At 31.1% G+C, this 72089-nt stretch overlaps 1 protein-coding gene and 3 long non-coding RNA genes across 10 annotated transcripts; 3 read left to right on the top strand and 1 right to left on the bottom strand.

The window, feature by feature from the left end:
* Positions 1 to 46378: 46378 nt before the first annotated feature.
* On the top strand, positions 46379 to 47415 carry LOC128282529 (uncharacterized). The gene is made up of 2 exons (XR_008272826.1): positions 46379 to 46876; positions 47067 to 47415. It is a non-coding gene; the product is annotated as an uncharacterized LOC128282529 (long non-coding RNA).
* A 1040-nt stretch (positions 47416 to 48455) lies between these two features.
* LOC108488412 (uncharacterized) lies at positions 48456 to 49401 on the top strand. The gene is made up of 2 exons (XR_001871752.2): positions 48456 to 48898; positions 49113 to 49401. It is a non-coding gene; the product is annotated as an uncharacterized LOC108488412 (long non-coding RNA).
* A 756-nt stretch (positions 49402 to 50157) lies between these two features.
* Positions 50158 to 53510, top strand: LOC128282364 (uncharacterized). The gene is made up of 2 exons (XR_008272623.1): positions 50158 to 51360; positions 53148 to 53510. It is a non-coding gene; the product is annotated as an uncharacterized LOC128282364 (long non-coding RNA).
* Positions 53511 to 57365: 3855 nt separating this feature from the next.
* LOC108486915 (GTP-binding protein OBGC, chloroplastic) lies at positions 57366 to 62417 on the bottom strand. Of its 7 annotated transcripts, none has more exons than XM_053020761.1 (8): positions 61289 to 62414; positions 59983 to 60256; positions 59560 to 59851; positions 59271 to 59430; positions 58474 to 58506; positions 58131 to 58239; positions 57769 to 57906; positions 57366 to 57696 (listed from the first exon to the last, which is right to left on the bottom strand). In XM_053020761.1, exons 1-7 carry the CDS (start codon positions 62329 to 62331, stop codon positions 57811 to 57813), a joined length of 2007 nt encoding a protein of 668 aa, XP_052876721.1. In that variant the 5' UTR covers positions 62332 to 62414; the 3' UTR covers positions 57366 to 57696; positions 57769 to 57810. The 7 variants fall into 7 exon arrangements, 6 of the variants coding, with proteins under 6 accessions (XP_052876721.1, XP_052876722.1, XP_052876719.1 ...); XM_053020762.1 differs by having other exon boundaries at positions 57366 to 57682; XM_053020759.1 differs by having other exon boundaries at positions 57366 to 57679; positions 61289 to 62411.
* Between the last annotated feature and the right edge of the window lie 9672 nt (positions 62418 to 72089).

Here is a 72089-nt window from a genome sequence, read left to right as displayed (position 1 = left end):
TTTGACAAGAATTTCTTTTTGTTTTCTATTTGTTCCAAATCCGTGCCAAAAATGAGCATGTCATCTACATATAAGCAAATTATGACACCTTTTCCATTTTCAAATTTACTATATATACACTTATCGGATTCATTTATTTTATAGACATTAGCTAAAACAACATTGTCAAACTTTTGGTGCCATTGTTTTGGTGCTTGTTTAAGTCCATATAAAGATTTAACAAGCTTACAAAACTTATGCTCTTGTCCTGGAACAACAAATCCTTTTGGTTGTTCCATGTACACTTCCTCTTCCAATTCACCAGTTAAAAATGCAGTTTTAACATCCATTTGGTGAACAACCAAATTATATATAGAGGTAAGTGATATTAAGAGTCTAATTGTAGCAATTCTTGCTACTAGAGCATAAGTATCAAAGTAATCAATACATTGTTTTTGTGTAAAACCTTTGGCTACCAACTTTGCTTTAAACTTATCAGTGGTTCCATCGACCTTTATTTTCTTTTTGAAGATCCATTTACAACCTATTGGTTTGGAACCCAGTGGAAGATCAACTAAGATCCAAGTTTGATTTCCCATTATTGAATCCATCTCATCATTTATTGCTTCTTTCCAAAAAGCAGATTTTTGAGATTTCATTTTCTCTTCAAATGTAAAAGGATTAGATTCTGTATTATAACAATAAGATATCTTATTGCATATACTTTCACATTTTCCTTCTACAAGAAACATAATGAAATCTAGTCCAAAATCTTTAACCTTTTTAATCCTCTTACTTCTTCTTAATTCTTGACAAGATTCATCATTATTATCAATTTGATCTAATGGAATATCATTCTCATTTGAAGAATGAATCAATTGTTGTGGCTGTAATTGTCTTAATATAGAATTAAATCTATTTTCATCAAAAATAGCATCTCTTGATTCAATAACAGTATTAATTGAAATTGAATCATTTGGTTCAATTACCATGAACCTATACGCCTTGCTATTATGTGCATATCCTATAAATATGCATTCAATTCCTCTTTTACCTAACTTTTTATGTTTAGGTGTTGGAACTTTGACAATAGCTCTACAACCCCAAACCTTCAAATAATTAAGGTTTGGTTTCCTTTTCTTCCATTTTTCATAGAGGGGTTATTTTAGTTTCCTTATTAGGAAATCTATTCAATATATAACAAGCTGTTAGAACAGCTTCTCCCCAAAAACCTTACCCAAGACTTGAATATGATAACATTGAATTTACCATTTCAGTCAAAACTCTGTTTTTCCTTTTAGCTACACCATTTTGTTATGGTGTGTAAGGGGTTAAAACTTGATGGACAGTCCCAGCGGATTCAAAATAACTTAGATTATAGTATTCTCCACATCTATCCGATCTTAAGCACTTGATAAATGATCCATACTGAAGTTCAACTTTAGATTTATAAACTTTAAATTTATCAAGTGCTCCATCTTTTGAATGCAATAAATATACATAATAATATCTAGAACAATCATCAATAAAAGTAACAAAATATTTCTTTCCACCTAATGTAGGAGTATTATGCATGTCACATAAATCACTATGTATCAAATCAAACAATTTTGTTTTTCTTTTAACCTTAGGGAAAAGGTTTCTTGTAATTTTAGTCAACATACATGTTTTGCATTTTTCAATATTATTATTAAAAACAGGAATTAAATCTAACTTATACATGTCATTCAATTTCCTATAATTCAAATGACCTAATCTATAATGCCATAAATAAAAAGATTCAACCATATAAGCAAAAATTGTATTTTTATTCTTATTAATAATATTCAGTTTGAACATACTCTAATACATATACCTTTTCCCTACAAAAATTCCTCCCTTAGACAAAATAAACTTATCTGCCTCAAAAACAAGTTTGAAACCAAACTTATTTAACAGACTTCTAGACACTAAATTCTTTCTAACTTCTGGTACATAACATACATCATTTAAGGTTAAAACCTTTCCAAAAGTGAATTGTAGTTCAACAGACTCTTTGCCTTTGATTATTGTGGTGGAAGAATTTTCCATGTACAAGACATTGTCATTTTCACATTGTATGAACTTTGCAAACATGCTTTTGTCTTTGCACACATGTTTGGCTACTCCGGTATCAATCCACCATGTATTATCATCTTGTGCCATATTAATTTCAAATATCGTTGCAACGAACTTTTCGTTATTATCAGCCTTAGAAGATGATTTCTTCTTTAAAAATCGACATTCATTCCTGAAATGTTCCGGCTTACCACAATGATAGCATGAACCCTTTTGTTTCTTTTTTAACTTAGGTGCTCTATCAGTCTGTTTGAACTTTCTCTTGAATGGTTCAGTAGTCTGTACTTCCTCCGTAACATGCACTTTGGCATTTTCAGAATTTAGATTCTGATCTTGCTTTTGATATTCTTCTTCAATACGAAGATTATTTGCCAAAGTCTCAAGAGATATTTCCTCTTTCTTATGTTTTAGGCTTCTTTTAAAGTCTTTCCAAGATGGAGGAAGTTTGTCTATTATGGAGGATACAACAATCATTTCATCTATTTTCATATCATATTGCTTGAATGGATTCAACATCTTTTCAATATCAAGGAATTGTTCTATAACAGAACGACCATCAACCATTTGATAATTATTGAAACGACTGACAATAAATTTCTTACTTGTAACATCTTCGGTCATGTATCATGTCTCCAATTTGTCCCATAATTCTTTAGCGGTGACTTCGTTTTGGTAGGTGTCGAACAAACCATTAGATAAACTATTCAATATGTGGCCCATGCACATGTAATCAGCATTGTCCCATTTTTGTCTTTCTCGGTTGCATCAACAGATTCGTTTTCAGTTTCGTCAAGTCTTAGAGTATCCAAAACATAAGCAATCTTCAAAGTTGATAATAAGAAGTGCATCTTTTTCTGCCATCGTCAAAAATTGTCTCCATCAAACCGATCAAGTTTGACAAAATTAGAAGCTAACTCCCTTAGTGTTCCACTTTTATGAGTTGTGGTATTCATCATGAAATATAACCTTAAAATTGTTAGTACAAATCTCCGGTGAGGAAAATCTCGAACACACAAATGGAACTCAAACAGAAGAAAAAATAGGACAAGGCTCCAAGGCATGTATCAAACCACTATCTTTAAGGTTATATTCGTCCCCACCTATCTTTAGTGTGCAAACGAGTTTCAAGCAAATTAACCTCGAGGATACAATGAAGCCAATGACTATTTGTGTTTTGCACTGACGAGAATAACCCACTACACATTGAGCAATATATGACAAGGAACTCAATTTCTATAAAGGATTTCCGCAGTAATGCTTTATAGAATAATCTAATAACATTAGAAAATGAAGGAAGGAAAGAAAGAATATTAGAATTTGTTCGTATGATTTCCAAATGAAATCTCATTTCTATTTATAGGAATTTTCATGTCTCTTCATAGAGACATCTTTCATCAATAGGTGTCTTTCTGAATAATAATGTCTTTAAAATAAACACATAACTATTCATTTAATTATAACTATTCAAATAATATTATTTAAATAGTTATAATTCTTTTTCAAAAAATCAAATAATATAATTTTTTGATTAATTACACCCATTCATTTATAGTTATTGGAACACTATAAATATTTGAAAATATTCCAACATCCTTATCGTACTAATTGCTTACAATCACTCCAGATATGTCGTGCTTGAGTTGTGACAAAGCCAATTGTCAACATACCATAATATTCTATTGATGTTAAGGCTGAAGCTTTTATTGCGTTGATGAAGATTATCCTTCACTGCTTACAATGGGTGCTTATTTTTCTTTTTTCCAAATTATATGATCCTATTCATGGAATAAAGTAAGGAATTTCCCTCTTAAAAAAATACAATAAAAATATAAAACTTAATTATTTAAGAAAAATTACAAATTTCAAGGTTTTTTCTTTAAATATTTAAAAACAAAAACAAAATCCTCTTGGATTTAGCCTACTGGAATTTTACTAATGTTGTTTAGTGGATGGCAAAAGATGCACATGTGAATCCGGATTTTGAGCAAAATTAATGAATCAATTTACTTAATAACTTGTTTGTTTGCTTCACTATTTTCAAAGGAAGCAGTTAAGCAAATGCTCCAAATTTATGAACATTATGTTGTTTTAATAGCTCCAATGATATCCATAAACATAGTCAAAATCCTTTCATTTCTTTCTGTTTGTTTATATTAGCTCCTGCTATCTCTTCATTCATATGGGTCCAGCGTTGGATACATTTCTTTTTCAAATTCACTCAAAATACTATTCAATACAACAAAATTAATGTTACATTTCTTCTACATTGGGTTCATTTTTTCAACTATATACAATTTTGCATGCAATATTTTATTCAAACATGGGATGCACAACAAATAGTATTATTAAGTTATGAAATCATTTATAGTTATACTTTTCAAACTTTTAATACTGTTTTTTCTACTTTTATTCTATTAAAAATGAAAACTTTATGATAATAAAAGATTTGCAGGTGTCAACATTGTGAATCTATATTGTTAATTAGACATCATTTTTGGAAGAAAAAAAAAACAAGAATTAATTGGATTAAATTTAAAATTAGAGAAAAGGAAGTGATAAAGATGGTGGGTCCTTTTCACATTCTAAACACCTCTTTTTAGTTACATAATCATTTCTAACTCAAAATTTTACTACTCTTATCTTTTTCTCTAATAGTCAAAAAGTGTAATCAAATTAAGGCTTTAAGGAAGCAAGTTTAGATAACTAAACTGTCCATGCAAAAGCAATATATACATAGAAAATGTTAATAAGTATTGCCATTTTAGATATTGATTAATGTGTTATTTCTATAAATCTAAACTATTATCTAAATTCTTGACTGAGTTAGTGTTAAGTGTCAACTGAGCATCAACTCAATTAGTGAAATTAAGAAAATATTCTTTCGTAATTAAAATAAATTACATTATTCAAGTATATTTTAATCTTTCTATTTTTTAAAAGACCAATAAAAATTTAGCAACTTTGACTTTACCATTAAACCAATTTAATTGTATTATACATACTTTATTACCTCCGCCAAGTGTATTATTTAAGTCAACTCGACACCAACTCATGATTAATAGCAACGCCACAATAAATAATTGTAATGCATTTAGTTTTCTTAATATAATGTATTTAATCGCTTAAATTCCGCTTTTACTCACAATTTAATCTATTTTTCCATTTTAATATCACACATATTTCATATGTTTTTTAATTAGTTTTAAACTATTCATTTCATTATTAATTGGATGTTATTTTCAAACATATCTTTATATCTAAATACATTATCTTTCTGTTCATATGTGTGATAGAATTTCTAATTATATACAAAATTTATATATTAATCACAATAATAAAAAGTCAACCCCTTTTTCTTGTATTTACTATTTTTAGCATTTAATTTTTCATTTTTACAATTGATTTTACTTGGAAAAATGAAATCAACTATGTTTAAAATATGAAACTAAAATAAGAGCTAATGTTGTTTGAGTTTTAAAATACTCATTTTCGTTTTTTTTTAAGAAAAGAATGTATATATGAATAGAAATAGAATCTATGACCCTTTGACTCTTCCACTAAGTAATTGAAACAAACAAACGTGGGTTTGGTTTCATTTTACCTTATCTCAATAGAAAAATGGCCGTTTAGAACGTGGTGGATCGTAATATTTGGTCACATGTGTACCAATATAAAAATATGTTCTTTTCCCCCGTATTTTGAGAGTTCGTATTTTTCTTTTTTGTAATTGGAGTAGGAGTTAGAACTCATATTATATCATGCAATATCTGGTAAAAGTATCATAATTCTTTTTTATATTATATGTTGGACTGTTTTTAGTTTTATTCTAAAAATAGGTATTTTTATCACTGTATATTAAATGAATGAGCAAAACAATTTCTATGTTAAAATTTGGTATTTATATTTGTAAATATTTTTATTAAATATTTGTGAGGTTAGTTGAGGAGTGAATTAGATTTTGGTTAAGTAAATTTTGTGAAATTAGGAGTTATTAAGGTACAAGGATTAAATTATGTAATGATTAAAAATTGAATTATAAATTGAAGTAAATTAAAGGGACTAAATAAGTAAATATACCCTTGCTTCTTTTAATGGACGGTCATAGGAATATAATTATGATATGTATATTATATATATATATATATATATATATATATAGGTTATGATAGTTTTAATATATATGTCTTATAATAATATTATTATTATTAATTAAAATGAAAATGTAATAAAAGAAAAGAAAGTGGGAATGGATGAAAACAAATGCATGCAAAATTGAAAAAAAAAAAAAAAAAAGAAAGAAAGAAAGAATAGAAAGGAGCAACGGCACCAAGGGCTCTTAATATTCAAATTTCAATTGGTTAGTCAATTTAGTCACATTTTCTTGTAATTTTTATATTTTTTGAATCTTGATACTTAAAGCTACCCGACTCATATTGTAATTTTGAGTACTGCTTAAGATTTTAGATGTTATTATAGTTGAATAGTTTAAATACTAGGGGTTAAAAAGATAGATTTCTAAGTTAGAAGTGAAAAAGGATTAAATAGTGAAGTTAATCATTGAGTTTGAGCAATAGGAATTAAATTGTGAAATTTTAAAATTTAAGAGTATAACTGAAAATAGGGAGTTAAATTTAACTTAGAGTGAAATTAGTATAAAAATTTGAGGTTAAACGAGAAGGTTAAAATTAGTCTCGATTTAGGGACTAAATTGAAGTTTAAGCAATTATAGTGTAAAAGTTGAAAAATCAATGTGAAACTAAATTGTGTAATATTAATGTATTTAATTGTTTTATTCCATAGCTAACGTCGTACCGGAATCCTCGAGTAAAAAGGGGAAGGATAAAATCGACATCAAATAGCTCGAAATTCACGGTTTGTGTTTCTATAATCCAAACTAAGTTATTAATTATTGCTTTTTGAATTGTTACATATGGTAAGCATTTGAGGTGAGTACTTTTGTACTTTGAGATTGAATTGAATTTATAGTTGATTGAAATGGATTGATTTGGTATATTATGAATGTATTGATTATATGAAGATTGAAATGAATATGTATTTAGATGTGATAATGTGCAAATATGAGAATTGGACATTGGATGTATTTGTAACTGAAATGGAACTCTATTAACTGTTTCGGGCTAAGTTAGATATAAATGGCATGCCATAGGATAGGAAAATTTTAGGGATTCCTTCGACCTCGAGTCGATGAGCCGCTTGGTGCCAATTTGCTTCAGTTTAACTGATAAGACACTAGATGTCAACTTATATAGCGTTGGGCACAAAGATTACTTTGGATTTATCCGATGAGACTCTGGGTGCCAAATTGGTGTGTTGGTTGGATCCGTGTATCCATTCGAGTCTAAATCATGTTAATAGGGGAAATTAAATAAATAAATTTATGTGTTTTATATTGATATGGCAAAGATGAGAAATGAAATATGAAATGATGAAATGAGATGTGAATTGAGAAATGAAATCAAGTATTGAATAAAGAGTTGAATCATACCATTGCATCAGTTGAGATTAGTAAGTGGAATTTTAGTAGTTGTGAATAAGGAATGAGTAAAGTTATATTATCGATTTGAAACACATGTACATAGTTTTACTTGTTGCATTTTTACATTTTAATTACTTGTATTAAGTTTATATTGTTCGGATTATAGAAATATCTCTGAGTTATACTCAGCGTACGGTTTTGTTTTCCCGTGCGCAAGTTAAGTACATTTCAGCTTACAGTCGACTTAGCATCCAACCTCAATCTGGAGCTCAAGTGTGGTGATATTTCATTTTGTAATGTCATGTACCTAGGAAGTCTTTGGTTGATAGTTGGTTTTTAAATGTAATGGTTTAAGGTGAATTGGTGACTACTTTATATATATATATATATATATATATATATATATATATATATAGTTCTAGTTGTGGTAAAGTTAGTAAGATAGCTTAGCCTAATGTTGATATGTCCTTAGCTTAAAATTGGTAACTTAAGGAGTTGAAAGTTAGTTAAATTATGGAAAATATGGATGAATAGAAGTTTGAATGGTTTATTGCTTTTATTTTGTGTTTGATGATATATAAAATGTGATACCAATGAGGGTACATTGGTTAGGCACTTAGGATGATTGTTTTGGCTTATTTTGAACATGCTTAATCGTGTTTTGAATAGGTTAAATGGCAGGTGAAAGGGTTGCTTAGTGCCCAAGCAATCACAATTTGGTAAACTTGAGTTTTAAGGTACATTTAGGTGCACACGGCCTGGAACACAGTCTGTCACACAGCTGTATGGATAATTTTTACTGTATGGATAATTTTTACTGTGATTTGAATGAATTAGCTTGCATCTTAATTATAATTGATTAATTGACCGATTTGATAATAATGACCGTAACCCTAATCCATCGACGAATAGGGGTTAGGGGTGTTACAAGTTCACTGAATATTACCATTGAGGATTGAGAATATAGGATGGAAGAATGAGTATTGAGTATTTGGTTGAAAAGAATGAAGTTTGAAAGGGTTCAAATAGGAAATTTTATGGTCGTTGAGTCTTTGTAACCATTGAAAAAATTACCATTGGAATAGTTACCGCTGAAAGAAAAATACGTCCTACAAACTGTTTTTATTCTCTTTCTCCAAAAACAATGTATATTGATAAATTTAAAAAAAAATCAGCATAGTTTCTCAAATATTTTTTTAGCATATTTAGATAAATCTACTCATATTTTGTTCTAGACAAAAAAAAAATTAAGCCCTTTAAAACAAAATACCACATGCAAAAATGTCCCCGGAAAATGAAAATGAAGTCTTTATGCCTTACTTTCTATGAAAGGTTATTATGGATCTTACACCATTTGAAGTTGAGAAAAAAGTAAAGGTTTTGTCAAGCCTTTGTCTTCATAAGATGTGATGCTAGTTGGAAAATTTTGATGGTTTTGCAAGGGCTAAAGATATTAATCTAGTCGAGCTAAGTTGAATTCAAAACTCAAAGTTTAATTCAAATTTAAATAACTCTTAATTTAATTGTGGAGTCTAAAATCTTCATCGATAATATATCGAATATTTTCTTTTATAATTATTAGATTATGGCATATTCGAGGTAAAAAATTTTATGTAACAAATTAATCTATAAAAAATGATATGAATGCAAAATGTGATTTTGATCAAAATGATAAATTGAGTGAAAAAGAATTTAAGGTGTTTGGTTCAAATTTTATAATGTATATATGTTTTTTTAAAAAATTGTATGTAAAAGAATAAAAAATACTCTTAAAATTATATTTATTTTTTATAAAAATATTAGAGTTTTAGTAATTTCACCAATTGAATAAAACCTTGCTTTAATAACTTTTAAAAAATTTCAGTACAAAAAGATATACACTCAAAAACGAAAGGAAAGTAAAATTGAAATGTCAGAGAAACGGAACAAAAAGAAAGAGGAGTCCATACGCCGAAGGCCAAATCCAATTCATGTAAACCAATAATATTTTGCCACGTAACCTCCTTAGCAACCCAATCCTGAATCTGACTGCACAGTAACATGGACGATTAGACACGTGGATACTGTTACAACATCATCCCGTTACAATTGCACCTTACCCCGTGCAATGAGGTGTCAAGCGCAAAGAGGTTGTCCTTAAATAAGAATGATGTAACGGGATGAGGAGTCGGAAAGAGAGAAGCACAGGCATCAACAAACGTAACGTGATGATACGAGGTTAGATGGAGGATGGAGAGTGGATGAGGTCAAAAGGAAGGTTGATTGAGATTGGACGGCTGAGAGTGACAACGTCTTTTTGTCCTCGATTTAGGGCATGGACCGCGAGATTTGCTCCCGTTTGCAACTTGCAAATTAAATGCCTCCTTTGCATTTGTAGTAGGTACAATTTCAGTACCGGTTGTATTAGTCTATACATATACATTCCGTAAAATTACTATACCAGTACTTATATTATATTTTAGAATGTATTTTAATTTTTTACTGAAAATGAATAAATTAATTTTTATACATTAAATGATTAAGTAAAATGATTTTTATAGTTAAAATTTAATTTTGGTGTTCTTTATATAAGGTATAACAATAGATTTAGTTGTTGATCTTTACATTTTATTCAATTTAATCTCTATTCTTTTATTTGGAGCAAATTAATTTTTATATTTCCACTGTTGACATGATTTATTTTATTTATATATCATATTAAGAAATATTTAAAATTTATAAAAATATAAAATAAAAATCATAAAATAGATATTACAATTTCAGAGATTATGTAAAAAGCTCTTCAAAGTCTTAAAATTAATATATATATATATATATATATAAAAGTTTTTCAAAATTTTAATAAATTTTTTTCTAAAAATAGAGATGCAAAAGAATTTTATTTTTAATAAATTTTAAATTTTTCAAAATTTTATGAAAATTTTTAAAATCAAGAATTTTAAAAAAAATAAATCTTGCTATCCAATCTACCGATAGTAGTCTTTCTTTTTAATAAAATGACTTAAAAGAATGTTTTTTGGCCTTGCGAGTTGATCATTAATATCATTACTATTGCTGCCATAAACTTTTTTTTTTGAGAGAATAAAATCAAGTATATATATTTTTTCATGAAAGCATGAATAGATATTTTCTTATTTATATAACATACTATATTTCAGTCGGTAAAATTCAAACATAAATTTTGTAAAAATTTGTTATCTTTTAATCATATATATGGCATTTTCATTGTTTCTTGTAATGTTTTTGTTAAATGAATTAGGTTTCAACATAAAATTTTAGACTAATACTATGTTTGGAACATCGTTATAGAATAAAGTTATAATGTAATAAAGTTGTCATCAGTAATTTAATTGTTTAGTTGAATGAAATAAAATAAATCTATAATATTGTTAATATATTTGGTTGAATAGAATAAATGTTATAATAGCACAAGAGAAAAATTGAAATGACCAAGGTACTCCTAGTAGAATTTTTTAAGTAATGATTATTGTTACTGTTATTAAAGTTAAATAAGAATATTATTAAATATAATTTAATAATAAATAATAAATAATTTAATCATATTTTAATATAATTATTATTAATAGTATTTTTATTATTCAATTGTTGTTAAATGTTTATATAAATTTAATTTAATTCATATAATTCATAAAAATAATATATCTAGAATTTCTTAATATTATAATTAAATATAATAATTTAGTAACATATATTATAAATATATTTAATAGTATAATTAATATATGATTTATGTCTTAATAACTTTATAAATATTATGTCAAAAATAATATTTGAAAATAAATAATTTAAAATTTTATATTTAATAATAAAACATTATTTAACAATAAATTTAATTTTTTAAATTTAAAAATAAATCTAAAAATCATATTTACAATTATTTTATTATATTTAAATATTTAGAAATATTCTTAAAACCTACCTATAAAAGTATAAATTTTTATTTTAATATCATTTTATCTCTTTCTTTTTCTATCTAGTTTTCTCCTTTTCTTTTTTTTTTTTTTCTCTGTTCCCTTCCTTTCTCTTCAAAGCTTTATCAGCACTTTCTATTTCAAATTTTTTTGGTTAGTTTGTCCTAAAAGCACACCAAAATTCATACATGCAAATTTCTTTTCTGTTAATCTCCCACCATCTGTCAGAGTTTTTTTTTTTTTTCTAATTTAGGTTATTTTATTTTGTTTTCTAAATTTCCTTATTGGATTTTAAGTTTAATTTGCATTTTCTAGTGCAAAATTGAGATTTTGGGTTTGAGAGAGTGTTTTTGGTAATTCAAATACCAAAACAGAGGTGAATTTATAATTAAAAAGCTTGCCCATTTTTTCTTGTTTGGTGGGTGAGAAAATCAAGGAAAAGGAAAGGAAATTTTGGGATACAAGGAATTTCTATATATTGAGCATAGAGGCCAAAATCTCTACCATTTGGCTTGGAACATGGCGGAGTGGAAGATATTTTGTGTTAATGTTACGAAGACAACATTATGGATGAAATCGAAATTGGGAAAGCATTGAATCGAAGTTGGTTCAACGATTGTGTTTCAATTTTCATTTTATCTTGATATTTCTTCCATGGCTATAATCCATCGACTGGAATTGTGGTTAATATGATGTTTTTAGTTTGAGGTATTTTTGGAAAAAAATATTTGGTGGTTGTTCAATGAAAGGTTGGAATGGCTATTATTTGGTGGTAGCATATAATGGTTATTCCGTGAGAGGGTGAAATGAGACCGTAATACTACCTGACCATTTCACTCATTCAGTCAAACCAAACAATGGAATAGGATCGTTGCACTAAATAAGATATGAATGGAATAGTCTTTCATGCCAACCAAATATGACTTTTTATATGATTTTTGAAAAAAAAATATTAAACTTTCAAAATTAAAAAAAAAATGGAAAATTTTAAATTTTTACTTATTTTTATAATTTTTTAATTTCTATTATATTTTTAAAATTTGAAATTTTTATTTTTATAATTTTATAATTATTTAATAACTTGAAATGTAAGATAAAACAGAGCTACATTAGTAATAAAATGTTGAGAGTCAATTTGCTCCAAATAAAATGGTAGGGTCAAATTAAATAAAGGTGTAAGGTTAAAGGTTAAATTTATATATATATATATATATATATATATATATATATATATATATAAGACACACAAATAAATATTTAATGAAATAATTTTAACGGAAGAACCATTTTGCTCATTCATTTAATGCACAAGTATTAATTTATTCATTTTTTAGTAGAAAATCAAAATGCAATTTGAGATATAACATATGAACTTTCATGATACTTATTTCCTATAATTCCGTGTTAAATGCGTGTTAAATAGTTTAAATTAGTGATCAATATTGATTTATAAATACATATCAGCTGGTATGGATTGGGAAAGATATTAATATTTTATATCAAATTTTTTATTTTTTATTTTAATTATATTTATGTAACGTCCCCTAATCCTATACCGTCACCAGAACAGGGTTACGAGATATTACCAACAATACAGTCCAATTCGGTCATTAATTAAAATAAATATTCACACACATCCTAGTTTTAAGATGTCGTCCCTTTAATGGGCCCTCATGGTCCAATATGAACGATAAATTCAATTGAACTAATTTAGAATCACTACTGAATTCTTAGTAAATTTCAAAATTCATACTACATACCGTTGCCAACCATAATTTACTCATTTCATCAATACTTCTATAACCTAAATGACTCTCATAAAACGTTCTAGGTACATGCCATTATCAATACTCAACATACTTTACCCTAATGAATTCGGATCGTCTTGGGATGCTGATTCAACGTACTATCTTTACTTAACTCAAGCGACGAAACAAACTGCACAATGAGTATGGTATACTCAAGTGGTATTTCTATAATCCAAACAATTAATAATATAACAAATACTTAAGATCATAATAACAATTACAATTATTCAATTATTTATTCATAGATAAATTTCAACTACTTACCATATAAATTTTATACAAATCATATAATAAACACAATAACATAATTGTTCAATTCTTAACTAAATCCATTATTATTTACTCCATTCTTTCACTTACTACTCGGTATAGCTTCCTTAATTTACTCACAATTCAATATCATTAAACTATATTCAACTATACACTTATCAATCATATTCCATTTTAATTCATTTCAATAACATCAATTTCATTTATATCATATCAACTTACTATCCCTGATAGCTTTCAGTATATACATGCGATTCATATATCTCAAATCACATTTCAATTCATCAAGTGGCATCATATATCATCAATTCGAACTCCAATCATTTCATGAACCTTTGGTTCATATTTTCAATGTCATATCTAAATTTTCAATTCTCAATTCAATTTCTCTTTTCATTTCAATAGCTTGATCAATCAAATTTATTCGATTTATCTTTCACTTATTTACCCCTATTAACAAACCCGGACTTTGACGGATACACGGATTTCAACCCAAACACACCAGTACGGCACATTGTGCCTAAAACGGTACATAGTACCTGATCAGTATACGACACATAAAGTGCCTAAAACGACACACGAGGTGCCTGATACGACACACGAGGTGCCTGAAATATGACACATAAAGTGCCTGATCGGTAAAGCCGGCAAATCCCGTACACTTCCAGATCCTATGGCATGCCAATTATATCCGACTCACCGACTAGTTAATAGGGTATTTCATTCACTTTCTCAATTGAATAATTCTTTCATCAATATCCCATTCAGATAATTACATATATTTACCCATTTTCACAATTCATACAATTTCATCCAATTCAACAATATATTTCAATTATTCATATTAATTCATAATTCAATACAATTCAATTCACTTTTCAATATCAAATATTCAAATATCACAATCTCATATATTCATATCAATTTTCTCATATTTCCAATCAATATATTTTTCAATATAATATTCATTCAATATTCAAATTTCTACATAAATCATATATATTATATAATTCAATCAATATAAATTCAATCAAAATAATTTCAATCAATATAAATTCAATAAATTCATCGCATACCAAAATCAATCCATTCCAATTGTAAAACATCATAATTCTAACACTAACAATTGCCATATGTATATAAATATAACAAATAATAACTAAGTTTGGATTATAGAAATACAAACCGTAATTTTCGAGCTAACTCCGTTGACTTTGTCTTGTCCTTTCTTAGCCGAGATTTCCGATACCACATTGACTACTGAAATTAATACAATTCATAATCATTAATACATTACTAATTCATATCTTGAGTTACAGAATTCTAAATTAAGATCCGCTAATTTTTCCTGAAACTAGACTCACAAATATTCTTACAATAAAATTTTCAGAATTTTTGGTTTAGCCATTAAGTACAGTTTATTCTTTAAATTCACCCCTATTCTGCTGTCTGACAGTTTCGTCCCTTCTTCACTAAAAATAAATTATCTCACAGTACAGAACTCAGATAATATTCCCGTTGATTTCTCCTGAAAATAGACTCATTAGGGATTCTAAAAATATAACTTTAAGCCTCTAATTATTTTTCTTAAATTTTTGGTGATTTTCCAAAGTCAGAACAGGGGAACCTGAATTCATTCTGACCTTGTCTCACAAAATTCATTATATCTCATAATTTACAATTCAATTGCTTATATCGTTTCTTTTATAAGAAATCATACTCAATAAGCTTTAATTTCATATTTTATTCATCTTCTAATTCGATTTTTATAATTTTTTATGATTTTTCAAAGTTAGACTACTGCTGCTGTCTAAAACAGTTTTAGTGCAAAATGTTGATTTACTTTAATTTCAATTTAATCCTAACTAAATTCTCTTACTTTTCTATCTTAATTCATACTTTATTTCTATTCAAATTTTGTCCAAACTCATACTTAACTATTAAATTTCAAGCATATTTTCATAATTTCGAATTTATTTCCATTTAATCCCTAAAACTCAAAACTTATAGCTTAGTTTACGATTCAATCCTTTATTCAATTCCAATCAAAATTTCTATCAAATAAACCCCAATTCCATCATTTTATTCAACATGAACCAAACTTAGAAATCTAATGACTTTCAAAATTTCTACTTAAAACAAGCACTATTTATCTCTAGGATTCCAAAAACTCAAAATCATAAGAAAAGGGGCTAAATTGACTTACCAAATTAACTTGGAACCTTTAAAACTTTATTTTCCTTTTCTTTTCTTTCTTTCTTTCTCCCCTGCTTTCTTCTCTGCTTCGCTTCTCGCTATTCTGCTTTCCTTCCTTCTTTTTATTCTTTTGTTTCTTTCCTTTATTTCCTTTTATTTACTTTACTTTTAATAATAATAATTTAATATATATTTTAACACATAAAAATCTCAGATTTTTATGTTTATGTCATCACTTAGGACAAATGGCATAATTGCCATTTTGGTCCTCTTCATTTTCTTTTAATCTACAATTTAACTTTCATCCTTTATTCAATTTAGTCATTTTTCTTAATTACTCTTAATTAAATTAAATTCACTTAATTAAACTCTAATTAACCACTCATTTTACTTCGTAAATATTTTTAATAAATATTTACGAATCCGTTTTTTAGAAATGGAGACCCGAAAATACACTTTTTCGGTGACGGTAAAATTCGGGTCGTTACAATTCTCTCCCCCTTAAGAAATTTCGTCCTCGAAATTTGCCTAAAAGAGAGGTGGGGGTTCAATGATCTCATTGTTTCTTTCGGTTCCCGTATTGCTTCCTCAGTATTATGACATTACCGCTCAGGCTAGTATCTCAACCGGCTCTTTCTCATACAATAGATTGCGTCAAATCTCAATATCCTTTGTCGATATAACATGTAAAAGATTTGATCTCTATAATCTTCTGAGCTTCAAATCATGAAAAATTATCATAAACTTTCGTAACTTGAAGCAAAACCAAACAATATTTTACCGGTCCGAATTTTCTACAACTTCACATAGCCCAATAGAACAAGAACTTAATTTCTCTTTCAACCCGATCTTCAAAATCTTCTTCCAAGGTGAATCTCTAAGAAATACCATATCACTAACAAAATACTCAATATCCCAACGTTTCAAGTCTATATATAATTTCATTTGTCAAAAGCGCTTTCGATCTATCTCGAATTACTTCCACTTTTCTTCAATTTCACGAATCAAACAGCTCCGCATATTCTTTTTCAAAAATAGAGATAATTCCAACTTAGTTTCCATAAAAATTCTATCCTATTTCCATTCTGATGTCACCACTGGTTGTAACAGTTCTGAAGATATCTGTACCTAATATAAACATTTATATGCAAATTCAAAGTATTGGTTTTCTTTTCCCGCCTTCAATACATCCGTCTCAAATCATTTGTACATCTTATTCTTCCGAATGCATAGACATAGTACTACTATAATTTCATGCAAATTCTCCCGTATAAGTTCGAATCCTCTGTTCACTTTTTATTTCTAAATAGCAAACAACCATCATATCCAATCCGAAATGTTTAATCACTATATCCATTTAACCGATAACTCATTACCACATTTCTGAACTTGCAGACCTGCTGTAGGGAAGTAAGTTTAACCTTTATTTCAACTAGAATTGAGCGATCATCAGATAATGACAATCGAGTGTTCATAGCTCATAACACAAAGCAAAACTTTCAATTCTAAGTATTCATAACTCCATTTGCTTTTTTTCTGGATAATATTCAATTATCAAATCATGATCCTTTAGTGCAAAGACAATAGCTACCACTTCCGAATCATGTATCAAGTAATTCTTCTCATATAATTCTAACTTTCCAAAACATAATTCATTAATTTTCTTTCTTGCATTAAAACACTGCTATCCCTGTAAATCACAAGTTTCTTCATCGGATTTCAGACTAAACTAGAACTAATGCTTCAGTTAACTGAGTTTTCAACTAATCAGAACCTTGCTAATGTCTATCAGATCATTCCAATTCCACATCTTTCTGTAATAACTGACTAGTTTTAGAAAACCTCGATTTCAAATATATTTTTCACTATCATTTCGGTTACAAAATCTATAGCACATTCAACTTCTTCAATCAACGATGAGTTCGGCAACTCTTCCGAAACACATTAGAATTCTCTTGCACTATTGCCACCGATTTAAACCTTAACTTAAATACTTTAATATTCAATACATAAACAAGGTAAATACCATGACCCCTTTCCGGCATATATATCGTGTTGGCATGTTCACTATCACAATAGACAATTAGCTCAATCTTCTAAATTCAACAAAACATTTCATCATCTTCATCTTGCAACATATTATACTTCGCTTATAATTTACCACCATATCATGCGAATTAACCATTTCATTATTGAGATTATATCAAACAGTAAGAACATCAAATCCATGAGAAAACAGAGTATCATTATCAAGCAGTTCCTCGAGATTTTATCACCCATAAATACTAATCTGAAAAATTTAATGCTTCAATCCAAAAATTTCAGCAAACTCAACAGACAAATCTTTAATAGATACTGAACTTTTGTAATCATAGGAATAGTCAAACCAAGATCAATTTAAAATAATCATATTAGTGTCGATAAAGAAGAAAGCACCTGTAATGACATCTGGTAGAGATAAATCTTCTCATATACAATTAACATATACCCTAGCTGATGTTCATTCTCCAGATTTTACAGTGAAGTCATTTGTCACACTTCGGCTTTCACTCGTATTTCTGAGATTACAGGGTAACCTACCTCTGTTAACTACATTACTCGGTCTTAAACTCTGAATAATGTTTTTTTCAATTTTCTTCAAGCAATCACTAAGATAATAATCAAGAGAATCATGTCTAACACATATTCCATTCCTTATTATATATTCTTCAGCCTCTGTCTTCATTTAAACCATCTTCAGACCATTTGTATCATACAGTTTCTATCGGAATATACCCTCCGATATATTTATTTAATCAAACAAATTGCTTTTATACACGATTGCGCTTATATGATCCTGTTTAAGCTTCAAGAATTTCAGATGTTTCGATCAAGAAATCTCGATCGATATATATATTCTTTCGAACTCATCTCGTAAAATTTCCAAATAACCCTTTCTTAATCACAACATAATCAATTTTTCTACCATCGATAACCTAAATCTTTTAATGTAAATATCATACCCTTCTAACATTTAATCGGTGAATGAACAATTCATTTACATTCCGATAATATTCTCTAACCGATTTCAGTTCTTTCAAGATCATTCTCAACTGTAATTCTCAATTCATCCACACTATATATATACATGTACAGATCATTAAAAGCGGATAACTTACATTCGACAAGCTCTATACCTTGAAGCACTTCGGAACCGAGTAAGAAACAGGAGGGATAGATATCTGTAGCAGATACAATTTCTTCTACTCATCAAGAACATCGCTTATAATTCTAAATAATTATGTATCATTTCTTTTCTATTATTTCATCACCATCATTCAATAATTAATTACCCATTGAGTTTATACCCAGTGTTGTTGATTCAGTTTTCATCTAATTCACGAGACTATTCGTCTCTATTATACATTTCATAATCAATACCATCGATATTTTCGTCTAACATTTTCACTATAAAACAGTACCAAACAAATATATCAGCATCCGATCCTGACTCAATTTCGACTCAATTATGGCATGTACCTCTAGACTAAATTTCGAGCTCGATTTAGTCCAAGAATCGGCTAAACCTGAATAGCTCTGATACCACTAAATGTAACGTCCCCTAACCCTATACCGTCACCAGAACAGAGTTACGAGATATTACCAGTCAGTACAGTCCAATTCCGGTCATTAATTAAAATAAATATTCACATACATCCTAGTTTTAAGATGTCGTCCCTTTAATGGGCCCTCGCGGTCCAATATGAACAGTAAATTCAATTCGGGACTAATTTAGAATCACTACGAATTCTTAGTAAATTTCAAAATTCATACTACATACCGTTGCCAACCATAATTTACTCATTTCATCAATACTTCTATAACCTAAATGACTCTCATAAAACGTCCTAGGTACATGCCATTATCAATACTCAACATACTTTACCTTAATGAATTCGGGATCGTCTTGGGATGCTGATTCAACGTACTATCTTTACTTAACTCAAGACGAAACAAACCGTGACGTTGAGTATGGTATACTCAAGTGGTATTTCTATAATCCAAACAATTAATAATATAACAAATACTTAAGATCATAATAACAATTACAATTATTCAATTATTTATTCATAGATAAATTTCAACTACTTACCATATAAATTTTATACAAATCATATAATAAACACAATAACATAATTGTTCAATTCTTAACTAAATCCATTATTATTTACTCCATTCTTTCACTTACTACTCGGTATAGCTTCCCTTAATTTACTCACAATTCAATATCATTAAACTATATTCAACTATACACTTATCAATCATATTCCATTTTAATTCATTTCAATAACATCAATTTCATTTATATCATATCAACTTACTATCCCCGATAGCTTTCAAAGATATACATACGATTCATATATCTCAAATCACATTTCAATTCATCAAGTGGCATCATATATCATCAATTCGAACTCCAATCATTTCATGAACCTTTGGTTCATATTTTCAATTTCATATCTAAATTTTCAATTCTCAATTCAATTTCTCTTTTCATTTCAATAGCTTGATCAATCAAATTTATTCGATTTATCTTTCACTTATTTACCCCTATTAACAAACCCAGACTTTGACGGATATACGGATTCCAACCCAAACACACCAGTACGGTACATTGTGCCTAAAACGGTACATAATACATGATCAGTATACGACACATAAAGTGCCTAAAACGACACACGAGGTGCCTGATACGACACACGAGGTGCCTGAAATATGACACATAAAGTGCCCGATCGGTAAAGCCGACAAATCCGTACACTTCCGGATCCTATGGCATGCCAATTATATCCGACTCAAATTTCGACTAGTTAATAGGGTATTTCATTCACTTTCTCAATTGAATAATTCTTTCATCAATATCCCATTCAGATAATTACATATATTTACCCATTTTCACAATTCATACAATTTCATCCAATTCAACAATATATTTCAATTATTCATATTAATTCATAATTCAATACAATTCAATTCACTTTTCAATATCAAATATTCAAATATCACAATCTCATATATTCATATCAATTTCCTCATATTTCCAATCAATATATTTTCAATATAATATTCATTCAATATTCAAATTTCTACATAAATCATATATATTATATAATTTCAATCAATATAAATTCAATAAATTCATCGCATACCAAAATCAATCCATTCCAATTGTAAAACATCATAATTCTAACACTAAAAATTACCATATGTATATAAATATAATAAATAATAACTAAGTTCGGATTATAGAAATACAAACCGTAATTTTCGAGCTAACTCCGTTGACTTTGTCTTGTCCTTTCTTAGCCGAGATTTCGGTACCATATTGACTACTGAAATTAATACAATTCATAATCATTAATACATTACTAATTCATATCTTGAGTTACAGAATTCTAAATTAAGATCCGCTAATTTTTCCTGAAACTAGACTCACAAATCTTCTTACAATAAAATTTTCAGAATTTTTGGTTTAGCCATTAAGTACAGTTTATTCTTTAAATTCACCCCTATTTTGCTGTTTGACAGTTTTGTCCCTTCTTCACTTAAAATTAATTATCTCACAGTACAGAACTCGGATAATATTCCCGTTGATTTCTCCTGAAAATAGACTCATTAGGGATTCTAAAAATATAACTTTAAGCCTCTAATTATTTTTCTTCAATTTTTGGTGATTTTCCAAAGTCAGAACAGGGGAACCCGAATTCATTCTGACCTTGTCTCACAAAATTCATTATATCTCATAATTTACAATTCAATTGCTTATTTCGTTCCTTCTATAAGAAGCTAGACTCAATAATCTTTAATTTCATATTTTATTCATCTTATAATTCGATTTATATAATTTTTTATGATTTTTCAAAGTTAGACTACTGCTGCTGTCTAAAACAGTTTTAGTGCAAAATGTTTATTTACTTTAATTTCAATTTAATCCTAACTAAATTCTCTTACTTTTCTATCTTAATTCATACTTTATTTCTATTCAAATTTTTTCCAAACTCATACTTAACTATTAAATTTCCAGCATATTTTCATAATTTCGAATTTATTTCTATTTAATCCCTAAAACTCAAAACTTATAGCTTAGTTTACGATTCAATCCTTTATTCAATTCCAATCAAAATTTCTATCAAATAAACCCCCAATTCCATCATTTTATTCAACATGAACCAAACTTAGAAATCTAATGACTTTCAAAATTTCTACTTAAAACAAGTACTATTTATCTCTAGGATTCCAAAAAAACTCAAAAATCATAAGAAAATGGGCTAAATTGACTTACCAAATTAACTTGGAACCTTTAAAACCTTATTTTCCCTTTTTCTTTTCTTTCTTTCTTTCTCCCCTGTTTTTCTCGAACTAAATCGAGCTCGGAATTGAGTCTAGAGGTACATGCCATAATTGAGTCGAAATTGAGTCGGGATCGGATGCTGATATATTTGTTTGGTACTGTTTTATAGTGAAAATGTTAGGCGAAAATATCGATGGTATTGATTATGAAATGTACACTAGAGACGAATAGTCTCGTGAATTAGATGAAAACTGAATCAACAACACTGGGTATAAACTCAATGGGTAATTAATTACTGAATGATGACTGATGAAATAATAGAAAAAGAAATTATACATAATTATTTAGAATTATAACTGATGTTCTTCAGTGAGTAGAAGAAATTGTATCTGCTACAGTATCTATCCCTCCTGTTTCTTACTCGGTTCCCGAAGTGCTTCAAGGTATAGAGCTTGTCTGAACGGGTAAGTTATCTGCTGTTAATGATCTGTACATGTATATATATAGTGTGGATGAATTGAGAATTACAGTTGAGAATGATCTTGAAAGAACTGAAATCTGGTTAGAGAATATTATCGGGATTGTAAATGAATTGTTCTGTTCACCGATTAAATGTTAGAAGGGTATGATATTTCTGTTAAAAGATTTAGGTTATCAGTGGTAGAAAAATTGATTATGTTGTGATTAAGAAAGGGTTATTTGGAAATTTTCTAAGATGAGTTCTGAAAAAATATATATATATCGATCGGAGATAATATAACAAATACTTAAGATCATAATAACAATTACAATTATTCAATTATTTATTCATAGATAAATTTCAACTACTTACCATATAAATTTTATACAAATCATATAATAAACACAATAACATAATTGTTCAATTCTTAACTAAATCCATTATTATTTACTCCATTCTTTCACTTACTACTCGGTATAGCTTCCTTAATTTACTCACAATTCAATATCATTAAACTATATTCAACTATACACTTATCAATCATATTCCATTTTAATTCATTTCAATAACAGTCAATTTCATTTATATCATATCAACTTACTATCCCTGATAGCTTTCAGTATATACATGCGATTCATATATCTCAAATCACATTTCAATTCATCAAGTGGCATCATATATCATCAATTCGAACTCCAATCATTTCATGAACCTTTGGTTCATATTTTCAATTTCATATCTAAATTTTCGATTCTCAATTCAATTTCTCTTTTCATTTTAATAGCTTGAACAATCAACTTTATTCGATTTATCTTTCACTTATTTATCCCTATTAACAAACCCGGACTTTGACGGATACACGGATTCCAACCCAAACACACTAGTACGGCACATTGTGCCTAAAACAGTACATAGTACTGATCAAGATATCGACACATAAAGTGTCGCTTTTTGTAACGACCGAATTTTCATCATTACGAAAAAGTGTATTTTCGGGTCTCCATTTCTGAAAAACGGATTCGTAGATATTTATTAAAAATATTTACAAAGTAAAATGAGTGGCTAATTAGAGTTTAATTAAATGAATTTAATTTAATTAAGAGTAATTAAGAAAAAGGACTAAATTGAATAAAGGATGAAAGTTAAATTGTAGATTAAAAGAAAATGAAGAGGACCAAAATGGAAATTATGCCATTTGTCCTAAGTGAGGCGGCATAAACATAAAAATCTGAGATTTTTATGTGTTAAAATATATATTAAATTATTTTTATTAAAAGTAAAGTAGATAAAAAGGAAATAAAGGAAAGAAACAAAAGAATAAAAAGAAGGAAGGAAACAGAATAGCAGGAAACAAACAGGGGAGAAAGAAAGAAAGAAAAGAAAAAGGGAAAATAAGGTTTTAAAGGTTCCAAGTTAATTTGGTAAGTCAATTTAGCCCATTTTCTTATGATTTTTGAGTTTTTTTGGAATCCTAGAGATAAATAGTACTTGTTTTAAGTAGAAATTTTGAAAGTCATTAGATTTCTAAGTTTGGTTCATGTTGAATAAAATGATGGAATTGGGGTTTATTTGATAGAAATTTTGATTGGAATTGAATAAAGGATTGAATCGTAAACTAAGCTATAAGTTTTGAGTTTTAGGGATTAAATGGAAATAAATTCGAAATTATGAAAATATGCTGGAAATTTAATAGTTAAGTATGAGTTTGGCAAAATTTGAATAGAAATAAAGTATGAATTAAGATAGAAAAGTAAGAGAATTTAGTTAGGATTAAATTGAAATTAAAGTAAATAAATATTTTGCACTAAAACTGTTTTAGACAGCAGCAGTAGTCTAACTTTGAAAAATCATAAAAAATTATATAAATCGAATTAGAAGATGAATAAAATATGAAATTAAAGATTATTGAGTCTAGTTTCTTATAGAAGGAACGAAATAAGCAATTGAATTGTAAATTATGAGATATAATGAATTTTGTGAGACAAGGTCAAAATGAATTCGGGTTCCCCTGTTCTGACTTTGGAAAATCACCAAAAATTGAAGAAAAATAATTAGAGGCTTAAAGTTATATTTTTAGAATCCCTAATGAGTCTATTTTCAGGAGAAATCAACGGGAATATTATCCAAGTTCTGTACCGTGAGATAATTAATTTTTAGTGAAGAAGGGACGAAACTGTCAAACAGCAGAATAAGGGTGAATTTAAAGAATAAACTGTACTTAATGGCTAAACCAAAAATTCTGAAAATTTTATTGTAAGAAGATTTGTTAGTCTAGTTTCAGAAAAAATTAGCGGATCTTAATTTAGAATTCTGTAACTCAAGATATGAATTAGTAATGTATTAATGATTATGAATTGTATTAATTTCGTAGTCAATATGGTACTTGAAATCTCGGCTAAGAAAGAACAAGACAAAGTCAACGGGAGTTAGCTCGAAAATTACGGTTTGTATTTCTATAATCCGAACTTAGTTATTATTTGTTATATTTATATACATATGGCAATTGTTAGTGTTAGAATTATGATGTTTTACAATTGGAATGGATTGATTTTGGTATGCGATGAATTTATTGAATTTATATTGATTGAAATTATTTTGATTGAATTTATATTGATTGAATTATATAATATATATGATTTATGTAGAAATTTGAATATTGAATGAATATTATATTGAAAAATATATTGATTGGAAATATGAGGAAATTGATATGAATATATGAGATTGTGATATTTGAATATTTGATATTGAAAAGTGAATTGAATTGTATTGAATTATGAATTAATATGAATAATTGAAATATATTGTTGAATTGGATGAAATTGTATGAATTGTGAAAATGGGTAAATATATGTAATTATCTGAATGGGATATTGATGAAAGAATTATTCAATTGAGAAAGTGAATGAAATACCCTATTAACTAGTCGAATGAGTCGAATATAATTGGCATGCCATAGGATCCGGAAGTGTACGGATTTACTGGCTTTACCGATCGGGCACTTTATGTGTCATATTTCAGGCACCTCGTGTGTCGTATCGTGCACCTCGTGTGTCGTTTTAGGCACTTTATGTGTCATATCTTGATCGGTACTATGTACCGCTTTTAGGCACAATGTGTCGTCTTGGTGTGTTTAGGTTGAATCCGTGTATCCGTCAAAGTCCGGGTTTGTTAATAGGGTAAATAAGTGAAAGATAAATCGAATAAATTTGATTGATCAAGCTATTGAAATGAAAAGAGAAATTGAATTGAGAATTGAAAATTTAGATATGAAATTGAAAATATGAACCAAAGGTTCATGAAATGATTGGAGTTCGAATTGATGATATATGATGCCACTTGATGAATTGAAATATGATTTGAGATGTATGAATCGCATGTATATACTGAAAGCTATCAGGGATAGTAAGTTGATATGATATAAATGAAATTGACTGTTATTGAAATGAATTAAAATGGAATATGAGTGATAAGTGTATAGTTGAATATAGTTTAATGATATTGAATTGTGAGTAAATTAAGGAAGCTATACCGAGTAGTAAGTGAAATAATGGAGTAAATAATAATGGATTTAGTTAAGAATTGAACAATTATGTTATTGTGTTTATTATATGATTTGTATAAAATTTATATGGTAAGTAGTTGAAATTTATCTATGAATAAATAATTGAATAATTGTAATTGTTATTATGATCTTAAGTATTTGTTATATTATTAATTGTTCGGATTATAGAAATACCACTGAATATACCATACTCAGCGTACGGTTTGTTTCGTCATGCAGTTAAGTAAAGATAATACGTTGAATCAAGATCCCAAGACGATCCCGAATTCATTAAGGTAAAGTATGTTGAGTATTGATAATGGCATGTACCTAGGACGTTTTATGAGAGTCATTTAGGTTATAGAAGTATTGATGAAATGAGTAAATTATGGTTGGCAACGGTATGTAGTATGAATTTTGAAATTTACTAAGAATTCGTAGTGATTCTAAATTAGTCCCGAATTGAATTTACTGTTCATATTGGACCGCGAGGGCCCATTAAAGGGACGACATCTTAAAACTAGGATGTGTGTGAATATTTATTTTAATTAATGACTAGAATTAGACTGTACTGATTGGTAATGTCTCGTAACCTTGTTTTGGTGACGGTATAAGGTTAGGGGACGTTACAATTTATTTTTATAATATTATTTTTTTTAAAAGATACTCCTTTAACTAAGTTATTGAACTTAATTAATAATTTTAACATTTATATTTTTATATAAATATATTTATATATATAATTGAGATATATTTGTATGAATATTAATAAATATGACAAATGTTTTTAAAATACAAATAAACTCGAAAACAGTACGTCAAACATGTGGATTTAGGTACGTACCTGTAATCAGGGACAAATCTAGGATTTTACTCCAAGGGGGGCAAAACTTCTAAATACAAACGATTTTTTTTTAACGTAAAAAGGTGTCAATTCTTGTTGGATATTTTTTTTCTCATCAAACAAATCAATTTAATGTTTTTTAAAAAGTATGAACGATTTAACTGTAAAAAAATTAAAAGAAAAAAATCATCCTATATAAAATTAAATATTTCTTTCCAATATGTAAAAAAAACTAATACTATACTAAAAATTCCAAAAATATCATTATAATTCCAAAAATTAAATTAAAAAATTTTGGCCTTAGTCCTATTTTTCAATATTAGGCATTCTAAATTGCACCCTCCATTTTTTTCATTAGATCGAACTCATCAATAATAGAATATGTTAAAAATTCTCGAGCTATCTCTTTTTCGATGTATGCCACCAAGTAAGTTGAAAGAAAATCATCTCTCATTCTGTTGTGAAGTATTTTTTTACTTTGTGCTCTCAATCTCGGCATCAAACTCTTTTTTTTTTCTCTTGGCAGTGTCAAAACCTTACCTGAGGAAGATAATTCCTTAGCAAGACATACAAATAAAAATATAAGTCACTAACCTAATTGTTGGACAAAACACGTTAGCGAACAAAATAAATTAATTATAAATAAAAAATTATAAAATAAAATATGAACAGAATTATTTATAGTTAATTTATAAAATATGAAAATCAAATAAAACCATAATAAACAATTGAAATAAAGGAGAATTGAGATTTTACGAAAACGTTGAGGCCCGTGAAACACAGTTTCCTTAAGACAGATTCGGCTGCTCCTACGGTACTTGGAGCAACGTTGGTCGAAAGTCTCCCAGATACAACATCAGCAGTGATCGAAGTAGTAGCACCTCTACCTCGATTAATCGAACGAACAATGCGTTTTTCTATCACTGGAATATTTATAAAACACGAAGGATGGAAAAAGAGATTTTTGAGAGCAACAAAATTTTGGCAGAAGAAATTTTAAGAGAGTATGAAGTCTGTAAAAACCCTTTAGAACTATGACATTTTATAGGCATGGAGAGTGTTGGAATTTTGGAAAAAAATATTCCCAAAAAGCTGTCGAAACCATTTTTAGTTAAAAAAAAAGGGGTCGACTTTAGAACGAGGTATGGAGTCGCCATCGATCTTTTCTGAGGTGTGACCGAATCACCTTGATCATTTTAATAAAACATTTTAATTTATTAAATCAATGATTTTGGGCCTACGAAAATCGAGAAAAAAGGTTCGGGAGTCGGTTACGCACGAGGAAGGGTTAGCACCCTCGTAACGCCCAAAATTGGTACCAATTGACTAATCAATGTCCTAATGTTGAAAATTTGAAAAAAAAATTAAAATATGATCCCCTTAAAAATGTGTGAACAAATCGAATTGGATTTCAAGATTCACTCGTTCAAGAAATAAAATACCACATCCAGCACATTAGGACACGATATTTTAAGTCTCCAAAAACTGAGATCACCTCATAATTTCTAAAACAAGCAACGAAATCTTAAAAGGGTATCCCGTTTTTTGGTTAAACGGAAAAAATCGAAACCCAGCATGATTGGACACGATTTCTCAAATTTCCAAACACGAAACATTGCCTTGTTTTGAGGAATTTCAAAATAAGCAATTATAGAACCGGCTCAAAATATATTTGTTCGGTTTACTTTAGGGTAAAAAGCAATTGATGTTGGGCAAAAATTGGAATTTAAAACAATATATATATATATATATATATAATAAAATAAAATAAAATAACAATCATACAAACATAGTATTGAGCATGAGATAAAAAGGAGGCAATAATATTACATGAAAAATCAAGAATGATACAAGAACATGAAGGAACAAATTAGGGAACATGCGATGATAATATATACTATATAAATACAAACGTTAATAGTTATAAGCTAATGAATTAAAAGCCAACTTAAAAGAAGTTCCAAGCAAATTACTCAAATAAAATATCAAGTTTAAAAATAAAATGAACAATAGGGAAGAAAGAAAATTTTAAAAGAACACTACTATAAAAGTAATACAAAGACTTTAAAACAAATAATGGATATAAAACTTTTAAATAAATAGAAAAATATAAATAAGTAATATATTAAATAGTAACATACTGAATGAATTTTAAAATAAATGCCATAAAATAAATAATTTACATGGAAATTTGAGATGTATCAAAATAAAAATAAAAATAAATAATATAATAATACATAAATGAAATTTCAAAAAATTAAGCAATATGCAAAGTGATATATGTACAACATTTAAGTAAATAATATATGAAATGAATAAACCTAATATAAATAATATATATATAAAAAAAGTAATGATAATATACGAAAGTGTTTGGAAAAAAAAACAAATATGCACATGGAAAAAAATAAAAACAACGAAATCATCAAAACAATACAAAATTATATGCTAAAATAATATGCTCTTATTTTTAAAGGGAAAAAAAAACTTCATTGTAAGCACAACAAAACCAAAGGGATTATTTATAAACAAAACTAATCAATTAAACAAAATTGTGGACCGAAATAAAACGCGCACAAATGCTCGAGGATCAAAACTGAAAATGACCCAAATCATCAAAAACACTGCCCAGGCGCGGACCCAAACTGAAACAGTGTGCAAACTTCTAGAGAAAAATGAAAGAAACATAATAGGGACAGATTAAAGGCAGCGTAAAATAAGAATGACTGGCCGAGCAAATTACCCATTTAAGGGGAACATGCGCAGAACTAGCCTGTCCATGCGTAGGCAATCTCTTTCCCTTCTCCAAAAGCTATTAAAATTAAACATAACCTTTATTTAAAAAAAAAACATTAAAGAACCTTTAGAAAACCCAAATCCCTTTTTTTTAAACCCAAATCCCTTTTTTTAAAACCCCTTTTCCTTAAAACATTCACCCTTTTGTTTTTTGAAAAAAAACTTAAAAATTTTTGAGATGCTCTCTCAACTCAAGCACTCATCTTCTCCTTTTCGTCAGACACCGCCTCCGTCAAAGGTCCCACATGCCATGGCCGCCGATGACATGAGCACAACTCCGATAAGACCTCTCTCTTTTATACTTTGTCTTTGTTTTGGATCCAAAAAAGTAAAAAAGGAAAAAAACAGAAATAAATTATAGTAAATGATCACCTTCAAAATATTCTTCTAGTTGTTCTCTACTGATTTTTTGTTTCTTTTTGTATCAAAAAATCGTCCCTTTTACAATGAAAAAATGAAGGCTTTATAGCCAAAATACAAACAGTTTCTGCCTATTTCTTTGCTCAAGTCACAGGTGTTATAAAATCATGGAGGAAGAGTGCACAATCGTGCAACGTGCGAGCTAGGAATCCGTTTGTGGGTGTTGAAGCGTGGGAGTTGCGACGTGGGAAAATGGAACCTTAGGGTTTGCTATATTTTAAAAAAATTTGGGTTATTGGGCTTGTAATCGGGCCTTTTAATTTTAGTGATTTGGGTCTGTATCTTGGGCCGGGCAAAATTTGGGCCCTACAGCTGCCTCTCTTTGCTCATTGTCGTGTAACGGGAATGGAGCAAAGACTTTAAAAGGGCCAATTTTGCCTGGTCTTGTTGAGTCTTTAACTTTTTTGGTGCTTCTCTTCTTCAAGTAGTCTTATAGTAACTTCAAGAAGATAAGGTTTGTAACTTCAACCTGCTCCACTGCAACTTCAAGGAGACAAAGCCGGTGGCTAAAATCTGCTCTATTGCCGATACATGGAGATAAGACTAGCCATCTTCGATCTGCTTCATAGCCGATACATGGAGATAAGGTCTGTAATTTTTAGTCTGCTTCCTTGCTACCTCAAGAAGATAAGATTTGCACCTTCAACCTGCCCTCTTGCTACCTCAAAGAGATAAGACTGGTGGCTAAAATCTGCTCCATAGTCGATACATAAAGATAAGATTCGCCATCTTCGATCTGCTCCATAGCCGATACATGGAGATAAGATCTGCAATTTCAGTCTGCTTCCTTGCTACCTTAGGAAGATAAGACTTGTATCTTCAACCTGCTCTCTTGCTACCTCAGAGAGATAAGGCTGGTGGCTAAAATATGCTCCATAGTCGATACATGGAGATAAGATCTACAATTTCAGTCTGCTTCCTTGCTACCTCAGGAAGATAAGACTTGTTGTAACACCCCGTACCCGAGACCATTGCCGGAGTCGAACACGAGGTGTTAACGGACTTAATTCATTAATTAAACAACTCATACAATTCATTTTAAAATTTCCGGACAAGTGGCTAACAGCATCACGATCGCTTTAAAAATCATATCTCGAGTTCTGAAACTCAAATCCAATTCGTAAATTTTTCCTGAAACTAGACTCATATATATATCTACTAATTTTTCTAGAATTTTTAGTTGGGCCAATTAGTACAGTTTATTAGTTAAAGTCTCCCTGTTTCAGGGTTCAACTACTCGACCTCTGTGTATTACGAATCAGATATCTCCCTGTACAGAGCTTCAATGACTATGCCGTTTATCTCTAATAAAACTAGACTCAATAAGGAATCTGTACATATAAAGCATGACTTCTAATTATCTTTGTAAAATTTATGGTGAATTTCCAAATTCAGAACAGGGGATCCAGAAATCGCTCTGGCCCTGTTTCACAAAAATTTAAACATCTCATAAAATATAGCTCATATACCTGTTTCGCTTATTCCATATGAAAATAGACTCATCAAACTTCGATTCCATAACTTATTCATTATTTAAATCCATTTCTACTATTTTTAGTGATTTTTCAAACTCACGTCACTGCTGCTGTCTGAATCTATTTTATGGTAAATTTTACCTATTTCATGGTTTCCATGGATTAGCTAGCAATTTGACATACATAATACCAAATATGATCATGATTAGCCATTCCAATGGCTAATCATTACCAAGCATTTCTATTTCCATACCACTCAATAACCATATCATAAGACCATATATATAAAATGATTATAATGCTATACATGCCATACTCAAAATATACAAGCCATTATGCCAAGATGGTATACGGATAGTGTGGCGTGCCTCCGACCGCTTCCGATTTCGAACTGGCTTGTCAACACTACAAGGAATGAAAAGGAGGAGTAAGCATAAATGCTTAGTAAGCTCACATGCAAATAGCAAGTAACATAACCATATAAGCAAACATAAAACATCATTTGCATAATCATCACCAAGACATTCATATCACCTTTTCATTTATCATCTTACCATATTGTTGTTATATCGAGTTTTCAACCCGAGGGTTAAGTACATACCTGTTCAAAGTATCCATTTCACAACACTTACCAATACGTCCCTTTCATCTTGAGTATTCCTCCATTTGAGTAGAACTTTACCCGTTGAACACATCGAATATAATTCGGATACATGGAAAGTTTGCACATAAGTGCCACATATGTAGCCAAGCTACCATGTAACCCGCCCATAAGTGAACTCGGACTCAACTCAACGAGCTCGGGCGTTCGCATCCATAAGTGAACTCGGACTCAACTCAACGAGTTCGGATGCCTAGTTACATCTCACGAACTCGGACTCAACTCAACGAGTTCGGACGCCGCATCCATAAGTGAACTCGGACTCAACTCAACGAGTTCGGATGCCCAAATATCCCAAAGACATGTCACTTGTATCCTAATCCATTCCTAAGGTTCAACGGGACCTTTTTCCCAATCATGTGTCTCAACCATCTTCTACGGAATGCCGATACCGATACTCGGTAGTATTTCATATTTTCCAAGTATATCACATAATTTGACATATTATCAAACAATTATCACAAGTATAATATTTCATAATAATTATCATATCATTTAAAAAAACATTAAAACATTTAAAATAATAACTATGTTACCAACATTTACATATGAACTTACCTCGTATGCTAAAATGGCTATTTTACCATTTCGTCCACCACTTGGTATTTTCCCCATTTTAGCCCAATTTCAGTTTTCCTTGCTCTATCATTTAAAATATAGTCTAATTAGGACTCACATTATTCAAATTGACCCAAAATCATATTTTGGAAAAATTACAATTTTGCCCTAAACTTTTGCATATTTACACTTTTGCCCCAAAGCTCGTAAATTAAAATTCAGCCTATTTTCTTATGTTTTATGACATGCTGATCATTTTTCCTTCTATGGCAACATCAAATTCTCACTCTAACATGTACTTATGACTATTAGGTATTTTTACCGATTAAGCCCTTTTGCTCGTTTTCACTTAAAACCAAGTAGCACAAGTTGTCTAACATAATTTAAAACCTCATATTCTATCATAAAACACCAAAATACACAAATTTCACCTATGGGTATTTTTCCAAATATAAACCCTAGGTTAAATTATTGCTAGCATAAGCTAAATCGAGCTACGGGACTCCAAAAACGTAAAAATCATTAAAACGAGGCTAGAACGGACTTACAATCGAGCTTGGAAGCTTGAAAACCCTAGCCATGGTTTCTCCTTGCTATATTCGGCCATGGGGTTGAAGATGAGCAAAATTGGCTTTTAATTTTGTATTTTAATTCATTTTACCCCTAAATGACCAAAATGCCCTTACTACTAAACTTTCCAAAAATTCCATCCATGTCCAATTTTTGTCCATAGACTTAGAAATTGGTAAAATTACTCTTTAAGGACCTCTAATTAATAATCTAATTCAATTTTATGCAAAATACTTCTAGAACACAAGTTTTGCAATTTATTCAATTTAGTCCCAAATTTCAAATTAAGCACTTTATGCATAAAATTTCTTCACGAAATTTTCACACAATCATGCAATCATATCATAGACCTTAAAATAATCATAAAATAATTATTTATATCTCGGATTTTGTGGTCACGAAACCACTATTCCGACTAGGCCCAAAATCAAGATATTACAACTCTCCCCCCCTTTAGGGATTTTCGTCCCCGAAAATCTTACCAGAAAAGTGGTCTTCACTTTTAATCTCATATTTGGTGCCGAAGAACTTGCACTTAGACTGTACCTCCAATACATCTCTTCAATTTCTCATATGATCTAAAAGCTTACGCCTCAACTCTCAACTGTTCTTAAATTTTCAACCCTTCTCAATTTCCCATGATATCATGACATAAAACCGGATCTCAACTTGATTTAATGGAGACCGGAATTCCAAGAAATCCAACAATCAAAGAGACCTGAAATTCCATGAATCTGATGAGTAGGAATTCATTCAATACAGATGTGATTTATAGATCTCGCCAAACATTTAACAATAGGATACATCACATTTTCCTCTTTCCGCCATAGAAATAATTCTGATATGGCCTCAAGAATAATCCTTCTCATTTCCATCCCAATATCAACATTGACAAGGATAATTTTGATAGATCCCAATGCTCGGCTTTAACCCCTTTAACAACTCCGATTTTATGTAACATCGGATGCTCTAAACTATCACATTACCTCACCGTCTTGAAACACATCACAATTCATACAACAATACATTCTTGAAAGTCGAAGTCTTTGCTCAATGTAGACTAGTCTAGTTCGGATGCTTGACTACCAATATTCTCATCTATCCGAACTCATCAACATGTAATAAACTTTTAAGCTTTCACAAGATGGAAACCTTATCATTCGTAGTGACTTAAACTAATATTCAACTCTTTCTAATAAATATAGACTTCTCGTTCAAACTATTTACTCTTTGATCTGTACAAAATGAAATTCTATTATCAAACTTGGGAAAATAATCCGACATAATTGTCACATGAAATCTTTCAAATAAATAATTTACCATACCGACTAAAACTCGCGCTTTTATCACCTATGCCTTTCTCGATGTCAAATCCTTACACGAAATTAGAAAAATCCCAATACTAAAATCACCACATTACCAAGATCAAATTAGAAGTATAGTCATATTTGACATGATTATCACGAAATGAAGAACGTTACTTGAACATGAGTCATAATTGACAAATTATGGAACAAAGATAACAAGAAAACCGAATAAAGAAATCCAAGATAGAGAAACCCGAATAAAGAAATCCGAATAAAGAGATCCGGGATAAAGAAACCCAAGATACGATACTATGCCGAGAATCGAAAACCAAATTCATAGAGAAAATACAGAATACCGATAATTCTTCAAAGAAAGAAAGTCCAAAAGAAAACATCATTTAATCCCACTGAAATCAAATATAACAAGATCAATATATCTTCCCATACATATATATCGGATGAAGCATCAAGTAGAAGAAAGCAGAATCATAATATCATATGAATTCTCTCATCAATTCTTATCGACGAAATGAAATAGAATACCCGATGAAATAGAGCAATATAAATTATAAACCAATCAGACTACCAATGCTTTCATCCAACACCAAATTAGAAGACATTCCCATATAACAAGAATTTCTTCGAAGATCAATAGCCATAGAAATATTTACGAGAACGGGTGAACACATAGAACATCTCAAAAGAGATCGCTAAATCTGTCCGGTCATAATCTGTCACACTCGGATAATTCACATTTGAAATATCATTTCCCCAACTAGTTCTGCCGTCACAAATTTCATATTAAATCATTCACTAAAGAATGTCATTTCGAATAAATTTCGATTTACACTTTTCTCGACCTTGCACTTGAGTAATTCGATTTACCAAAGAGAATTCCTTCTCTAACGGGACAATGCATAATTCCAATAATCTTTATATCAATCGATACTTTCGGCTCGACTTTACTTATCAGCTCATTTTCAATCTCGGATCATACTTATAATTATTCTATCATTTGAACTCTTTGGGTTTTCAACAGAAACTTATTCAATACAAATCTCATGAAATTCCATTATAAGTACCACTTTGGTAAGGGGAGGGTTGTAGGACCTCGACTCGACTTTCTTATACATACACATATGACACAACTTCCATCATCATAGTAACATCATCAAAATCATGTCATTCATTCATGTTGGCTTACACCAATTTTCCTATTGTCCCATTTAGACAATATACTTATGCATACATTCTATGTTTTCTAGATAGCTTTACTTATCCATTCATTTAATTAAATTAATTCATGCTCATGACATTATATAAGACCAAACAAACATAAATATTTGCATCACAATCACAACTTTCATTTCGTGCATCATCATGTACATATCATTACAATCATATAATTCAGTCCAACAATTTAACATAGATAAGTTCATTTCATTATAATCCTTTACCTCATAAAATTATATACCATTAACATTCATCAACATTCGACATCCAATCAAGACAAGGACATTTTCATTCAGTATCATAATATTATGACCTTTATTCATACCTCTACTACTTTCTATTTATTCCGTTCATCTTATCAAGTAAGCCACATACACTACATCGTATGAGCATTAAGCAAATATGGATATTTATCACAACATGAACTTTCATCTCACATATTATCACATATGTATCATAAACCTTTATTCATACTTTTCTGAACCGAGACTTATCATAATCATAATTTTACTCAAATACCTTCACATAACATTGAACATGGTCGGCACAGCTCGGTTGGAGAGTACCCTGTCTAAATAAGACGGTACTTATACGCGTCGGAAGACATCACACTATCACAGATCAGTGGCATGTATAGCTAAACTTTTACACATGCTAGGTTAGTCCGAGAACCGACTAAACCTGCTCTGATACCACTAAATGTAACACCCCGTGCACGAGACCATTGCGAGTCGAACACGAGGTGTTAACGGACTTAATTCATTAATTAAACAGCTCATACAATTCATTTTAAAATTTCCAGACAAGCTGGCTAACAGCATCACAGTCGCTTTAAAATCATATCTCGAGTTACGAAACTCGAAATCCAATTCCGTAAATTTTTCCTGAAACTAGACTCATATATATATCTACTAATTTTTTCTAGAATTTTAGTTGGGCCAATTAGTACAGTTTATTAGTTAAAGTCTCCCTGTTTCAGGGTTCAACTACTCTGACCTCTGTGTATTACGAATCAGATATCTCCCTGTACAGAGCTTCAATGACTATGCCGTTTATCTCTAATAAAATAGACTCAATAAGGAATCTGTACATATAAAGCATGACTTCTAATTATCTTTGTAAAATTTATGGTGAATTTCCAAATTCAGAACAGGGATCCAGAAATCGCTCTGGCCCTGTTTCACAAAAATTTAAACATCTCATAAAATATAGCTCATATACCTGTTTCGCTTATTCCATATGAAAATAGACTCATCAAACTTCGATTCCATAACTTATTCATTATTTAACTCCATTTCTACTATTTTAGTGATTTTCAAACTCACATCACTGCTGCTGTCTGAATCTATTTTATGGTAAATTTTACCTATTTCATGATTTCCATGGATTAGCTAGCAATTTGACATACATAATACCAAATATGATCATGATTAGCCATTCCAATGGCTAATCATTACCAAGCATTTCTATTTCCATACCACTCAATAACCATATCATAAGACCATATATATAAAATGATTATAATGCTATACATGCCATACTCAAAATATACAAGCCATTATGCCAAGATGGTATACGGATAGTGTGGCGTGCCTCCGACCGTTTCCGATTTCGAACTGGCTTGTCAACACTACAAGGAATGAAAAGGAGGAGTAAGCATAAATGCTTAGTAAGCTCACATGCAAATAGCAAGTAACATAACCATATAAGCAAACATAAAACATCATTTGCATAATCATCACCAAGACATTCATATCACCTTTTCATTTATCATCTTACCATATTGTTGTTATATCGAGTTTTCAACCCGAGGGTTAAGTACATACCTGTTCAAAGTATCCATTTCACAACACTTACCAATACGTCCCTTTCATCTTGAGTATTCCTCCATTTGAGTAGAACTTTACCCGTTGAACACATCGAATATAATTCGGATACATGGAAAGTTTGCACATAAGTGCCACATATGTAGCCAAGCTACCATGTAACCCGCCCATAAGTGAACTCGGACTCAACTCAACGAGCTCGGGCGTTCGCATCCATAAGTGAACTCGGACTCAACTCAACGAGTTCGGATGCCTAGTTACATCTCACGAACTCGGACTCAACTCAACGAGTTCGACGCCGCATCCATAAGTGAACTCGGACTCAACTCAACGAGTTCGGATGCCCAAATATCCCAGTGACATGTCACTTGTATCCTAATCCATTCCTAAGGTTCAACGGACCTTTTTCCCAATCATGTGTCTCAACCATCTTCTACGGAATGCCGATACTGATACTCGGTAGTATTTCATATTTTCCAAGTATATCACATAATTTGACATATTATCAAACAATTATCACAAGTATAATATTTCATAATAATTATCATATCATTTAAAAAAAAAACATTAAAACATTTAAAATAATAACTATGTTACCAACATTTACATATGAACTTACCTCGTATGCTAAAATGGCTATTTTACCATTTCGTCCACCACTTGGTATTTTCCCCATTTTAGCCCGAATTTCAGTTTTCCTTGCTCTATCATTTAAAATATAGTCTAATTAGGACTCACATTATTCAAATTGACCCAAAATCATATTTTGGAAAAATTACAATTTTGCCCCTAAACTTTTGCATATTTACACTTTTGCCCCAAAGCTCGTAAATTAAAATTCAGCCTATTTTCTTATGTTTTATGACATGCTGATCATTTTTCCCTTCTATGGCAACATCAAATTCTCACTCTAACATGTACTTATGACTATTAGGTATTTTTACCGATTAAGCCCTTTTGCTCGTTTTTACTTAAAACCAAGTAGCACAAGTTGTCTAACATAATTTAAAACCTCATATTCTATCATAAAACACCAAAATACACAAATTTCACCTATGGGTATTTTTCCAAATATAAACCCTAGGTTAAATTATTGCTAGCATAAGCTAAATCGAGCTACCGGACTCCAAAACGTAAAAATCATTAAAAACGAGGCTAGAACGGACTTACAATCGAGCTTGGAAGCTTGAAAACCCTAGCCATGGTTTCTCCTTGCTATATTCGGCCATGGGGTTGAAGATGAGCAAAATTGGCTTTTAATTTTGTATTTTAATTCATTTTACCCCTAAATGACCAAAATGCCCTTACTACTAAACTTTCCAAAATTCCATCCATGTCCAATTTTGTCCATAGACTTAGAAATTGGTAAAATTACTCTTTAAGGACCTCTAATTAATAATCTAATTCAATTTTATGCAAAATACTTCTAGAACACAAGTTTTGCAATTTATTCAATTTAGTCCCAAATTTCAAATTAAGCACTTTATGCATAAAATTTCTTCACGAAATTTTCACACAATCATGCAATCATATCATAGACCTTAAAATAATCATAAAATAATTATTTATATCTCGGATTTTGTGGTCACGAAACCACTATTCCGACTAGGCCCAAAATCAGGATATTACACTTGTATCTTCAACCTGCTCTCTTACTACCTCAGAGAGATAAGGCCGGTGGCTAAAATCTACTCCATAGCCGATACATGGAGATAAGACTCACCATTTTCGATCTGCCCCATAGCCGATACATAAATATAAGATCTGTAATTTTTAGCCTGTTACCCTACTGCTTAGGGGGTTAAAGCTTGTATCTTCACCGATGCCACCGCACTGTCCTCTGAAGAACATGATCTGTAAAATCAGTTTCATGTATTTATGCTTATGCTAGATGATTAGAATGCTATGATCGAAATGAATCAAATGCTCCAAACTAGATGTGTTATTATATGAATGCAAAAATGTCATGTGAATGATTCCTTTTTAAAATCTTAAAGTGTCATCACTCGTTATTCATCAGAGTTTTATCACGATCATATTATGCTGCCTTCCTACTCGACTAGCATTTTCAATGAAAACCCACAGAAACAACCCATTTTGCTCAACTGGCTTGCCCCACTATAGTTTCAAAGTTTCTTCTACTGTACCTTCTGGGATATAAAGTTTGTACCTCCCACTGCAACTTCAGGGGAATAATCATTTGATTTCTTTCTATCCATCCTGTTGTAACTCAGAGGTATAGGATTTGCATCATCTTCAATTAATTTGATCTGTTACACCATTCCTCGGGTGTAATGAATAGATGTATATGCCTGATATCTATATGAATACAAAATACGATTTTCCTTTTCTTGAGAATAATCCCATTACTCATTCTTTGCCGGGATTATGACACTAATGTAATTTTCTTTTTGGTCAACCAATGTCTTTGATAGGAAACCTAAGTAGATAATTTCAATTTGGGTTTAAATATTTCCAGCCCTTAAGCTTGGTGAGTTTTAAACAATAGTCACGTTTCAGGCTCCTATATTATTTAGAAACTTCCAGAGTAATATGCGAAACTCCTTTTATGAAAGTGTTATTAGTCCATTAATCATTATTTCAATGCAAAATGCTTGAAAAAGATCATAACAACGGACCAGAAACATAGCTCGAAGCAAGTAAGTTAACCAATGATGGCAAAATGCAATTAAGAAGGAAATTTATTGGGATGTATCTTGAAAAGGATAAGATAATCAAAGATATCAAATCCAAAAATGAGTAAAATGAAAAACTAGGTTCCCCAGATATCGCAGCTTAAGCTTCTCTATACCAACTTCTTTAGGACCACTTTGAGCTCAATTTGTGTTTAGAAGATCTAAACTACTTTTTCGATGCCCCAAGACGTAACGCACTTCCTTTTCGTTGATTTCAGCATAGCAAGATTACCATATGCCTCATCTTTGGTCAAAATTTGAATTGCCCTTTTTGGGTTTTCAATTCAAAACCCCTTTGGTCTCAAAGCGCCCTTTGTGGGTTTTCTCCTTGGCCTATCCTTTTTCTTTTCCTTTTCTTTTTTTGCATTTTTTTTTAAACTATTAACTGTGACTGAATCTGAGTACACCGGATTGGGCAGGTCCTTGCCATCCATTTCGGTCAATATCAATGCTCCTCCAGAACAGACATTCTTTACTACATAAAGTCTCTCTCAATTTGGCATATTTCTTCCTTTGAAATCCTTCTATATAGGAATGATCTTCTACAATATCAAGTTCCCTTCATGGAATTATCTAGGATAAACCTCTCTGTCATAAGCCCGCATCATCTGACTATAGCGGACATCCTTTAAATTCGACTGAACATATCGGGATCGGATTCATTCTGCCTCATCTCATTTTAATTCTGACAAGACTCAGAGAAAATGAATCTTGTTTTCAAAACCATTTTTATCCCATAAACCAATGAGCAATGTGTTGCCCCAGCAAAGATCCTGGTTAACATTCAATAAGCATAAAGGGTAAATGGTAACTTCTTTATGCCAATCCTTACAAGTCTCGGTCACCTTCTACAATCTCTTTTTGTTGTTATCGTTATTATTTTTTCTTTCCCTTTTTTGTTTTTTTCTTTTTGGCCGCCTTTGCTGTATTAGGATATGGCGTCTGATTTTTGAACAAAATGCAAACTTTTGACATTGTGCAGTTGTATTCGACAAGATCTTTTTTTACATTACTTGTCAGCACCCTTTTTTTGAAATTTAACGACTACCGACCTTGTAATATTGGCATATGAAGCGACCCTCACCCTCTTCATGAAGTCATCGAAGACCACCAAGATAAATCGATGTATATTAGACGAGAATGGCTTGATAACATCCATGCCCTACATATAAAAAATCTATGAAGAAATAAAGATGGCACATAAGTCCTATCTTCCTCCATTTGGCATTTACGGCATAACTAATACAATCCCCTTCTATGGTGGATCAGTAGCACCCGAACCTCATGATTAACCTGGCTAACATAAAATCATTAGCATGTGTCTTTCTGACACCCGTACGGACCTTTTTAGCATCCATAGGTCTTAGTAGCCTAGGCATATCTTGATACGATCATGCGAAAACATCTTTGAATTCTTGAAATAACTCAATGGCGTCTCACTTTGCTTTGTGATGATGCTGGTTTCGATCTTTGCCTCTTTCTCTTTTCCTAGGCTCGCAATGTCCATTGACCTTTTGTAGAGTAGGATCTGTTTTTCATCTTGTTCTACCACCAGGACATAGGCTACAATCTCTGTCATCTTCAAAGTCCTGAGATCCGCTTAAACACATATCTAACCCCAAAAGGGAGTCAGTTACAGCGTTGCTATTGTCGTTGATATCTGGGGACCTATTGTAGGTACAAAGGCACACTTCCAAAGAATAAATGATTCTAAGGATGATTATTTGTATGGTATAATCATGAATGAAGCATATTTAAAAGACAGTCAAAAGAATATATCAAGAATAAAAGAACATTTATTCAAAAAGATACATTTGATTGAAATAAAGATTTTGAACACAAGCCTATTTCATAAAAGGATTCTTATTGCCCCTAGGCTTAAAGCAACAAGCACATTTTGAACATTACTTTAGATCAGCTCTAAAAATACAGGGATCTCTTCCACTGTCCCATTATTTCAAAACATCCCCAGGTACGTAAAGGTTTGAAAATTTCCATTTCCTATTTCCCTCTTCAGATATATCATTCAAATTCCTTGATATGTCATTCGGATAGATAGCTAGTGGTTACAGCCCTCGGCTGGCCTATATTAACCAATTTGGAAGGCATGCTCACGATGTTCACTTCATTTTCATTTCTCCTTTAGGTTGACCTCTTGACGCTTCCTTCCGCATCTATCTTCCCGCTCCTTATTGCATTTTCAATCAATTCACTAAACATTACCAAATCTGAAAAGCTCAGAGTAGTGCTTCCTAACATATGGTTAATGAACGGGGCTTTCAGAGTATTGATGAAAAGCATGATAGTCTCTTTTTCTAGGAGAGGTGGCTGAACTTGCATGACAACTTCCCTCCACATTTGGGCGTATTGCTGGAAACTCTCATTTGGTTTCTTTTCCATGCTCTATAAAGTAATCCTATCAGGAGTCATATTTGTCACATGACTATACTGTTTCATGAAAGCTTATGCTAGATCTTTCCATAAATTGATCTGGGTACGGCTCAATTGGTTGTACTATTTGGATGCTGCCCCAACCAGACATTCTTGGAAACAGTGAATCAATAACTGGTCATTATTGACATACCCAGTCATTCATCTGCAAAACATGGTGATGTAAGCTTCGAGACAGCTAGTCTCGTTATACTTTTCAAATTCAGGTATCTTGAACTTGTAAGGAAGTATTAAGTCTGGAACCAAGCTCAGGTTTCTGGCATCAATTCTATGATAACCATCAGCATTTTTCATCGCCTTGAATTTTTCCTCCAACCACCTATACCGATCCTCGAGTTGTTTTGGCAGTTCCATCTTTGCTTTTTCCATTTTGTTCAAATCAAGAACTATAGGGGTAGTTGGATTGCCCCACGGATTGGAGTCTGAGCCTATCAGATAATTCACTGGTGCTGAGGTACTGGCCTGATTTTGCTGAGTTTTGATAATTGGTACACCTTGCGGACATGCCTGTGCATTTTCGGAGTGAAACCCGGAGGATAGAGAGACTTCTCATTGTCCACCCCAGTATTGATCATGAAGCTTTCCCTCTTTTCTAGCCCCTTAGTCAGCAATTGGGACAACTGATTCATCATATTCCTTTGAGACTCTAGCACTTGGTCTCTCATATCTTGTCGTATCCTCATCAGTTGCTCTTGCATTTGCATTTGTAACTGATCATGTATCTCTCTTTGAAGTTGTTTAAGTCTTTCCAATCTTTGGTCCAAATCTTTTACCTTAGCATGAGTACCGTAGCGATGCTTGGTTGGTAAGTTTTTATCGATTTCCAGATTAACTGAAATGATTTCAATTAATTAGGGTCCTTTTGTGAAAATCTAATACAAATGATGCAATGCTATGCAAATGCATGGAATGAATACAAAAGAAAGAAATGCGTTGATTCTGAATTTAATTTTATTAGAACAACTTTTCTAGAAAACAAATTACTTTACATAAAACGGATTACATATGCGGCCTTGCCCTCTTGTTCTAGGCAAAGACACCGATTTCTTTTCTTTGTAAAAGCCAAATCTCGCAAGCTTTCAATAGATGCCCCCACTAGCTCCTTTTGCTTGATTCAGGCCGCGACTTAATACTCACTTATCCTTCAATGTTCGTTAGATCTTTTAAGAAAGTTGAGACGTGACGTCTTTCGGATAATCTTTATTGACTTGAATCCTCAGGTAAAATCCTATTTTTCTCCGCGAACTATCAGCCTTCTTCCGTTGTGTTTACTTGGACCATATTCAGACAACCGTATTATAATTCACTTTATCAAAAAATTCGTTTTCTTATGACAAACTGTTCTATTTAGCAATCAAATATGTATCAACACCTCCTTTCTATGATGATGTAATGTAATGCAGTCATAAACAAAATAGACAAAATACGTTAGTACAGAAGAAATAAGTAGCAAATAGAGCACCTACTTGGGTAACCACTAGAGTTTGGAGTGGCTCTACCTAGGGTGGGCTTTTAAGGCTCGCTATATGCGGTTTAGTTCTAAAGACAGGGTACCTGAACCAGCAAATTCCTCAATCCTCACCCATTATAGGCTTATGTGGATCGAGTTCAATTCAGGGGAATACATTTCCCTATGGCCATGCGGAGGTAAAAATCTCACGAAGACATAGGTACGGATGTATCCCGGAAGCAGTCTACTAGCCCATGCGGAGGTGAAAACCTTACAAAGACATAGCTTCTTACTCCCACTTAAGAGGTGTAACCACAACGGTCATGCAATATGCACTGCAACATGACATAAAAACTCAAAACTCAAAAACATGAATAAAATGATGGAAACCATAACACCAATGAAATGCAATGAGGATCGTGTATTTAAAAACTAAACTTTTAATTTTCGACAAAAGGACATAAAATAATCAATTTTACGGCTTGACTCTCTTATTGTCCCCAGCAGAGTTGCCAAGCTGTCGAAACCATTTTTAGTTTAAAAAAAAATAGGGGTCGACTTTAGAACGAGGTATGGAGTCGCCACTGATCTTTTCCGAGGTGTGACCGGATCACCTTGATCATTTTAATAAAACATTTTAATTTATTAAAACAATGATTTTGGGCCTACGAAAATCGAGGAAAAGGGTTCGGGAGTCGGTTACGCACGAGGAAGGGTTAGCACCCTCGTAACGCCCAAAATTGGTACCAATTGACTAATCAATGTCCTAATATTGAAATTTTGAAAAAAAAATTAAAATATGATCCTCTTAAAAATGTGTGAACAAATCAAATTGGATTTCAAGATTCACTCGTTCAAGAAATAAAATACCACATCCAGCACGTTAGGACACTATATTTTAAGCCTCCAAAAATTGAGATCACCTCATAATTTCTAAAACAAGCAACGAAATCTTAAAAGGGTATCCCGTTATTTGGTCAAACGGAAAAAATCGAAACCCAGCACGATTGGGCACGATTTCTCAAATTTTCCAAACATGAAACATTGCCTTGTTTTGAGGAATTTCCAAATAAGCAATTATAGAACTGGCTCAAAATATATTTGTTCGGTTTACTTTAGGGTAAAAAGCAATTGATGTTGGGCAAAAATTGGAATTTAAAACAAAATATATATATATAAAAGAAAATAAAAAAAAACAATCATACAAACATAGTATTGAGCATGAGATAAAAAGGAGGCAATAATATTACATGAACAATCAAGAATGATACAAGAACACGAAGAACAAATTAGGGAACATGCAATGGCAATATAGACTATATAAATACAAACGTTAATAGTTATAAGCTAATGAATTAAAAGTCAACTTAAAAGAAGTTCCAAGTAAATTACTCAAATAAAATATCAAGTTTAAAAATAAAATGAACAATAGGGAAGAAAGGAAATTTTAAAAGAACACTACTATAAAAGTAATACAAAGACTTTAAAACAAATAATGGATATAAAACTTTTAAATAAATAGAAAAATATAAATAAGTAATATATTAAATAGTAACATACGAATGAATTTTAAAATAAATGCCATAAAATAAATAATTTACATGGAAATTTGAGATGTATCAAAATAAAATATAAAAATAAATAATATAATAATACATAAATGAAATTTCAAAAGATTAAACAATATGCAAAGTGATATATGTACAACATTTAAGTAAATAATATATGAAATGAATAAACCTAATATAAATAATATATATATAAACAAAAGTAATGATAATATACGAAAGTGTTTGGAAGAAAAACAAATATGCACATGGAAAAAAACAAAAACAATGAAATCATCAAAACAATACAAAATTATATGCTAAAATAATATGCTCTTATTTTTAAAGGGAAAAAAAATTTATTGTAAGCACAACAAAATCAAAGGGATTATTTATAAACAAAATTAATTATTTAAACAAAATTGTGAATCGAAATAAGACGCGCACAAATGCTCGGGGATCAAAACTAAAAATGACCCAAATCACCAAAAACACTACCCAGGCGCGGACCAAACTGAAACAACGCGCAAACTTCTAGAGAAAAATAAAAGAAACATAATAGGGACAGATTAAAGGTAGCTCAAAATAGGAAGGACTGGCCGCGAAATTACCCATTTAAAGGGAACATGCGCAGAACCAGGCTGTCCATGCACAGGCAATCTCTTTCCCTTCCCCAAAAGCTATTAAAATTAAACATAACCTTTATTTTTTTTTAAAAAAAAACATTAAAGAACTTTTAGAAATCCCAAATCCCTTTTTTTAAAACCCCTTTTCCTTAAAACATTCACCCTTTTGTTTTTTGAAAAAAAACTTAAAAATTTTTTAGATGCTCTCTCAACTCATGCACTCATCTTTTCCTTTTCGTCAAACACCGCCTCTGTCAAAGGTCCCACATGCCATGGCCACCGACGGCACGAGCACAACTCCGGTAAGACCTCTCTCTTTTATACTTCATCTTTGTTTTGGATCCAAAAAAAGGAAAAAAGGAAAAAAAGGAAAAAAATAGAAATAAATTACAGTAAATGATCACCTTCAAAATATTCTTCTAGTTGTTCTCTACTGATTTTGTATTTCTTTTTGTATCAAAAAAACGTCCCTTTTACAATGAAAAAACAAAGGCTTTATAGCCAAAATACAAACTGTTTCTGCCTATTTCTTTGCTCAAGTCGCAGATGTTGTGAAATCGTGGAGGAAGAGTGCACGATCGTGCAACGTGCGAGCTAGGAATCCGTTCGTGGGTGTTGAAGCGTGGGAGTTGCGGCGTGGGCAAATGGAACCCTAGGGTTTGCTATATTTTGAAAATATTTAGGTCATTGGGCTTGTAATCGGGCCTTTTAATTTTAGTGATTTGGGTCTGTATTTTGGGCCGAGCAAAATTTGGGCCCTACATCTGCCTTTAAATAAAAAATTTAAACAGATTTATTGGAATCAAATTAATAAGATAAGTTTTCAGCTAAGGAAAATAAATTTGTGATGGACTAAAATATCCGCAGGCCCAACCGATTAGGGCATTCCGGGTCGCCAATGTCATGCAGGTGCGCCCCAACCCCATCGGGTTTGGACCAACACCTCTCCTACGCGCGAGGCAATATTACAAACTTAATCTTTCAATTACTTTTTAAGAGAGTTCACATATATAAACACATCCTACATTTGATATTTAACCAATGTGGGATCTAAGCCTTTTATTTTTCCTTAATAATATTTCCAAGTAGCTTACTTTGAGCATGAATTTCTCATTCACCACTCAACCATTTTGAGCATACGGTATACCGTTGTAAAGGTCTCATGGAGTAGAATATGAAACCATAAAAATATGATTCAACTTTCCATCTTTAACTATTAAGAATATGCCTCAAAGTTACCATAAAATGCAATTTTTCCAACAATAATATGTATGAGTAAGGGTTAAATCAATTAATTTTAGAATTTTGCTTTAAAGTCAATATTGGGTCTTTAAGTTTAGTCTTTCAAGGTCCTTCATATGTTAATATTTGACTATTATTAAAGTTATTAAATTAAAAATTGAAAAATAATTTGTTAATATAAAGTACAACCTTATGGCTTAAGGAGGCAAATTATATGAATACAATTTGGCCAATGGGACGAATATTATACAACATAGACCCCAAATCTAAAATAAATGATAATTTATATATAAAATTCAAAAATTTAAAAATTTCAAGGGGCAGTATCCATCCCTGCCTGTAATAGAACAAAATTATATATCCTCCAATAATGTATTGACTACCTTAGCTTTTTGGGTAGATTCGGTTGAGTTTGTACTAAGCTTATATAAATAAATGTATTATTTATACTTATCCAAGTTTGATTTAACTCAAAATATCTGAGTTTTAAATTTTATTTAAACTTGTCTAAATTTATAAATGACTAATCCAAACCTATTTTAGACTTATCCATATTATTTTAAAAATTATATACTATTTTTAATTTAATATTTTTATTAAAATTTTAAACATAAATAACTTCATATTTTTTTTAAGTGAGTATTTGGTACATTGAACATTCAATTTTCTTAAAGAAAATTGACTGGATTTTATAAGACAAAAATAACTGGAAAAAAAACACAAAAGTGACAACTCACAAAACAAACACTGGCCACAAAAACCCAATCCAAAGAAAATCAGAAAAACAAAATCCAAAAGATAACGAAGCCCATAAAAAACACAAAAAAATAAAACGAAACGCGCAAAGACATTTCCCCAGTCTGCAAAGTAGCTGGCACCCACTCCTTAGAAAATATCCAAACCCTCAAAACTTGTCGGTACTAGTTTCCAAAACCAGCAGCCTTCCAAAATCAAAACCATTTACTGCCCATTCCTCTCCCCAAAGCCTATCTCTTCCTCTTCTGTCAATCCGGTTGCCTCCTCCTCCTCCTCCTCCTCCTCCATAATCCATCATCGACGACCACCAACACACTTCCAATTAGGTAACTCTCTCTTCCATTCTTTAAGCAATTCATGGCTAAACTATGTGCTAGGATATTAGCAAATCTGGGTATTTGTTTGAACATGATACTATGAAAACTCTTTTTCAGCTGTTGTATTTCTCAAATAATCGCCCCTATCACCGATTCATCTAGAATGTCTGACTGACTTTTTTTAATAATGGTTCTTGCATCTCCTTCTATGGTAATTGATGAGAGGCCCAGATAGGTTCCCAAAAGCAACGCCTGAAGGCAAGCATATCCTTCCGCTACAAACGGCAATGCGATCTCCTTGTGCAATGTCTATTTTGAAGCCAAAATCTCACCTTGAGAGTTACGAACAACCATTCTCGATCCAAATTTCGCCAAACTTTGATTATAAGCCGCATCAAAATTAACCGACAAGTAAATGTTGGAAAGCTTTGACTATTTCATTTTATAATATTATATTTAGAAATCACTGTACATATAATATAAATGGAGAAAATAAATATTTGACGTGTAAATATTATATATAAAGAAAATATATAAATAAAAATTAGTTGATGTTTATATTATATATAAATGAGTTATTAATTAAAAAATTAAAAGATGAATTAAAATAAAAAATTAAAAATAATATATTTATTAATTAAAAATTAAAAAAGCTAGAAGCGTCAAATAAAAATTATAAATGTGTTTAGAAAAGGAGAATTGAACTTGATTTTAAGGATGAAATTATTATTATTTAACTATTTAATTAGAGAAGTTAGGAATCGAACTTGAGACTCAAAGATAAAATGATTAACATTTAATTATCTAACTAAAGAAATTAAATATATTAAAAAATTTAAAATTACAACTTAAAGGAAAATGTATTCAGCTGGGATAGTTGGACGTGTTTTCACATACTCTTTCTAAAAACGACTTTATTTCCTAAATTTTTAAAAATTGACCTATTTAACCAATAATTTTTTTTTGCATAGATGACAAATTTAGCTTTATTTGGTAAATGATTAATTGTAGAAACATTTATGGTATAATTATTTATTAATCAATTAAGCATAAGAATAATTAAAAAATATTATAATCATTTTATCTTTTCAAAATATTTAATAAATATAGAAAAACATATATGCATTATTGTAAAGTACTATATAATTAGTTTTTCTATTTTAGTTGTATTATTTATAAAATAATGATAATAATTATATATATAAAGGATATTTAAGTTTATTATATCTAAGTAATTAGCTTAACATTATTAGTAATTTATGATTATTTCACGAGAATAGCTAAATTAAATATACTTTAAAAGATATGTCCTTAAATTTCAACAATAATATTTAAGAAATATTCGTAAAGTAATTTGAAAAAATTGTTAGCAATCAAAATATCCGCACTTAATTAGGCATAAGTAAAGGAGAACTCAAATTTGGTAATTAAAAGCTAGAATTCGTATAATTTTTTTTCTAGAGTAAAAATTGTTAGGATTCAAAAATCGAAGTAGTAATATTTGTTAGAAATAAAAATATAGAAAAAATCCTAGATAATTATTCACTAAAAATGTATTTCTTGTTATCAATATTTTAATATATACCAATACTTTTCAGTGTATCAATACCATCATATAAATCGTAAATGCATAAATTTGATGGACCAAAAAATCTACGGTTCCTAATAGAATAGGTAACAAAGCAACTTTGCCACTTACTGTCACTAAATCATAGCCTCCCCAAGTTAAATTGGTGCTCACGTTTGCATTAGGAGCCATTTCACCGAGTCTTAAAATATGGGTGTTTTGTATCCATTTAGTAAAGACAGATTGTAATTTTATAGTGGTATCTGAAAACATATCTTGCTGACCCCCTAAAGTGCTCATAGTATTATTATGAATATACAAACCAAAATTGTGAAAGTTTAAAAATATACATGCCCTATAACATTCTGATTTTGGGCCTAGTCGGAACAGTAATTTTGGGATCACAAATCCAATGAGAAAAATTTATTTTTATTATATTTTTATGGTTTAAAATTTCACGGAATGATTTCGTGAAAATTTCACTCGAAAATTTTGACGTTTGGGCACTCAATTTAGTCAAAAGGACTAAATCGTAAAAAGTGCAAAAGTTGAGTTCTACATGCTAGAGGTGTCCAATTGTTATAAAATTTTAAATTGAAGGTCCTTATATGGTAATTAGACCATCGGTTAAGTTGGTGGACAAAAATGGACATGGTTAGGCATGTTTCCAAAGTTTTTCATTAAGGGCATTTTGGTTATTTAGTTATTAAAATGAATTAAAAACAAAATTAAAAGTCAATTTTTGTCCATCTTCAACCTCTTCGCCGAAACTTGCATGGAGAAACCATGGCTACGGTTTTTCAAGCTTTCAAGCTCGATTATCAAGGAAACGAGGATTGGACCTAAATCGGGTGAAAAAGGGAAAATCGACGGTTAGGTTCCTTTTTGCTATTTTGGTCCCGAGGTAAGTTTTTATGGTAATAATAATGCAATATCATGCTTGAATTGTAATTATCTATTATTATGGCATAAAATGTATGATTTAATATATTAGAAGTGATGATGAATATGATATGGAAAATGTGATGAATGTTAAATTACTATTACATGAGTTGTGTGAATTGCTACACGGTTGTACCCGCAGAGATTTCGACAAGTAAGTTCATGTGATTAAATAAGCATGATATTCATGTTATTGTTGTTACACTTGAAATCTATTTTGCTATGGTTGCATTGATTTATATGTTAATGATATTGTGTATGGGAACGTGATGTACCCATGAAGTAATCGATAGTTCAAAAGTTGATAACATGTGATTGGATGATTGAATATAATGGAAATTTGATGAAACATGATATTTCTTTGAAACGAGTAAGTTTGTATGTAAATAATATATCGATTCTTTTTTTTTTTATGTTAGTATCTTTTGTTATTATATGAGATGTAGCTGCTTATAGAATGATCATTTGATGTAAATTACAAATCGAAACTGACTAAGAATGAATTAGTAAAATGTTGAAAAGTGAAGAATTTCCCGGTTGGACCTTCGAAATAGAAAAGATACGAATGATCCGTTGTGAGAGCACATGTGTAGTACTATGTGCAGGCTACTATGTGTTTAAGACGGTTTTAGGTCACGTGTGTAGTACTAAGTGCAGGCTACTACGTGTACCAGATTGTTAGGTCGCATGTGTAGTACTAAGTGCAGGATACTATGCGTGCCCGATAGCTTCGATCACGTGTGTAATACTAAGTTTAGGCTACTACGTGTACCAGATTGTTAGGTCGCATGTGTAATACTAAGTGCAGGCTACTATGCGTACCAGAGAGCTTCGGTTACAAGGGTGGTAGTATGTATAGGCCACCGGGTATCTGTTATTATTCCGATGAGTTCAACGGGAAATTTACTAAGTGAAAATACATATGAACATGACTATGTAATGAATAAGTGAAGGTTTGTGTGTGTAAACTAATGAGAAACGTGCTCGATATGTGATCAAACTTTGGTAAGATTGATATGGAGTAAGTGTTATAATGAAAGTTACTACAAAGAAAACATGAAGAGTGAAATTTAGTAATGAAACAGTTTTGGACAGCAGCAATTGTGTGACTTTGAAAAATCACCAAAAATGGTGGAAATAAAATTATAAGTTGAATAAGATATGAAATAAAATCTTATTGGGTCTATTTTCATGTTTGGAAACGGTGTAAGCAAAAGAATTTCAATTTATGAGATATTTGAATTTTTGTGAGACAGAGTCAGAATGATTTCGGAATCCCCTGTTCTGATTTGGGAAAATCATTAAAAATTGTAAAAAAAAAAATTATGGGTTATAATTTATATGCTTAAAATACTTAATGAGTCTATTTTCAAAAGAAATAAACGAGAACATTATCCAAATATTTTATGAAGAGATAATTAATTTTTAGTGTAGATGGGTCGGAACTGTCGAATAGCGAAACAGGGGAGACTTTGAATAATAAAATGTAATTATTGGCTTGACCAAAAATTCTGAAAATTTTATGGTAAGAATATATGTGAGTCTAGTTTCAGGGAAAATTAACGGATATTAATTTGGAGTTCTGTAGCTCTGGATATAAATAATTTAATCACTGTAACTCGAGAAAACAGCTTGACTGGACTTTGAATAAATAGAAAGAATTTGAAAATAGCATATTAATAAATTGCTTATTATTTTTCATGCGAGCTTATAAAGCGTAAAACTTACTCCCTCCTTTCTATTCCTTAGTGTTCTCAGGTCGGCTCGGGGTTGGAGATCGTTGGAGGCAGCATCACACTATCAAGCCAATACCTTTGGAGAATTTATACATAAGTTAGAAATATCAAGTGAGTGGCATGTATAGAGACCTAGTTTTATAACATGTGTTATTATAATTTGGCCAAATGTATTGACCTATATTGAGCTATTGATTATGACTTGTAAATCTAGCTATTCATGTTGTATCTAATAATTGTGATGTGAATATGTCTGTTTGTCATGCATGGTTGGTAATATGTCATGTGTTGTTGAATGCATGTTTTATAACCAATCGAGGTGGTCATGACCATGAATTAAATGTGTAATGTAGAAATAAAATGATAATGCCTTGAACATGGACGTTTGATGGATAGTTTGGTAACCATGGTACAATGGTATAAAGTGAGAAATAGTAATAATGTTAAATTGAATATGGAATTGGTGTAGAATGTCTTAGTCAAGCATATTGTTTTATACATTTGAAATGTGGACACTATATAAAGTTATGACTTGGTTAGAAGGTTATGCTTGATGATAAGTTGGAATTAAATAGACATGAAGATAATTATGGTATAAAGGTATAAGTGGTAAGGTATTTGATAAAGCCAAATGAATAAGATATGGTGTGTCTAGACTTGATTTAATGTGAGAATGTGTAACACATGTATGTTGATAAGTAAATGAAATGTCTGCATCATAATTGAGGATGTTGAATGCTTCTGGATCCATGTTTGTGTGTGTGCATGTAAAGGGCGACAAAAAGGCTTGGAAAATAGCCTATGTGCTGGCCACACAGGCAAAGACACGGCCGTGTGTCTCAGCCGTGTGGAAAACACGGTCTAGCACACGAGCGTGTGACTTGGTCGTGTGACCCTTATTTATTTGCTGACGTCATAAACAGAGAGTTACACAGGCTGAGGACACGGGCGTGTCCAGAGCAACACGGCCTACCCCCACGGGCGTGTGACTCTCCAAAATATGAAAAATTTTCTAAGTGATGTAAAACTTTCAAAGGTTCTCGGTTTAGTCCCGAACCTCTTTTAAAGTATTATTTGAGTTTTGTAGACCCAAATAAGGGACTATGTACATATGATTGAATATTTCAAAATATGAATGTAATTTTATGGTCGAGTTTGCATGATTGATAGCATTTAAGTCCAGTAATGCCTCTTATCCTGTCCCGGCATAGGACACGGGTAGGGAGTGTTACATGCTCAGTTGAGACGTATGTATTATGTTATTAAATTTTTCGGAATTAATTTCTCGAGCAGTAATAATACAAATCACCTTAATTATCATTATATGATTTTAAAGATTTTTTCCTAAATTTAGTTAGTTGATTGTAGTAAATTGAAATGTTTTTCTTTATTAGAATTGGAAGAGGAATAATTTAAGACTCTTTTTGTATTATTTGTCATTATACGCCACAATGGATTACATTACATAACTGTCATTTTAAATTCCTATAGTATATATATTAGATATGAGGTTACAAAAAAGAAGTTATGTTCACATTATAGTTTTTACAATTAGGTAATTTACTCTTTTACTCATTATTTTTAATTTTTTAAGTTATTATATCTTTTGTTTAAAAATTTTCTTTATAATTTTTATATGTTAAATATAAAGTTGATTTCAAATAAATTATTACTTTATCTTAAGATTTTATTTAACCCAATTAACTTTTAATTTTATAATTTTAAAGTTAATAAATATTAAATTATTAAGCTTAAAATAGAGTAGACACATATTAATAGTATTTATCAAATTAAATTTATATTTTCAAATATAATAAGAGTTAACTACATTCATTATTTAAAGTTGATCAACAATAGATACAAAATTACAAAAAAAAATAAAAATTGAATATTAAAAATTTTAACATTAAAACAAATTAATTTAACAATACATATCAAATAAATAATCTGTAAAAATTATTAATAAATATTATTTAAATTATAATATATTAATATTAATATTGATGAATTTTTGTATTATTTTAATATTAAATATTTTTAAAATTAAATAACATTAACATAACCTATTCTAAATTACTTAATTTTTAAAACTATTTTGTAATTAATTTGTTTTTCAATTTATTAATTATTTTTTAAGAAATTCATTAAAATTTTAAATATATATTATAAATTTAATATACACAACTGACTCGTAAATTACACAAAAATACAAACTAGTTTACGATTATAATATCTATACTTACTATTATTTAAGCTCTTGACTGAGTTGGTATCACCTTCAACCAAGGTCACCAACTTAGTTAAGAAAATTACAAAATATCCTTTCATAATTAAAATTAGTTATATTATTCGAGAGTACTTTAATATTTTATTTAAACCTGAACTAATTGCATTAGTAAAATCTTTAATTTACCACACAACTAAAACCTTATTTTAATATATTTATACATTTTAATTTTATTATGCACACTTTATTATTTCTATCAATATATATATATATATATATCTCTATACTATTAATAAAACCACTAACCGAGTTGGTGTCATGGGTTAACGAGTACCAACTTAGTTAGGAAATAACTAATATACCCTTTTATTAAATGACTACTACTATTATTTTGGCGATTATTTTGTCTTTTCATACTTTTATATTTTAAATAAAAGAACTAAAATTAACGTATCTAAAAATTAAACCCATATTTAATGGATTTATAAGTAAATTCTTAAATTATCATTGCACCTATAATAATTCTTAAGTAAACTTTAAAAAGAAATTACTTTTAACATAAAATATTTTCTCTCCAAATTTGTGTATATAGAAAATGTCATCGACTGAATTAGTGTCACAATACAACTCAACTCAACAATAACTTACAAATGATGATAACGCTATGATAAATAATTGTGGTGCAATTAATATTATTAATCTAAAGTATTTATATGTTTAAATTTCATTTTACTCACAATTTAATTTATTTTTATTTTAATATTGTACATATTTCATGGGTTATTACGATTAATTAGTTTCAAACCATATATTAAACACACATTTGTGTTCTAAATTCCTGGTTTTCACACATATATACGTGTGATAAGCTTCTAATATTAATAATGTATTTGAATGAATTGGTGTCACAAGTTAACTCGATAGCAACTCACAAACAATTTAATCTAATTTTTATTTTATTTTAATATCATACATATTTCAAATGTTATTATAATTAGTTTCAAGTTATACGTTTCATTATTTATTATATGTTATTTTTAAACACACATTTGTATTCTATATTTGTGGTTTCCACATATATACACACGTGCGTGTGACAAGATTTCTAGTCATCGTAATTTTAATCGCATTTTAAAAATGTTGAGTTTTACTTCTTTTAAGTATTTGATTGAGTTGGTATCATCCATCAATCTATCAATTAAGTCTCAACTTAATTGTGAATTATCAAAAACTTATTATTTTTAAGGCAACATATATTACTTTGAGAGTGTTTTGTCTTTTATATTTTTACATAAGATCTATAAAAATATTTACACATAATGATATTTGAATCTAAGATATTATAACTTTCAATGTCTTAATGTTACCATTTCAATTTAAATTTCATCTTATTTATTTATATATATATATATATATATATATTATAAATTTCTTATATAATTTTTTTAACTTATGTGTACCATAATTTAATATTACCCTTTTATTAAAAATGTTTTAATAAAAAAAGTCAAATTATAAAGAAATTACACCAATAAAGTTTAAACCTTGGATTATTGATACATCAACACAAGGCTTTAATCACTACTCCTCGTTATTGAAAAAATATAATTGATTAAACAAATCAAACTAATTTGACTTGACTTGAATTACTATTTAATAAATACAACCTATTATTTAAATTTAATTATAAAACATAAATATTACAGTTAAAAATGTTATGAAACACATTTTGATCCAAGTTTAAATTCTATTATGTGTATCTTTTGTTTTGTTTTATATAAATTACATAAAAATACCTTGAATAATATATTTTAATTATTATTCAACTGAGCTGATACAATTCAATTAAAGACTTGATATATTAGTACAGAAAACAATAATTCAAGTTTTCTATCCCATTGGGCCGAGCTAAACCTTAGACAAGTAAAATTTTTACAAAATAAAGCCTAACCCAGTCCGTTAATTTTGCTTGCATCTCGTAAAATCGGAAGCAAAACTCAGACATTTAAGGCAAAAAAAGAAAGAAGAAGCCATTTCTCATATAGGTTTCAAATTTAATTAAATTATTTACTTTTTAAGCACAATGAGCCATTACCCTTAAGAATGAAGGCATTACCTTGAAGTCTCTTGGAGACTATAGATTGCTACTGCAATCACATTATCTAAGCTCCTACAAAGAATTGGACAAAACTGCCTCTTCTTCTGCACCGAATCCGAAGCAATCAAACATGTCGAAGCAATAACAGAATTGTGCACTGAAATCCAACATTTCATTGAGCTCAATGTCATCTCTCGTGAATTAACGGTATCTTCATGGTCTGCTGGAATATCGTATCTGTCAGTAATGTTTGGTTTAAAACTAAATCCAGCAATGAACAGACACTCAAACTGACTGGCTTTGCCTGACCTCCTAATATGGCAGTTTGATGACAAACGTTGCAGATGCCGGTTACTTCAAATGTGGCCATTTGATTGACTCTGTTGATCTCTTCTTCATGTTCGGTGTACCGGAATTCTCTGCAGAATCGTGCCACACCATCTCCATCTGATAAGGACAAAGCAAATCATGTGGTCATTAGATAAACGACTTCAAGATATCCATGTTTTCAATTTCTCACAAAGATTAATCTTAGATCAACAAAAACAAGAAGGGAATTATGGGAAATGGAGAGCCGGTAATTAAGTAGATAATTTCTATAGCTAGATTTAGGGATGATGAGAAATTGGAATGTGTCCTCAATAACAATATATAGGGCTTTGCCAACAAACCTCTCCAACAATTACTGTGTCGCCTTCTTTCACTCCGAGCTTCATGAGGGACCTATTCACTCCACAAGCCTCCAGGACATGTTGAAACCTCTTGTCGGAGTCGATGTATCTGTTAAATTCACATGTTATGAGAAAAAGAAGTAACAATAACACCTCTGCATTGATTTGGAGCAGTTAATGTAAGCAAAAAACATGCAATGATGTACACATATAATAACTGTGGTTGAGAAAACTTCTTGTGGTTGCAGTTTATGATGTCGAAGAAATACATTACCTTCTTACCTAGACTTTTTCAAATGAAAAGGATTCATTTCCAACAGAGAAATGCATACGATCCATTTACCTATGGAGAACTGAATGGCTTACATATCGGTTCCTACAGTTTATAGAATGAACATGCACCATTACAAGAGAAGTGAATTACAAATCAAAATCAAATAAATCGTTGAGCAGTTGACGAGGCCAAAGGAAATAAGTGGGTTTCAGACTCGATTTGTATCATTCCGGTGCATACAGAATCTATAGATCCAATCCTTCAAAATTAACTATAGGAAAATGTTTGTCATATAAGTGAAGTATGCATATTGAGGCCTTGAAATTCAAAATTCATCCTCTGCATTGCCCTAAAGGTTGCTTTCTTGTCTGACTTCTCCAGCATCCTTTCTTCCTTTAAAAACTTAAAAGGAAAAGAACTGGAAAAGAAAGACCAGAGATGATAGAATATTAACGTCCAAAGTGCTAATTAAGGGCAAAACAGAGGGAATTAACTGAAATCCATGAAAGTTCATTCTAGGAATTTTATTTACCATTACAGTCTAAAGTGCTGGCTCGGAACCGATAATCAATGTTTAAAACGCGTTCAAGACAAAAGTCAAACTTCATTGTACGGAAATACTATCCGGCTAGTTGCATGACTGACGGGTCAAATACAGTTTTAGTGCAGAATGATACTAATTTAGTATCATATGTCCTACAGTTTATAAGATGAACTAAGGCAGAACAGTCTTGGCAAGTACCACTGAAGTGATACAAACATGATAAACTAAGATAGCATGCACCCAGCAGAAAGACATTGATAGCAAGTTAAGAGAAGAAAAAGCGAGCAGTACAAGCAAGCATCAATAAGAGTTATTAACATACCGCCAGTTTGTCATTTGAACAAAGCGTTGCAACCCAGCTCCATTTACGTACCAAGTACTGCAACTACCATCACGAGTTATCTCAAACTCACTAATAGAGGAGCTACGCTGCTTCTGTACCATATCAGCTACATGGTTCAAATCTTTTGGATCTTCAAAACCTAAAGACAGCTAGACTTGTCAACAATAAATGCAATGGATTCACGATATGGATTAAGATTCACAAAGTACAAAATGAAAATAGCAAGGATGTTGGTCATAAGGAATTTAATTTTAAAGATAAAATTAACCTTTGAATCCCTCATTGGATTTTTTAGTTTCTTGAAGAAGTTTGTAGGCAGCACTGATAACTTCATGAGTTCCCTCCCTTTTTACAGCACTCATGCAAAATGTTTTGATTCCAAGCCCTTCCAACTTTTCCTTAAAAGATGGCGAATTCTCATATGCCTCTGGAAGGTCCATCTTATTGTAGGCAACTATAAATGGCTTTTCAGCAAGTTCTGGGCTAAACATTTCCAGCTCAAGGCGAACTGCATCAAACTCAAGCTCTGGTTGCTGTCCAGAGCCATCAATGACATGTACCTATGTAACCAAAAGTGGAAACAATTATAAATAAATTTTAAATAAACCATAAGAAGGCATGAGAAGCAATTATAAATTAAGCCTTGAAAAGCATGTTACAGTAGTTGCAGTATATGAGAAGAAGTCCATACCAGTGCTGAACATCTTTCAGTATGCCGTAGAAACTCATGACCTAAGCCAAAACCCCGGTGTGCTCCTTCGAGTAAACCAGGAAGATCGGCAACAACCATGGTAGAATCATAGTCAAATGAAACTACACCCAGATTGGGAAGCAAAGTTGTAAAAGGATAATTTGCTATTTCCGGTTGAGCAGCACTTATCACACTTAGGAGAGTGCTTTTTCCAGCATTAGGAGCACCCACTATACCAACATCTGCAACTAATTTCAGCTCCAATTCCAACCACCTGCTTGAGAATACCAGACAAAAATAAACAAAAAGGCATCATAAGCTAGTAATTGCTCTTAGTTTCATAAGAAAGCATTGTCAAACTACTGTATGACTTCAAAAAGTTGAACTGCTAGTCTATGTTACTCGAAGCCAAGTATGAATATCTGACATAGGCATGATTAGATCTTTCTATGATTTGGAAGATTCTAGAAAATCATATCCCCATACCCTTGCGTTGGACACTAGTATTGGACAGGGAACTTCAAGAAAAATGAAAAGTTTAAGTAATACAGCTAGTAGCTATGTTACTCGTACTTCGGTGTGATTGTCGTGCCTGACAAAGGTAAGGTAACCTTTTTTCAAAGTTCTTCCATGAATTTAGACAATCTTTGGAGACCATATCTCCATTTCCATGTTTGGGAGGGTACTTTTAACAAAAATAAGAAGTCAGAGCAAAGTTCTAGTACACAATTTATTATCCATAAACATAGCTTCTGAAAGCATGCACCTTAGTGATTGTCCAGACAACCATGACAAAATCAAAATGAAACAAACTTAAATTTCGGTTTTCCCTTTTTTTGGTTGCGAAATTGGCTTCTTTGATCCTTCCAATTGTTTGAATGGCAAGGACATATTAAACAGTATAAAACAATCAAAATACAAGAAGTGTAATGAAACCAAAACTATAAGATGCATTGATCATTCAAAAGCATAGTGGTACTTAGTAGGGGAGCTTGACAAGGAACTCAAAGCTTAGCTTGAATTGCTTTTAAAGTTTGAGCTCGATTTGAGATAAAGAAATTGCTTGATTAAACTTGTTTACCTAATAAAAGAGTTCAATTCTCATGCTCGATTGTTAGATTATGAATAGAAATCTATACTGTTAAAAAAAACTCTATTAACTTGCAGGTGGCTCAAGTCAAGTGTTAGGATATTCAAATTCGGCAGACAAGATAAATATATATATATATATATATATATACTAATTTGAAATTTTCTGGGACCAAATCCGAATAACTTAGGAGCGAAAGAGAAAAGGGAAACTCACATTTCAGGACCCTCTTCTCCATTCTCAGCAATCTTAGGCACCTTATTGTTGCCGGACTTAAACGACGCATTCCCTCTGCCACCTCTTCCACCAGGCAACAACAACGCTCTTTGCCCCGGATACAACAGCTCCAGCAACACTTCATCGTTCCCGGCCTCTCTGACCACCGTCCCCGGCGCCACTTTCACCACCACATCCTCCCCTTTCCTCCCACACATCATCCTCCCTTGCCCGTGTGCTCCTCTCCCCGCCCTGTAATGCACACAATTCCGAAACGGTAACAGCGAATTCATCGCTCCGTCAACTTCCAAATACACGTTCCCTCCTCTCCCTCCGTCGCCTCCCGACGGTCCCCCTAACGGCACGTACTTTTCGCGCCGAAATGCAACCACTCCATTCCCGCCATCCCCTGCTTTCACGTAAATTTTGGCTCGGTCGAAGCATCGCATAACAGCCGGTACCCCTTTCTCCTTCAATTCCAGTCCCAAATCATCAAACTCTTCTGGTAAATTTATGAGCTTGCCATCGGAATCGTAATAATAAACCTCCTCTTCCCCTTCTTCCTCAAAATCCGAACTTCCATCACCATTGTAAAAATCTACGATTTTTCCATCGAAGGTTTCGTCCTGAAAGCCCAAACTTTCATTTTCTTCTTCTTGTTGTTCATTATCATCGTCATCGGTGTCTAGCATTTCAGCTTCGGCTTCAGAGGAATCATTGTGGAAGGCGAATTTCGCGACATCGGAATCAGAAAGCTTGATTTCATCAGACTCGTCCGAAGAGGGAACTTCGAACTCGAAATTGAAATCTTCCTTGGGAGGAAGGCGAGTGTAAGTGGTGGCTTGGGCACCCAAAGAAGAAGAAGAAGAAGAAGAAGGCGGAGGTGAGGACAAAGAAAGAGACTTGAATTTATTATTAAGTTTTTTGGGTTTGAATTTGGGGTTAGGGTTTCTTTTAGGAGAGGGTTTTTGAGTTCGGGATCGAGCTTGAGCTTGAAGTTGAGGACGAGAAAAGAAGCTGGCGGATATGGTAATGGAAGCCATTTTTTACTGTACAAGTAAGTTAACGCCTAAATTCCGAGAGGTTTTCAAGAGGGTTTAAGAATTGGATAAGGAATGGCTTATCCGCCACGTGTCCCTGATTTCCCTTTCAATCCCAGGCTTCTGGATTTTGGAGTTAAGGCCCAATTCTTAAGTTCAACCATGTTTTTGGACTTATTTATTTCACTTCACCAAATTAATATACAAAATTGCTAATTATTTTTTAAGTATATATTACTTCATAACAAAACTTAAAATTTTGTGCTTTTAACATTTTCCATAAATTGTAAAGAAAAAACTTAAATTTGAATATTACTTGAATTTAAATATTAGAATTATGATATTTCAATAAAAAAATTCATTATTAATATTTTAATATATAAAATATAGAACAATTAAAATGAATTATTTGTGAAAATTAATGTGAATATATAAACTATATTCTAAACATTAAAATATAATCATTTTAAATTAAAATATTATATATCATATATTTGAAATATATATCAATAATAAATTAATTGTATACCCCATATAAATATTACACAATGTATTAGATTATAAATGAAGGCTAAATATATATATATATATATATATATATATTGGTCTAAAATAAACATTTACATTAAAATTAACTGAAAATTTGGTTCAATATAAAAGGATGTCGTAGGCATCAACCTTCAAATGCACAAAAGTTCACTCAAGTAAAATCACCAAGGCTTGAAAATTGCTCCTTATATGTGCATTGATTTCCTTCACGATAGATATGCTTGAGTGAGGCTTGCTCGAAATTAAGCATTAGTGATCTGTGATCATAAATTTACACAGCAAGCATCCTATTGTTAGTGTTGATAAAATTCACCTCAATTTCAGCGTCTTCTTCAATTTCTAGCCAATTAATGCTTTTTTGAGAAGTTATTGTTAGGCCATCTCGAAGAGTCCACAATTTGGCTTCTACACTGGTAATCGATGGTAAGTGTGTATAGGACCCTCTCTCCCATTCACCCTTCCTTGTCCCATTTGACTCAAATCATTTAGGGGTAAAAGTCGTTGTCCCAAGTTCCCTGCCGAAGCAAAGAACTCACCTGCTTTGGTCACAACTTATCTAGAGAAATGTTGGGATTTGGACTAAAACAAAGGAGAAATGAAGCAAAGAGAAACGAATGCAAAAATGATAAAAAAAAAAACTGAATTGCATTATTGATTTCATTAAGTCAAATATATGAGTTACAAAGTAGTTACCTAATGTATAACTACTTCCATTAATTACATTGACAAAATATATAGCTCATCTTGCACACAAAGTAAAGCTGACTTATCAGCCAAAACATCACTTGAATATCATTCAAATCAGTAAACTAATCTTATTGATTCAAATAGAAAAATTACAAAAGAACTAAGCTAGTTACATATTAAACAAAACATAGCTACTGCACTATTTAAGCTTCAAAACTTCTTTGTTGTTGCATTGCAGGCCAAAGTTCAACACTCCTCATTAGACTGTATGCAACAAACACCAATATTCCTTCTTAACTTGTCAAACTTTGAAGTACTAAGAATCTTAGTTAATATATCAGCAAATTGATTTTCAGAGCTGCAATGAATCAAATTAACTTCCTTTGATTATTCAGCCTCTCTAACAAAATGATATTTAATCTTAAAGTGCTTTGTTTTGCCATGAAACACAGGGTTTTTTGCTATGGCAACAGCTGACTAACTGTCAACTTTAATTTCAGTAGCTTCTTTTTGGCTCTCATTTAGATCACATAAGAGCTTTCTTAGCCAAATAGCTTGATTGACAGTAGCAATAGCTGCAATGTACTCTGCTTCTGCCGTTGATTGAGCCACAATTTGTTGTTTTCTTTAACTCCAACAGAAGACCCCTGAGCCTAGAGTGAAAAAGTAGCCAGATGTGCTCTTCATGTCATCAATGGACCCTGCCCAGTTACTATCAGAATACCCTATCAGCTTGAGTTCTTCAGTATTCATAAATTTTACCCTATAATCCAAAGTTCCTTTCACATATCTAAGGACTCTTTTGGCCGCCTTAAAGTGAACAACATTATAGCAATGCATGAATCTAGACAAAAGACTAATAGCAAACATGATATCAGGCCTTGTAGCTGTCAAATGGAGCAGATAACCTATAAGACTTCTATACCCTCTTTCATCAACCTTTTCATAGATGTCATTGCTAGTTAGCTTTTCACCTTGAGCCACTAGTGTGATAACAATTTTACAGTTTGTCATGAAAAATTTGTTTAAGATCTTCAAAGCAAAGGCTTGCTGACTTATGAAGATAACATGATCATACTAATTTACTTCCATGCCAAGGAAGTAAGTAATTTCCCCTAAGTCAGTCATTTCGAAGATATCCTGCATCTTCCTTTTAAACTCTTCAATCAACTTCCTTTTTCTTCCAATTACCAACAGATCATCTACATATAATGACACAATCAGCAGGGCTTCATTCTTGATTTCTTCACATAAATAGTAGGCGCACCGATACTCTTCTCAAACCCAAGCCTAAATAGATATGCATCAATTCTTTCATACCAGACCTTTGGTGCCTACTTCAAACCATACAAGGATTTTTTAAGCCTGTAACCTTGAACCCATCTGGTTGTTCAATGAAGATTTCTTCCTAGAGGAAACCATTCAGAAAAGCAGACTTAACATCTAATTGGGGTACTCTCTATTGCTTTTGAGCAGCCAAGGCAAACAAAAGCCTTATAGTATTTAACCTTACAATTGGAGCAAAGGTCTTGAAGAAGTCAAAGATCCATCAGCATTGTACTTAACCCTGAACATCCACTTCACACCAATAATTCTCTTCTAGACTGGCCTATCAACCAGTTTTCATGTGTTGTTCATCTCTATTTTAGCTTTCATTGCTCTTTTCCAACAGTCATCTTTAGAAGACTCATCAACGTTTGTAGGCTCCAGCATTACCACATCATATCTTTGATAAATGTCAATGATGGCTCTTGTTCCTCTAACAGGTATGTCATTGAATCCATCCTCAATTTGTTCTTCCTTTTCAATTGGTTACATATCATTGTCTTGTTGACCTTGTTCACACAAGCTTGCATCTGTACCATTCCAATTCCATACATTTTCCTTATCAAATTTCACATCATTACTCACCATGATCCTTTTGCTGGAGGGATCAAATACCCTATAACCCTTCTTTGTACTGCTATAACCAACAAAGATCCCTGGCACAGACCTTATTTCCAGTTTGGTTCTCCTCTCAGCCTGAATAAGTGTATAACAAACACAACCAAACACCTTTAGGTAAGAAACTGTTGGCTTATGTCCAAACCAAGTTTTAAAAGGAGTCTTATCTTTGACTACATTGATTGGTAATCTATTAAGCAAGTACACTGAACAATTCGATTCTTTCTTTCACAAACATCATTCTATTGAGATGTATAGATAGTTGTCATCTGATGCTGAATTCTAGCCTGCTCACATAGCTTCTAAAAAATTTCTGACAAATACTCAGTGCCATTGTCTGATCTCAAGGCCTTTAGCTTTCAACTTGCTTGATTCTCAACTAAGGCTTTGAACTTGCTAAATACTTTAGGTATTTCTTATTTTTGTTTCAGAAAATTCACATAGTAGAACTTTGTGTAATCATCTATAAACAACATAAAGTATCTACTGTCACTTAGAGAAGAGGTCTTTATTGGTCCAAAAATATCAATATAGACCAATTGAAGCTTGTCTCGAGCTCTCCATGCCTATTAACTGGAAATGGTAGTCTCACTTGCTTCCCAAGCTGACAAACTCACAAACTCTATCTTTGACTTCAACCCTGGACATATCTTCAACAAAATCCAATTTGTGTAGCAAACTAAGTGACTTATAGTTAACATAGTCTAGCTTTTTGTGCTATACACTAGCCTCGTCATCCAAACTAGCATAAGCCTTCATTTTTAATTGATTCACATCCAACATAAAACATCTCTTAGTCATAACTACTGTCACTAGTTTTTGACCAAGTGAGTCCACAAAAACACAAGACTTATTCTTAAAAGTAAGAGAGTAACCCTTCTTAATTAATTGATCACTACTAAGTAAATTTTGGTCTATGTCAGGTATAGAAAGGACAACTGAAATTGTTTTGTTACTTGAATGTGTGTTGATTACAACATTGCCTCTGCCTCTGGCCTCAATAAAGTTTTCATTCCCTATTTTGACTTTAGAGACAAAACTGTTGTCAAGGTCTCTGAAAGATCCTTCATCAGATGCTATATAATGAGTGCATCCACTATCTATTGACCAATATCTTCTGGTATTACTTGAGGTTGGAAAACAAGATACAGTGAAGACATGCTTCTCTTGAGCTTGAATGTCCTTAGCAGCTTGAGCTTGGTTCTACTGCTGAGTTTGTGCCCTTTTTTTATTTTTGTAGACCTTTTCAATGTGACCAAAATGCTTACAGCTCCTACACTGAATATCAGGTCTGTACCAGTAGTACCTTTTTAAGTATGTAGACTTCTTACAGTGAATGCATGGTGGGAACCTTTTCTTCTCATCATCCCTCTTTGGTTTCTCCCTTTTGTCAAGCCAAGGTTTCTTTCCTTTATAGCTCGAACCTAAGCTTTCTATGGTTTTTGCTTGGAAAGCTCTTTCAGGATACTCCTTCAGCCTATTGGCCCTTCTTTCCTCTCGTTCATACAGAGCATTTATCAACTTTGACAGTGAAATGGTTGATAAATCCCTTGAATCCTCCAATAATGCGATCTTTTACTCATATTTTTCAAGAAGGGTTGTAATGACCTTCTCAACAATTGTTCTGTTACTGAAATAATCTCCAATGAGTCTGATGTTAACTGTGACCATGATTCTGTTAGAGTACTACTTAATGGTTTCAGACTCTCTCATCTTTAGATTCTTAAAATCCCTTTTCAAGTTGATCAATTGCTGCTGCCTGGTTTTATCAAATCCTATAAACTCTTCTTTTAGCCTCTCTCAGGCTTGCTTTAGAGTGTTACAGGCAATTATTCGAGTGAAAATCATATCATAAACTCCATTTTACAAGCATGACATTGCTTTGTGCTTCTAGTACAATCTTCATTGTGTTGTTTAATTTGTGCTATGGTGGGGTTGGCCTTCAATGGAGGTGGTTCTGTGTCAGTCTCCACCATATTCCATAGGTCATGTGCTTGCAGGTAAGTCTTTATTTTCACTACCCGTATGTGGTAGTTTTCACCAGTAAAGATAGGTGGTGGTGGTGGTGATGGTGAAAAACTCATGTTGCAGTAACAACAAAAACAAACAACTTCAGTTTTTATCTCTTTAAAGTCTCTCTCTCAAAAAAAAAAAACAACAACCAACAATAAAGGCCCTCAAAGATGACAGGCTCTCGATACCATCTGTTGGGATTTTGGACTAAAACAAATGAGAAATGAAGCAAAGAGAAACGAATGCAAAAATGATAAAAAAAAACTGAATTACATTATTGATTTTATTAAGTCAAATATATGAGTTACAAAGCAGTTACCTAATATATAACTATTCCCACTAATTATATTGACAAAATACATAGCTTATCTTGCACACAAAGTAAAGCTAACTTATCAGCCAAAACATCACTTGAACATTATTCAAATCAGCAAACTAATCTTAATGATTCAAATAGAGAAATTACAAAAGAACTAATCTAGTTACATATTAAACAAAACATAGTTGTTGCACTGGTTGAGCTTCAAAAGTTCTCTGTTGTTGCATTACAGGCCAAAGTTCAACAAGAAATTAGCTTGTATTAGCTTATTTTCGAAGACAATAAAGTTTATTTGTAGCTCGATTTCCTAAATAAAGAAACAAAAGATAAGATGCATGAGAAGTCTATGTTTTTTGTGATAAGTTTTTACTTGTACATTTTTTCGCAACTAATCCACCCATGAAAAATTTGCTTAAGATAGACCTATATTATTGAGATTTAGTGTTTTCTAGCACTGATTACTAGCAACACAATATTTATTCAAATGTTTTGTTGGTCCTGATGTGTTGAGCATAGAGGACGGTTGGGGTTGGCTTGTACTCCTCTCTTACCAAGAAACTCGATAGTTGGAAGATCCTCATGTACACATTCCCACAAGAAGAACTTAATCTTTGGGTGGAATTTTAGCTTTCCATATCTACGTCCATCTTGATTCTAGTACGCCATTTTTCTCAAATTTGAATTCTAAAAAATGGACAACATGCATTCTTGATTGTGAACTCACCATTGTTAGAATAGTTCCAACATAGTGAGTTTTTCTCAAAACTCATCCTAGATACCGATACTAACAATTTTTTCAATGACCTATCGAGGAGCTGGGGCAAAGGCAGAACAAATTTTTAGGGGGCAGAATGAAATTTTAATTTTTTATGGTATCTTTATAATTTTTAAAAGATTAAATTGAATTTTTATAATTTTAGGGGGGCTAAAGTATAATTTTATCTTTACTAATTTAAAATTTTAAAAAATTTAAAGGGCCTAAATGATAATTTTTCATTTTAGGGGGCCGGGTCCCCTGCCAGACCCCCCTAAATTTGCCTCTATTAAGAAGTTCAATTGAAACAGAGATGGTCTTATCTCTCAAAGAAAAACTCTGTTCATCCCTAGTTCCTAATTACTATTGATCGTATAGGACCTTTTCCAGACTCAGTCCAACCGTCTAACCAAAAGTTTACCGTCCTTCCATTCTGAACTTGCAATTTCAAACCTTTTTCCGAGATAAAGCTAGTATTCTTCAAGAGTTTTCAAGTTAATGAGGCATTTTGAACTGGCTTATCTTGATTTTTTCCCTCAAAATATTTTTAGAGAAGTACTTTGACCCATAGTTTATTTGGTTCCATTAGGCTCCTCCATCCAAGCTACGCCAGTTGCACCTGGTTTTTGCATTTAGTAGGCTAAATTCCTAGTCCTCCCTCTTCTTTTGGTTTTGCTACTTTCTCCCACCGTATGAGATGCATTTGTTTTTGCGTTACCGTGTCCCTTCAAAGAAGATTTCTACTAACAAGGTCCAACTCATTGCAAATATTACTAGGTAATTCCCTACATTGCATGAAATAGGTAGGGACTATTACGGGGGTGGATTGCATGAGCATCAATGTTGATGCACCTTGCTTTGGATAAGTTGTTACTCTTCCATGCTCTAAGCTTATTGCTCACCTTATTCACAATGAATTGGTAGTCACTTTTCTTGACACATGTCGTATGACTGGGTAGCCAAGATATTTCCTTAGATCTTTTGTACTTTGAAAGCTCAAACTTCTCTTCACTAACTCTCTTTGTTGATTGCTAGTATTTTTAGAGAAGAGGATCTTAGGTTTTGGAATGCTAACCTTTTTTCATGAAAGCATTGAGAAAGATTCAAGCACTTCTGCAATAGACTCAATTGTCTGATTATTTGTCTTTGCAAACAGGATAATATTACCGGCAAGTGGGACACTTTGGGGTATTTCCTCAAAGTTCCAATACCTCTCCAAAAATCATTAATGGCATTATCATTTAACCAATATTGATATGGACATGGATGATATATAGCTTACAAATTAGAATAAGGAGGATCCACTTCTTCGGGAAATCAAAGAAATGGAGTACTTGATGTGTAAAATCTCATTCTAAACTGTCATAAGCTTCTTTCATCTCTAGTAATTTTTTTTTCACTTCAATAGCTATCTTTAGCATTGTTTATGACCATAAAACAAAAATATATATAAACAATGCTTTTAGAAACAAAATATTCATGTTAAACATAAAGTTATAAAATAAAAAATATGCTTTTAAATAATATTTAAATTTGTTAACATTATGGTATTTCAATAAGAATATAAAACAATAATTTATTGTAAGCCATTATTAATATTTTGATTATGAAATATTAAAATTTAAAATTTTAAACAATTAATATTAATTATTTATAAAATTTAATTTGAATATATAAAGTATATTAAAATATAACCATCACAAATTTAAATATATCATTTTAGATATTTGAAATAAATTTTAACATGAAAATAATTGTATATCCAATATAAATATTATATAAATATCATATAAATTAATTTGGATTATTAAAAAGGTTAAAAATCTCATTTGATGCGGTCGTTGAGAGCACCAAAAATATCTTATTGCTATAAAATAATGAAAATAATAAAAATAATAGTATAAGGGAAGTAGGGTCAAATCCTCAGGGACTGGATTTGCACAATTGCTTATTCCTCAAAATCCTGGACGGAATCGTGCCCAAGAAAACTTCCGTACCTGGAAAAGAAAAAAGAAAAACAGAATTAAAAGTTTTGATTGGAATTTCGAAAATTAAAATAATAGAGATAAATAAAGTTAAGGAAAAAATTCTTATAGAGAGATTCCAGCCTTCGGTTATCTCGATCAACCTTGGGTTCAATCCTTGGCTTTTAGGTGATCCTTCTCAAACAAAATAAGCCAGTTATAGTGGAAGAGGACGCCTACGACCACTAGTTCCAATAATTTAGACTTACTATTTAGCGGAACCTGACTCTAGCCAACAATCGCTTCGTGGGACTATCTTATGCTAGATCATCACTTCTCAATGGTGAATCCCACGTCATTTTGTCTTTTGGGCTTGCCAACCTCTGACATAGTAAGCTAACAAATCGACTGTGCAACCTTCCTAAAACATACAAAGCGGTCGTTCCTTGCACACGTTGAAAAGATCACTTTTTAAGGGACATGGACGGAAGCGTCAGCCCGTAACGCGGAGAAACAATGAATACTTGTTGAGAAGGCTAAGTACGGATTCTAAGCCTCATGAACCCTTTTGGGGATTTCCAACAACATTTGGCTAGATAAGTTTAGTGGCTCATGATTTTTGGGGAAAAAGAAATAAATATAATAGAAATAGAATTTTTATTGAAAAATATAGAAAGAACAAAAGACTAAACTTTATGGGGGAGAGAGTGTTTACAAAAAAAGAGATATCAAATTTGCGTCACTCCATCCCCTATTTATAGTACTAAGAAACCTAATCTATTCCTAATTAAATTCTAAAAGATGAATACAAATAAATAAAGATAATTAAAGATAAATAAAGATAAATGTTAAATCCAAATCTAAATAATAATCCTTAATAATTATCCTAATATAATTAAAAATTAAATAGAGTCTTGTGCTATAAAATCTCTTCTTTTGCATTTTTGCTCCCAAAATCTTCCAGACTTTGCATTTTCAGCACCACTTTTCTCCTACTTCGCATGTTGGCCCAATTTAACTTTAAATTCATGCTTTTAGCCCTTAAATTACCTTTTGCCTTCAATTTAGTCCCTATAAGATAAAAAACCATAAAAAAATCAAATTAGTAGGATCATATTCAAAATAAATATATAATTAATACATAAAAATATGTCATTCTAGAGTATTATCAAATTCCCCCTACTTAGCCCATGCTTGCCCTCAAGTATGGTTCCTAACCATTGTGAAAATTAGATCTTGCCATGAAAGAAATACCACTCCAAAGTTTTATAACAAGTAGGCATAATGCATATGAAAAATAAAGAGAACATTTAGCTTGCTTCAAGTAAAACTGAAAAAGTATTCCAATTAATATACACAAAAATTAAAATCAACTTGGATTATTCATGAAAATTAGGTAATTTACTAAACTTACCAAGACACCCTATTCGTTTCCACCTTTAGTCCCCTAATGCAATTTTATTAATACGTTTCTTTTGTTTTTCTCTTTTTGTTTTTGTTTTTTTTCTTAAGAATATATTGAACCTTTTGA

This window comes from Gossypium arboreum, chromosome 10 (assembly GCF_025698485.1).
Source record: "Gossypium arboreum isolate Shixiya-1 chromosome 10, ASM2569848v2, whole genome shotgun sequence".
NCBI classification, from domain to species: Eukaryota; Viridiplantae; Streptophyta; class Magnoliopsida; order Malvales; family Malvaceae; genus Gossypium; species Gossypium arboreum.
Note: the sequence above shows the minus strand (reverse complement) of the source record. Positions and strands in the feature narration are given on the sequence as shown.

Coding starts and splice junctions, on each gene's coding strand:
- LOC108486915 (XM_053020760.1), bottom strand. CDS start 62,331: ATGGCTTCCATTACCATATCCGCCAGCTTCTTTTCTCGTCCTCAACTT. Junction 59,431..59,559: donor ATCCAATGAGGGATTCAAAG/GTTAATTTTATC, acceptor AGCTGTCTTTAG/GTTTTGAAGATCCAAAAGAT. Junction 58,507..59,270: donor GTTCAAATGACAAACTGGCG/GTATGTTAATAA, acceptor TATAAACTGTAG/GAACCGATATGTAAGCCATT.